We start from the raw sequence: 60371 nt of genomic DNA, 5'->3' as shown, positions 1-60371 counted from the left end.
CATTATTTTGTATCCTAATAAAGCTCTCTCGTGTAATAGAACACTTTCAAAAAAACTGTTTTAATTAAGGTTACCAAATATATAAATCATTACTTAATAAAAAAATATTTTTATTTCTCTTTTGGACGTAAATTTCATATAGCAAAATAAATTCTCTTTTAAATATATTAAATTACTCCCATTTATCTTTATTTTATTTATATATTTTACACTTGGAAGTTTTCACTGTTTATTTCTGTCTATATGATCATTTATCACTATTTCTCAATCAAATTGTAATATATTTTTTTAAAAAAATTGTCAATAAGTAAGAATAACCTTATATTATAAATTAAATTATTCATTATAAATCCAAATTATTATTTTTAAAGTGTAAATCTAAACTATAAATAATATTGAGTAATGCTTACAAATATTCTTACTAGTAAAAAATTATTAAATAAAATCATAAATATATTAAATATTTTAAAAGCATAAAACACATTCAATACTTATGAGACGTTTATTTCACAAATTCATCTTGCATTCTTGGTAATTACATCTCCAGGAATATTATCCTCTTGCACACAAAAAAATGTGTTTGATTAACTTTTAATATTCTTGTAAATATTTTTAAAGTTTTTTTTTTACCATGACATTAGTGTAAAATATTTATCAATTTTGTTGATAACTAATTTTTTTTGTGAGAATATTTGTAAGCATTACTCAATATTTTTAAAACTTTAAGCATTACTCGAAATTTTTCCATAAAAAAAGAACTACTTGTAAGCATTACTTGAGTTTGAATTCAATCCTCTTGAGAATATTTGTAAGCATTATTCAATACTTTTACAAATATTCAGGAAGAAAGATCTCACTGAAGGAAACCTTTAGTGAGATCTTTTTTTTCAATCACAATTTTTTTCCATAAAAAGACTCAAATTCAAAATTTTATTGAAGAGAATTGAATTCAGTATCACTCAGACTAACGACTTATTGATATATTTTTAAATTTTTAAAACAATAAATAAAAATTAAATTTATAGTGGATTTAAAAAATAACTTCTCACATTTTCATGTAGCATGTAACTTTCCCACCTCATTATATAAGAATACAACTTTCCTAGAAAATAAAAGATATCCAAAAATTTGATTCCTTTTAACAAATTTGAGAATCCAAGATGATTTCTTAAAATAAACTTAGTCTTAATCTCTTATTGTATAAGAAAAATGGGATGGGAGGATTAATAAAAATATTATTAGTTAGAACATCTATATATATATATTATAATTTTGATAATTATTATATCATTTTTATAATTTGATATAAGATATAATTTTATTGATCTAACTTTTGAATTATATTTACATATTATCAAGATGTTTATATTAAATTTTGTCAAAATTTAACAATAAAAAAATAATCAAATGATTTATATTTTAATATATTTTTAAATGTTTATATTACATCAATTTTAATTTATATGAACGAGATAATAAAAAAATGAATTAATATAATATTTTATATGTGATATGTGTGAAATGAATTTTCAGCAGTAAATTATAAGACAATATTATTTAAATGAAAGTTATAAAATAATATAATAATTATTAAAATTATATTTGTTTAATCTATTCCTTCTTTATATCTATAAATATAAAAGATTCGAATATAAAATTCTCCTTAAAAAAAATTAAACTTGTTAACCTCTGATGCAGTTTTATGTTATGATGATTGCAATCATAAGTTGAATGAAGTTAATGTCATGGATCTCGTGCAATGAATCTTGTGCGACGCAAAACAAAACAAGAACAACAGACTGGTAAGAAAAACAGGCTATCATTTTCTGAACGACCCCTCTTATTCAATATTCAATGTTCAGAAACTTCTACTATGGTCCAGTCACGATGAAATTGCTACTAGTTATGAAAATGTGCATATGTTATGTGGTGGAGATTAAATAAGAAGAATATGAATTCATTTTAAAGTGAAAGAGTTGTCTCAGAGAGAGAAACAAAAATTAGGCTTAATTATATTTGAGCAAATTACTTTAATGCCTCGTGAGGTTTTTTAAATTATGCATAATATTTTTCTTTTTTCTTTTATATTTTAAAATAACTAACAAGAATATTGATTTTATTTTGTCTATTTTTTTTTCTTATCCAAATTAAACAAAAATTGAATAGTACACACCTCCAATTATTATTAATCCGTTTAAATATAGTCGAAAATTGCCAAATACTGTGTGTTGTCATTGAATCATATTTCACAAAGGCAAATCAAACATTTTTTTCTTCTTCGATACACAAATCAAACAAATCCAAGTTTGGGTTTGTTTCGGTTTCAAATACTAATACTTTACTTACAGTTTAAATACTGTCAAGGTAAATACGTTTATACGGTTAACTAATTAAAAATTACTTCGAATATGTATAAATTTTTATATGTACTCCAAATTTAATTTTTATATTAATTATTATAAAATACAATTCATACATTATAATTCAAGATTGAGCGAGATCAATACTACATTATTAAATTGTAAAATAAATACTACATTAATAATACTTCAGAAGGTATTGTAAATTGTAAAATAAATATATTTCATACAAAAATAATTGCGCACAGTCCAAATATTACACACAGTAGGGAGGAGAAAGTAAATAAACATCGTTTAGCCATTTAGGTACAAAGTTTTCTAGCTGCCCCAAATTCTCTATTCCAGACATAAGTTGAGAAGAAAGATGTGCTCCATAGCAAAAACAAATTGCACTCAAAATTATTAAAATTCCAAACTTAGAATAATAAAATAAAACATTAACCAAAACCCGTTTCTTACACGCAGGCAAGGGATAGGAATTAAAACAAGTTCCCTGACCAAGCTGAAGACTTGAGTTTGAAAGCATGCAAAGAAAGCTTTCAATCTGTATTTAATCTTAATCAACGGGAAAGAAGAGAGAAAAAAAAAACATAAAAAATGAAAAAACATGAAGAATAACAAAATCAAAAGACATAGACTGCTGATACTAGTAACGCTTTCCAAGAATTATGCCAAAGACAATGGACACAAGAGCTACACCCAAGATGAACTTGAAATTTATGACAGGAGAATCATGGCCAGTTTGAACATGAGTCTCGGATGAAGATGATGTCTGACCACTTGTTACTTCTGACTTTTTCTTGCTCTTTCTTTTTGATGGAATCGAGAGGCTTGAACCAATGTCCCTGGATTTTACTTCCAACCCTTCTTTCTGATCAACACTCTCATCACCCTGAAACATCATTAGAAAATAGAAACAAGTCATCTAAATAGAAAATAGTAGAGAAGAAGTCATTTGTTATCTTGTACTCATATGTTTTAAACTTTTCCATTGCACTTTGACAAGGTATAATAGTTAGTTAGTTTGAGTGTTTGACTAGGGGAAGAGTTCAAATTTCAACATTCTCCAAATCATAATTAATTATATTTCCACAAAAATGCTCGATATTATCAGTAAGTCACACCCTCCCCAGGGTCCCAATAAAGTCAATGAAAATATTGCTGAGGAAGTGTTTTGATGGCATTCATTTTATGTTATTTGGGAGGAACTTTAACATTATGCCCAAAGGTTTTCCATTTGTTCCGGCACAAAAACACGAGAGATTGGGAACTTTTGGCTGGGGAATTACCTTAACTGAGGATTTATCACCAGCAACTCGCAATTTCTGCTCTAGATCTGTCACTTGTTTCTGTAAAAGAGAGATATCATTTTTCTTAGTTTCAAGTTCTTCAAGAGAATTTTTCAAGGCTGCCTCAAGTTCCAACTTCTGAGACTCTGCTCCTTCCTGTTTTTTTAAATGAAATAAAATAAAATAAATCAGTATTCTTCTTTCTGGGACCATAATGGTCTGGGAGGATTATGTTTGTTTAGCTTTTTTCTTTCAACATTTCTTGCTACCATGAAAAAATATGTAATTCGAGTAAAAAATTACATGGGATACCTGGTTCACATTACCATCCCGTGCAAGTTGCAACTCTTTCTCAAGTGCTGCAACCTTATCATTCAACACATTTCTATCATTGAATTTTTGTGCATAGTCTTCCAACTTTGAACTTAATTCTGCCTCTCTTTGAGAAGCAGCAGCTTGAACACTTCCAACCTTCAAAACATCAGATTAATCACCAAAGTTCATTCAATTTAACAGTATTTTAACAATTTAGTTTCCATAGGTACTAATGTACTATGTTTCTAAACATTGCACTTAATTAAAAAAAAAAGCAGGAACTCTCAGCACTACCTCTTCGTTTAGTCTAGATTCAGCTTTTGTCAGTTTCCCTTCAATTTCCTGCAGCTGACTTCGCAATGCAGATTTCTCAGCAATCTCAATTTTGAGAGTTTCGACCTCGGATCTCAGGGAGCCTTCAATTTTCTGTTGTTCCTTCAACTTCTCTTCAAGGTCAAATATCAGAGACTGAAGTTCCTTCTTTAAATCCTGATTAGTATCATTGAGCAAGTTCTTCTCATCCACCAGTGAAGATATCTGCAAGTTGATATCATTTCATTCAGAGATTCTCTATTAATCATGATTTGCACAAAATGATTATTTCAGAAAATTATATTTCCACCAATAGCAATAGAAGAAGGAAAAATAAGGAAATATCAATACAAATAGTCTGTATCTCATGTACCTGTGAATTTAATGTCTGTACTTCTGCACTATGCTTTGTCCCTAATTTTTCCATGGCATCCTTCAAGGTGAGTAGCTCTTTATCTGTTTCCTCCTTCTCAACAAGTGCTGCAGAGAGCTTCTCCTGTAAATCACTTAATTTGGATTCATAGCTAGCTATTTCCTGATTAAGCTTTGAATTTTCTTCATTTAGCCCTGCAGTTTCTTTTTCATGGTGGAGTGACTTGTTTTGAAGTTCCTCAATGACAATTTCAAGATGCTTTAATTTTATGAGACTCTGCTCCAGTTCAGCTTTATGAGTTCCAGAAGTTGCAACTGCTTCACGTGCATGTTCTTCGAAAAGCTTTATTTGGCCTTCTAGTGTATTCAGCTTCTCATTCAATTCTTTGGTTTCGGATTCCTTCTCAGTATGCCTCTGCAATGCTTCTTGTAATTGTGATTCTACTTTTAGAATGAGAGCTTCATTTGCACATTGAATTTCAGAGGATTTTGATTGTAAATCATTCAGTTCAGTTATACTGTTCTTATGAGACACAAGTTCTTGAGCAGCGGCTTCCTTCTCGGATAGAGCATGGTTCAATGATTCCTCAAGTTCATCAATCTTGGTTTTCAGTTGAATGTTTGTTCCAACCAGTAATTCATTTTCACTAAAAGACTGGGAACTTTTGCTCTCGGCTTCTAAAATTTTCCGTTTCAAATCTTCATTTTCACTTTCCAAAGAAGCCAGTTTGCTCAAACTCTCTTCAAATTCATTCTTCACAGATGTAGATTGTTCCCCAGCCTTTGCTATCTGTTCCTCCAAAATCTTAATTTTCTCAAGCAGGGACTGAACCTCAGAGTCCTTGTTGTTGAATTTTTCTATAGCTTCTTGGAATTTCTGTTCTGAATCTCTCGTCAGAGACTCGTGCAACAATTGAAGTTCTGAGTGTCTTGCAGCTGTCTCCTCTATATCTCTTCCTCTTACGACAAGGTTTTCTTCTGAAGCTTTAAGTTTCTCAATTATTTCACTCTCTCTCAATTCAGCTTCCCTGAGATCACTTTCAGTGCTTTGCAATTTATCTTGTGTAAGATTTAAATCATCCCTCAAAATTTCCAATAGGTTTTCTTTCTCAGCAAGCTTCTCATTCAAACTGATAGAAGCATCTTCTAAATTTTTCTTTTCTTCTGTCACTGCATTCAAAGAATCTTCTAATTCCTTTCCTCTTTCATTAGCCGCTTGCAGAGTAGTTTCGAGGGTTGAGGCTCGTGCTTGAATTGCCTCAAGTTCTGATGTCAGATTAGATACATCATCAAGGTATTTATTGGCTTGCCCTTCTGAAGCACCACGCTTCTCTTCTAGTGTGCTTATTTGTTGTTCTAGTTCCTGAATTCTGTATTTCTCTGCTTCAAGTAACAACTCCAACTCACTCACCTTTTTATCAGAATCTTCCAATTTGGAGTGAGAGCTCTGGATTAAATCTTCCAGTTCTCGGCTACGCTCATGGTTCATACTGGCTCGGTCTTCGTGCTCGGCACATTTTTCGTTGACATTCTTCAACTCCTCTTCTAATTGTGAACTCCGCAAAGATGACTGATTTAAGTCGGATTCAAGTAGAGCTACTTTTTCGGTGTACTCCTGTAGCTGGCTATTAAGAAGACTCTTCTCTTCCTTGGCCTCTTCTAATTTAGCGTTGAGATTAGATATTTGCTCAGATAATTCAGCCACTTCTCTCTCAGCATCACTGGTTTTCAATTGTACTAAGTTTAATTGTTGCTCAAGCTCCACGTTCCTCTGCTCTGCTGCTATGAAGCGTGTTTCCAGCTCCCTCAATTGTGATTTTGCCTCTTCTGCAGCTGCAGTTGATGTCTGAATATGTCCCTCAAGTTCAAGACTCCTTTGAGTAGCAGTAGCTGCAGCAGCTCCAGATTCATTATGGAGATCTTCCAAAGACTTCACCTTCTGCTCAAGCTCTGCATTGTTTGAAAGTGCCTGGGATAAAAGAGAATCTGTTCTAAGAAAATTTTCGCCTGAGAGCTTTAGCTTTTCCTCTAAATCAGCGCACAGCTCCTCAAACTTCTTCGAACTACGAGTTAGATCTTCCATGGTTGCTTCAAGAGTTTCTTTTTCTGTTTTAAATTTAGTCAGTTCCTCTTGTACAGTGAGAAACTGTGCTTCCTGACTCTTGAGTGCAGCTTCAATTGATTCCCTCAATTTTTCCTCCTCCTGCAACTTGGACCTTGCAGTTTCCAACTCCGAAATTTTTTCTTCCAGTTCTTCCTTTGTAGAGGCCAACAGATTTTGAAGTGCTAACATGTCTTCCTTTACCTGTGTTTCTGAAGTCTTTATCAGGTTTAATTCATTGGTCAACTCGTCCACTAAAGAGTCCCTTGAAGACAGTCTTTCCTCAACTTCCAATAGCTGGGATTTTGAGAGTGTCAACTCCTCTTGGATGGTAGAGAGTTCAGCTGTGGTTGTTTTAAGTGCTTCTTCAACCTTTTGATTTTCAGCAATCTTATCATAAACTCCTTTCAATTCTTCCTTAAGGGAAGCCATCTCATCTTCCACTCCTTTTGCAGTCAGTTTGGCTTCTTCGAGTAGTCTCTCAAATTCCAAGGCCTTTTTTCCCTCAGATTCAGCATGTGAACCACTTTGCTTATGCAGCTCCTCGAATTTCTGTGCCTCATCTGCTGAAAGTTGTAGCTCATCCTGCAATTCCTGCATCCTCTTTCTGGAGTTTTCAAGCTCAAGGTTCATACCATCAAATGCTTCCTTCACTTGAAAAAGCTCCTTCTGCTTCACTTCTTGACTTTGCAGCGCCTCTTCAAGAGTGCTGAGCTGCTGATTATATTTATTCTCAGCCTCAAGAATCTGCTCTTGCAATTTCTTGTGACTCAGATCCAGCTCTTCATATTTCTTTCCACTTTCCTCCAATTTCTCCTTTGTAACTGAGATCTCTCCCTTCAGCTGATCATTTTCATGCTCAGAGGTCTTCAAAGATTCTGTTAGTCTTTGGAGTTCAACCTCGAGTTCCTGTATCTTCTCTTGGGCTTCTAGAAATTCTCTGCTAGGAGAATCTGAGCTTCTTTCAGTTTTGTGGGACTTATCATCAATGGAATTCTCTTCTTTCTCAACCTTAATGAATTCTCCATCAAAGGCATTCTCTTCCTCTTCTTTCTTTACTTCACTTGGCAGGTCTCCATTTGTCTCCTGCAATAAATCAATAAAAAATATGCACATTAAACATTATATAGTTTGTACTAAAAGCTTGCTACTACAATACTATCAAGTATCAACAGAAGTGCGACCAATACAACACCTAACCATTTTGGCCTATGGTAAATGACTTAAATGTAAATCATCTATTAAGAGTTACAAGATATAGTCTCAAGCTCCTGGTTAATGGATTAAGCGTGCAGTAAGTGCTCACATTGTTGCAATAATAACATATGGAAACAAAAGCAGCTGATCAAAGCTGCAGGTGATCAACTAGAGAATAAATAAAATATAAAAATTATACTAAAGTATCAACTAAATGAAACATTATATGCTAAGTTCATTATATGATAGGACTGTAGAGAAATAGAAGTTCTAAGCAATTTATTAGGTCTTGAAATTTATACTCTCTCAATTGATCATCATTTGTTAAAACAGTATAATAACTCCTATGTCTCTTATATTTGTTTTTCTTATCGGAGTTTCTTAGAATCTATATGGATAGATACAACTATATCTTTAAAATTTATAAATTTTCGAACTAAGCATATAGAGAAAAAATAAAAATAAAAAAACCAGCACAATGGCTTCTCCCTTTTATGTATCCTCTAACTCAGTCCTCATCTTCCATCCTTGTAATTCAATACCATTTCCACAAAAACACAACTACTGAGTCTAAATGGAAGTAGGTGTGCACAATCTGTGGATTACATAAAAATATCCAAATTGGAACGAGGAAGCTCACTGATCAGTGCAATAGCGACAATTCTGAAGGATATGCTAAAAGAAGCTTTAGAAATAACTCTTAACTAAGATTACTTTATACAGTATGCAACTTCTAAAATAACAGTGCAATAAGACAATAATACCTTAATGCTTTCATTCTTATGATCCGCCTCCTCAACAACCTTTGTCACTGAAACTTCTGATATGACTTTTTTCTCTTCTTCCATGTTCGCTTCCTTATATTGACTGCTTTACAAGCAAAGAAGAAAGAAGAGGCTTTTAGATGTAGTTACTGGGATATAGACTTGGTTGTTGCTGTCGAGGTACTTAATTCACAATCCTCCCTTTAATGTACCAAATGAAATGAAATACGCAAAATGGAGAACATATATATAGCATAAGAAAAAGAGAGGTAGGGAGGGGGACAAGACACTCTTGTACTGCATACTAACACAATTCTTCCTAATGGGTTTGAGTTTCATACGAGAGAGTTATTGCAACAAGTACCAACATTCGAATCACACGAATACTAGTATTAATTTTAATTTTCAAGGCCAACGTCATTTATGAATTTATTGTGATAATAGTTTCCTCACATGAAACAATAAATGAACTCATTAAAAATATTAATTTTATATGAAAAAGTGTCACTTCGTCAACATCATCCCACTGGTAATATTTTTGTTGAATAAATATATAATATATTTTAATATTTTTATTTAAATTAAAGTTTTTACATTATTTTTTTAATTTACAAAACAAATAATAATCCTTAGTAAAAAAATATAAAAAAACATATTAAATAAAATAATATACAAAAAATGTAGAAAATATTAAATAAAATTAAAAAATATAAATTAATTCATTACATAATAAAAAAATATTTCTGATTTAAAAAAATGCTTAAAAAATTGAAGTCGTAAAATAATTTATTATTTTAATAACAAAAAATTTTCATTTATAACTTTAAAATCGTGAGAAAAAACCAAAAAAAAATCTTTAAAATTTTAAAGTCATATTTTAAAAAAATAAAAAATTAAAGTGATAAATTTTTTTATGAGTTCAATGTAAAAAAAAGTCCTAACAGATTATACCACTCTCAATTAAAAGGTGTAACATTGCTATAATTTAACACCTTTTAAATTATTAATTTAATTTTTACCACAAATGGTGAAATTGAAAAAAAAAAATTGCCCCTGATGATAATTGCCTCGGATTGGTCGTTTGGCCCCCCATTCATGACAGGTACAAAATCTTCTGCACTTATTACAGATTGAAATGTGTACCAGCATCAATGACGACTCATGGAAAAGAAAAGAGAGAAAAATAACGACAATGATCATATGCATCACTAAGAATATAAATGAATAATTCCATTTTGAAGATGGAAAAATCTAGAAAATCAAAATTGAATACATCGAATCAATAAATAGAATAATTAGATATATTTCTAGTTCACATGATCACATGATTATGCGGCATGTGAATATAAATTTTGCATTACAAAATCATGTAAAATTTTATAAATACTTATATTTATGTTTATAAATCGAATTATAGAAAGATAGTAGTATGATGTAAAAAGATTGACAGAACTTTATCTCGTCAAAATCTGATATAATTTCCATGTACATACGAAATAATCTCTCCCGAACATGCGTGGAAAAAGTAGTACTCACAATAATAACTAATAATTAATGACAACTATTAACAAGTGTCCAAAAATATATTAGTAAGATAATTAAAATATATATTGGTAAAAAAATATTATCAATGCCCCTATAAATAAATAAAAATCTTTAACATAATTTTAATAAAAAATAATATAAATTTCTTAATTAATACCTTGTGACACTGATTAATAAAATCCTTGATTAAGTTAATTAGACATGCAAAACCATTGGATGAATGTTGAAAAAATTGATTTTAAATGAAATTAGTTTGTAAAATTGATTTTGAGTTTTTGAAGTAAAGTGATTTATGTTTAGATGTTTTATTACAAAATTAAATTATGAGTAATATGCATTATGCAGTTTTAATTTAATACAAAAGTTACTCAATGATATTTCAAACTTAAAAAATTAATTTTAAAATTTTCACTAATATAAAACCAAATATATAAAAATGAATTATGAAATCTGATTAGGGGTTTTGTGAAGAATTGAATCATGTGGGAAGACGAAGGTGTCCGAGGGGAACGTTGGTTAGTCATGAAGAATTGTGGGACCCAAAGATCAAACATTCAAAGATAAAAAGGAATTGCTTACTACCTGTATATATGAGTAGGCCCACTTTTCATAGTTAGCTACTGAGCCCCCATCAAACCTTTTCCTTTTAAAATTTAAATAATTAAATAAATATATATTCAGCAAAGTTAGAGTGCCTTGATTTCACCTTTTTCATTCATGGTAAATCATAATCATCTGCGCTCTTCACGTTGAAACTTTCTGTAATTTTTAATTAAATAATTTCAAAATTCAGTTTAATAAATCATTTATTGTTATTGTATAATTAAAATAATTGAATTTAAAGTCTATACTATTCCGAAGCAAAAAATATGGACAACCGATGAAAACAAGTGTACAATGACAACAATTAAATTCGAATTAAGTGGGTTACTCCATAATTCATTGACTTTAATTTTATGCAATGCTATACGTTAGTCGATAATTAATTGAGTTTAAATTTGTATGCAATGTTAGTGTAAAAAAAATACTATATTATTTTTAAAGCAACTATTAAAAAAATAAATAAATAAAATATAATAATTTGTGATTGAATGAGTGCAAAATAATTTTAAAGTAACAATACATTTTAATTAAATTTATATTTATAAATATGATTATTAAATTATAATCATGATGTAAAAATAGATAAATAAAATTTAGTGCATAAGAATCAAATTATAATTCACTCTTAAAGAAAAAACTTTACCAAAAAGACAATGATTTATCTTAATTGTTCTTGTTTAAATTATAACAAATAAATATTTTAAGTAAATTGTCAAATTCCTTAAAAAGGATCCTCCTTAGTTGGCTAGTTGCAAAAAGTCAAACCTAGTAAAAGTAAAGGTCAGAGTAGTGTTTTACCAAAAAAAGTAGAGGTAATTGTGAACTTTAAGAATAAAAAATTGCGAACAAAAGTGAAGGTGGCAGAGGCTGAGATTCCTGAGAGAAAACTACCGTTTCTTTTCTTTTCTTTGTTGTGTGAATTAAATAATTTTTTCTATCATCTACCCTTGCTTTGTTAAGCAGTATTAAAGGACTAAAGGTACATCAAGCTACATCTGAATGTCTTTATATATGTAAATTAATTTCAATGCAATAAGATCTAAACAGACATAAAAATCAAATTATATATAATGTATAAAATAATCACCACCTAACGCCTGAAAGCTAAGACACAAGAATCAATTAAATGAAAAGCTTCTTGGTTTGATAACTATTAGTTTTCTAATTTTTACAGAAACGGATGATTGCTTTTACAGAGATCGATCTCCAGATCAAAAACCCTTTCTCAATGAAAACTGGGCAAAGAATACATACATACATATATATATATATGACTACAAAAATTCAAATTGAACTTTCAAAAAGAGACAATATGAATCAAGGTTAGAGATGAAAAATGAAGATTAAACTAACCCAACACGATCAAAACCAATAAGGGGATGATGATCGGGGGTGAAAAACATCAACTATTTGTGATCAGAATACTGAAACACTCTCAAAAGTTGTATCCTATGCACAGCAGAAAATATATAGAACAAACACAACCATTGATCATATTGAGAGAACAGATTCTGATCCCACAAAATGACAATCAAGTATCAAAAGATCAAAGAGACAAATAATATGATGATATGATAATTAAGAAGAAACAAAACAGCACACAGAGTTAGCTTTGGTTATTGAGTATTCAGAAAAGAAAAAAAAAAACAAAGGGAATCTGAAAACACAAGTCCAAAGCAGCTGGGTTGGTTGGTAGGTTAGTTCATTCGGCATGATGAACCGACATGGCTATATATGATATATATGAGTAAGGAAAGGGGAAAGAGAGAGAGAGAATTCTTGCCTGGGAAAAGTTGCTTTGCTTTGCTTTGGTTTGCTTGCAGAAAATGTTTACTATTGTTCGAATCTGAAAATAATAAAAAAAGCAATTGGGAAAATAGGAAATGGAGTGGTGAAGGTGGTGTGCGATGATGGAAATTGAGAAAAAATGGAAGATCAAAGGTATATAAGTTAAGGTTGGAGACGATGAGAGAAGACCATCTCTTCTTTAGGAGCATTGAGACAATGGTGGTGGGGCCTTCTAACAGCCAATCCGACACATTAGTGGGTCGGATCGCCCCTAATTTAAATATTGCCACCCTTTTTTCATTTATTTACCAAACCTTGTGTCATATTTCATAAATCATCATCATTTTTTTCTACAAATATTAAATATAAGATTAAATAAATTTTGAGTTTAATGATAATGGTGATGCATTGTGCTCATATTTAATCATAAATTATCATTTATATAATTTTTGGGTAATTATTATAAAATTAATAAATTTATTATATATGATGAATTATAATTAAATAATAGTATAAAATTATTTTCAACTATTTTTTTTAATTAATTTTAACCCATGAAAACATGATGTGTTTCTAATATTAATGTGTGGGCTAGTGAATGATGTGGCAATTTGACAAATATATACTAATATCACACTCTATTAATTAGTGTGTTAAAATAACCATATAAATCAAAATTTAGATTATCAGTAGCATGTTCATGTATGTGTCAAATTATCATGTGATCGCTTATACGTTACTTCATCATTTTGCATTAAAAAAAACTTATAATAGATTGATGAGAGATCAAAATTGTCATACTTAAAATACTTGAAAGGTTAAACGTGTAGTAAAAAAAATTAGAGACAAAAATTACACAATCATAAAATTATAAGAATAAAAACCAAAAGTAAATTTAAGCATAATAAAAAACATTAATATGATTATAACATTAAGAGGATTATAATGAATAAAAATTGTTTTAAACAGTATTTAAACTTGAAAGTAATTTTATAATGATTACTTTCAAGTCAAAATACTATTTTAAACAGATAAAGTATGTGAAAAAGCATTGAAAAAGAAGCAATTCAATTGTATATTTTCCCCCTAGAGATATCACATGTATTTTTATGTGGGAGAGATTCTACTTGACACAAACATAACTTTTATGGGCGGTAACTGTATAATTAATTGGAAAATATGAAGGAGTTTATACTAAGTTTATTTTTTGAAAAAAAATTATACGAAAAATAGGCTGTTTAGAGTGCCATTTTATTTCGTAGTTTTTTTTAAGTTGTTTTCTCCTAAATACGAGTTAATGAGTAATTTTATCGCATAAGAAATATGATTAACTTAAAACGAAGTCTTGAATATTCCTTTAATACTGGATAGCAACTCCAATAGTAACATATTGTGTTTGGTATTTGATTCTTTCAAAGAAAAGACAGCGGTCTTCATGTTTGCTCGCATATGGAGGGCGGTTTGGTCGGTTATCTTTGGCCGCCACTTTGAGACCAAAAAGGCAATACTTTTTCATTTTCTCATTTGAGTTTTGAATCACCAATAATCCACACTCTTAAATTTCAAAATAGTATTTCTAGAAGACGATAATAGTATTTTTAAACAATTCGTTTTAACATATATATATATATATATATATATATATATATATATATATATATATATATATATATATATATATATTAAAGAAAGAAAATCCTATTCCTATTTGAATCAAGTACTTTGCTTTTAATATAAAATACTTTCACCATAACCACACACTCTAATAAAAATTATAATTTTATTATTTTTTTTTAAAAAAATATGACTAATGTACTAATTTAATCTTTATTAATAAATTATTAGGAGTGATGAGATTATAAGGTAGACTTGTTGATTGAAGGGAAGGTTAGAAAGAAAGAGATGGACATGAGTTGATTCAAATTGTATTTAAGGTATATTTTAGTTCAAATTGGTAAATTTTAATTGATTTGGATTGATCAATTTTTTTTTTTATTTAGGTCTTCAACCCGAATCAACCTAACCATGTTTAAGTTGATTTGGACCAAGTGATCATATTTATCATTAAAATAATATAAAATAGAAAATTATTGCATATATACAAGAAACAAATACTTAATTTATCAATACCGGTAAAAATGATGAAAATCATTTGTTTTAATTAATATTAGTTCAAATACTTTTTTTAGTCTTTGAAAAAAAATTAATTTTGATCCTTACAAAAAAAAATTAGGTCAGTATATGACCAAGGGCATGGCTGAGAACCCCCTCGACCATAGTCGAACACCACCCTAGCCAGAAATAAGCACTCATTTAGGACAACTAATCACCCAAGTAAGGGTGATATCTCCCAACCAAATAAGTTACCCTTTTAAACATGGTCAAATACCCCTTCGACCATAGTCAAACACCTTAGCCTAGTTAAACATTCTAGTTTACAACATGATACTTGTCACTTTGGCTTAACACCCCATTAGCCTTGGTCAAGGTCAAGCACCCCTCAATTATGACAATACAAGTCCTCGTTAAGGATTAAGGGAAATAGATTACTTAAAGTTAATATAATTACTATCAAGACCTTATTAGCAGGTAATAACGGATTAAAAACGTCATTAACCTTGAAGGTGAGGCTTATAGATCCAAGACTCATTAATATGTGAATATAAAGGCTAAGGTTCTCAAGGTAACAAATGATTATTCATTCTTATTCATTACTCTCATTTACTATACTTGAAAAAATTTCTAACTTGAGCGTTAAAGTATTTTTTTTACAGATGATATCCATCTTCGTTGCATCACAAAAAGAGCTTGTTGAGTAGGAGAAGAAAACAATACCATATCAAAAGCAAAAATTACTCTAGTATCTTCGTGCCAGTGCACAAGTATTGTCATCAAATACTACGTGTATTTTAAAATGATGATCGATAATGTTAAATTGGGTGCAGGGGGTAAACCTACTTATACAGTTGGGGACCTTGGCCATTGATTTCTTATAATCTTTAAATTTATAATATATACAATATTAAGTTTAATTATTTTTCCTTATTGATATTTATACTACAAAATATATTAGGGTAATACTATTTACGTGAGGATTTAGTTGCAGATATATTAATATTTAAGTGTTGTTTATTTTTTATTGGCTTAAATAATTTTTTGTCCATGATATATACATATTTTTGGCATCTAGTTCCTAATAAATTTTTCCTTCAAATTTGATCTCTAATATTTGAAAACTTTTGTCCGAAATCCCTATCGATAGTCAAAATATGTTATTTGCTTAAGTGGCTGTTAACCGACCATGCAGGCTTGCCATGAGTCGTGCCATGTGTACTTGTTGCCTTAGCAGGATTACACGTAGGATTTTTTTATTTTTAAAAAATAATTATGATGTCATTCTTCTTCGAGGAAGAAAACCATGTTTCCCCTCTACTCGACAACATCGATAGTTTCTCCCTCCTCAACTCCACCGAAGAAATCATCACCAACCAGAAAGTCGTCGTCAACATGTGAATTAGTGTGAACTCTGTGGCTCTCACAGCCTCACCAGACCTTTCGTGGCTCTGCTCCTCAAAGGTCACAACATCAAACACCTCCCACCATCATGGTCATCAACAATCTTCAAAATTAATAAATTTCGTATGTCTCAAATGGATGTTCAATTCCAATGAACATTCACTAAATTGCAACAAGCATTGAAAAAATTGGTTAAATAATTTGTCAATGGGAATAAAATTCAGAAACCACCAGGAAAACCATTCAACGTTGAGTCGAGCCAAATAATGCAGGATCCGCGAACCAAGTTATGGAAACTACTGAATTGTTGCACCTCTGCCTGATTCTGAGCGTTTGAGAACCCATCAACGCACCGGAGCACGGCCACCTTGGAATGGGACATGTCGACCCTGCTACCGTAACAAATTTCAGCACTCTTTCAAACGCCACAGAGCTGTCAGGAAATCCGTGACCATGAATGTCACATGACACTACTTTTCCACATTTCGTTTACATTTTCTTCTTGTTGTTGCGTTATCGAGTGACTTTGGTGAGGATGGTTTGTTCACCGGAAGCAAAGAGCACGACGTCTAGAAGCTCACATGCCTTTAATTTTTTTTTCTTTTTATTTTAGTGAAGTGTCATTCTGTGAGTGGTTGTGTGCAAATGTGACATGTTAGCGTTGTGTGTATGCAAGTTAATGGACATGTGACACCAAGTACACGTGGCATCACATGTTGTGTGTCAACGTGGTCGATTTGAAGGAAATTTTTTTAAAATATTAGGGATTCGATTTGAAGGAAAAATTTATTATGGACCAGATTCAAAAAATAGGTATATATCAAGAATCAAAAACATATTTACATCTTTTTTTATTTTTATAAAATATTTTATTTCTATTTTATTATAAACTGATAAAGACTTTAAAAAAATACGATGTTGCTAGTATACTGATTACAAATAACTGATAAAGACTTTTTTGACATATGAAACTATAATTAATATTTGTAATCTTGTGCTTTATTAAATATTTGATAGATTACTAATATAATAAATGTTTGAAATATATAATCATATAATTATAAATAATTTTATATTAAATCTGATGTATATATTTGTTGCATAAATTTTAAATTTTACTATTAGTTTCTTCTACCATTTAAATATGGCTCCATCCCTTATTTGTAATCCTGTGTCGTAGAAAAAGATATTTAGTTTGTCTTCTATTTAATATACATTATATTATATGTTTTTATAACAACCATAATCAAGGCTTTTAATTTTCACAGAATTTCAAAATTTTCTCACAAGCTTAAATTTTTTGGACCAATTGTAAAATACATCCTTGACACCAAAGTCATCCCAGCCTGGATTCGCCCCTGATTGAGTGGAATGATCTTAAATTTTTAATAGATTCAATCGTGTTGCATAAACTTAGCCGGTCTTAATCGTGATTTTGGTTCATAAAACTCGTAAAATCAAACACGTTATTATTCTGCACCAAATATGATTTACGAGTACATCTTAATCCAACTCCTGCTAAGTTTGCAATATAAACAATTGTATTAAAAAAACAATTAATCATTATCACTACACACATGATGGCATAACACCACTATTCACCGGCTGAACATCTCATTGAATCGTAAACCAAACTTTGGGGTTTATTATGGTAGCAAAATAAATATGAATTAATTAACGAAAGACAGAAGAAAATGAAGGGTAACCAAACTAAATATACAAGTACATGTCATTTGGAACTCTACAACAACAGCCTTATTCCACTAGGTGGGGTCGGCTAAATGGATCAACTTCCGCCATAATGTTCTATCAAGTACCATACTTCTATCCAAATCATTAAGTTCGAGATCCTTTTTGATAACCTCTCTTATAGTCTTTTTGGATCTTCTCTGCCTCGAATTGTTTGTCTTCTCTCCATCTGGTCTACTCTCCTCACTACAGAGTCTACCGGTCTTCTCTCTACATGCACAAACCACCTAAGTCTATTTTCCACCATCTTCTCTACAATAGGCGCTACTCCAACCTTCTCTCTAATAGCTTCGTTTCTAATTTTATCTTGTCGAGTCTTACCACACATCCACCACACATCCACCGCAACATCCTCATCTCCGCTATACCTACTTTATTCTCATGTTGGCTCTTGACCGCCTAACATTCTGTTTTTTAAAATAAAAGATAGAGAAAGACGGTCCTGGAGAGCAATTCCACCACACCATGGCAAAAGCAGAGATGATTGAAGATTAAAGTTGGAGAATTAAAGAAGGAAGAATTTATTATCTTCGGAGTAGAAGTATTTTTAAATTCTCCTAAATCAAGTCCTCTTTTGTTATTTTGTTAGCTGGTCACGTCTCTCTAGGAAGCTAGTGTCCCTTCGTTTGCAGAGTAAAAAAAGAAGAAAAAAGGAGTAAAATAGATTTAAAAAAAAAACTAATATTTTTACACTATATTTTAATTAATTTTTTTTTCTCAATTCATTCTTATTCTATTTATTTTTTTCACTCTGCTAAAGGTACCCTACGAACTTGTTATCGGTTGGTAAGAAATGTTGAAGAAATACTGAAAAAAGAGATGAAAGGTAGGAAATGAAAAAGGCGGCGTGTTTGGTTTACTGAAAATGAGGGAAGGGGTGTGGGGTCCATAATTTTTTATTCTCCACAAAGATGAACAAAAAATGCAGTGGGAAAATTACATGTTTAACATTTCTCAATAATTTACTTTTTTGACAATTTTTAACCATAAGAAATTTTATAAACACGGACAGATTTTGTGAGTTTAGCAACAGTTTTGAACCGTTGCAAAAAATTAGAATCAAATTTTTAAAATAATAATCGATTATAGTATTTGAATTATTGATTATCAAATGACTATACAATTAATAACCAATTATTAAAGGAAGCATGGCTCGTACATCAAATTAAATTTTAAAGAACCTTTCCCGTAAAATTGCAATCAATCATTCACTACTTTAGTATTTTCCCTTCTTCCAATAGACAAAACACAAGAGGGAAGATATAATAAGAAGAAAAAAAAAACAGAGGGAAGAGATAATACCAAGAACAACAAGTTTCCTACACCTTCGCAAGACAAAAATGTAAAAAATTGCCATTGCCACAGATAGGTCTTAACTTATACACATCTGTAACAAAAAGTTATTTTTTTTGTGTGTGAAATATAATGTCTAATCCACAAGAAACACTAAAACTCCGAGGAAAAAGAATAGAAAAATTATATAAGAAAACTTGAAATTACATTTTAATTTAAAATCTTAAAGCTTAAGTTTATAATTTTTTTTTCATTTATGTGGTGTTTAACTTTTTTATTTTTAATTGATGTGTAAGTCACATTTATACTTCAACAATCAGAGTTATAACACACTTGAAATCGGATTCAACAATAAGGCTAGACCAAACCTGTCTAGTTATCCTGCAATCCCTTAGGTTATATAAAATAGTTTCAAGAAAGAGAGAGCAATGAGAACTTTGTCACTCAACACTCCTGTATTAAGGACCCATTGATCTAGCAAAAAATTGGTGATTGCACCATTTTGTCTCACTGCTCTTTGATGGAAATATCCATCCAACATCTCACCGTTCCAAAGTATCCTCATGTTCACAGAAGAAGTGCGTTGCCACACAAGTTGTTGCAAAAAGTTATTGAACATTAGTAAGGAACACACATGAAACAAAGTCATCATAGTTATCTTAGATGAGAGAATAATTGACTACCACCAAGTCAAACCATGCCAGAGTACATGTAATGTTGTGATCGAAGGAACTGGTCTAGAATTCGAGATCTAGGGCCTCCAGAGCAAGGTAAGGGATAAGGAAAAGTTTGTATTATTGCTTGTTCCATTAGAATTACATCAATTCTGTATTTATAGATATTCTACTATAATTCGATTTGCACTACTAGCAGGGGACAACCCATAACGGCAACGAATCTTGGATTGCTTCTAGAATGTTGCTGGCCTGGCTGTTAACTCAGCTTCACCTTGTTACGTAGTCTTCCAGGTATCGTGGCCTGTTAATTCTCCTTTTTGTCCCTTGTTCTTCTTCTTCATTTGGTTTTGTTCCTTGCTCATTTGATTCTGTGTCTTGCTTGGTAATTGTTGTTTTTGAATCTATGTTCATAACATGTAAACAAAGACTTATATTTTGTATTGTCAAATTAAGCACATGTAGAAAAATAAATTGAATCGAATATTAGCTTTTTTATGACATTCAATAAAAGGTAAATCATAGTCCTGGGAAGAAAAATAACTTACTTTCTTTACTTTTTCTATATCTTTAATTTAGTTCAGAATGAAGAAAGAGCTCAACAATTACAAACAGGAGTTTCATATATATTTCTTCTCAACTGCTCCGCAAACTGTTAAGACTTAAGAGCTAGCACTAAGGTATTGTTGATTGTATCTTTTATTCAGTCTAATCAAAATGATTTTTTTATGATTCTCCTCTTCTCTACTTTAAACTCTATAATGTATCATCTTAATTTGTTGGTGCAAATTTTTTTTATATGGTTTTAGTCTTTTATAAAATTAAAATATATCATTGGAACTAAATTTGGTTAATTCAAATCTAGCTCAAAGCCAAACAAATGATATATTTCAATTTTGCATGAATTAAAAACATACAATTTTTTTATAAAAATAAAAAATGAATATTTTTAATTGTATAGTAACGAAAAACATTTGAATCTCTTATAAGCATGTTAAGATTCCTTTATTATAACTTAAAGTAATCATAAATAGTGGAAGTGTAGAGTAGAAGCGTGTCTTATCTTATCATCGTATTCCCTTAGTTGACTATGACAGTAACGAGTGTTTGAGAAAGAGAAAGGAAGACACTAGACCAACTAAGCAGATATGGATGGGATGCAAATAGCTCTGCCTATTGTTGGAGTTATTGCGGCTGCAGCTGCCACCTTCTATGCTGTAAGCTTTGCTGAGCTTAGAGAGGTAACTAAATAATTACCTTTCCTTTCTCTTTATCAACCCCATATAAAATTCTTGGGTTTTAAATTTCATTTTGCATTATTAATTGGCACAGAAATCTTTTAGAGATTTTGAAGAATCTGAATATGAAGATGGGGTTTATAGACCATCCCCTAGCTCCCGAGAGAGGCGTGCCAGAAGACAAGCTAACAAAAATAACAAAACATGACTTCATTCAATCATCGATCTATGCTTTTGTCAAAGGTGTGGTTTGGTTTACGCGATTCAACAGTGAGATGTTCAGCCGATGAAAAGCGATGTTATGCCATTATGTGTGTAGTGAGAATGATCTAATTGTTTTTTAAATACAATTATTTTTCTTTTTTTTTTTTATATTGCAGACTTAGCAGCAATTGGATTAAGATGCACTAATAAATCATAACCGGTGTAGATTAAGCATATGTCACATAATTGAAACTATTATCAAATCATTGCACTGCATCTAACATAATTTTAAAATACAGGCCGTATTTGAGGAGAATTCGTAAACTGCGAAACTTGGATTTAACTATCATTTTAAGATCTTCTTCCATCTATTAACCTACAAAATTCTAATTTCGTTCTCATTTTTCTCAAGGAAATAGAATGATAATGATAAAAGAATATAAGATTGACAAATGTTTTTGAACAGTTCATGTCTGTGTGTATGTACATATAGAATATAATATAAAAATATATACTTAAAGATTTTTTAGTATATTTTAAAATTTATTATTAATTTTGAACATTTCTTCTTATTTTAATAAACCTAATTAGTAGAATTATAAAATTCAAAATATATTTAATAAATAAGAGAAAATTCATCATTGTAGACGTTATTACTAAGTTAAAGACGGTAAAAATTCATATTTTTCCAACTACCAAAACAGTAAAGCCTTTCAAAATTATTTATCATTTATCATATTGCTAAGTTTAATCAAATTGTAAATCATTTTAATTTTACGAACAAAGATTAAGTCCTTCCCCCTCCCCTAATAGTAATATAGACGATCCTAATATCCAAAAATTCATAATACAGAATTGCAAATGCACTCAAATTCAAGGAGTGTTCTGCAAGCTGTCATTTCATTATAATTTATTTCCATGAGATAAATTTGTTTATGTCATAACACATGGCGTAATGATAATTGCACAAACTCCTTATCTCACATCTAACTCATGCTTTTCTACAAGTCATTAGTAACTCTAGAGTCTAGATCACTATAATTTTTGGAAAATCTAAATCACTGTAATTTTTGAAAAATGCTTAGTATCTGAAGGACATTTATTAAGGAACTTAAAATAAAAAATATTTATTATATAAATCGTATATGAAGGACACTGATTAAGGAACTTAAAATAAAAATATTTATTATATAAATCATAGAATAGTGTAAAAAAAATCTAGGGAGCATAATTCTCACACTTGCACTCTTAATGCTGCCACCTCATTAACGAGAGGCTATGCTATGTGCAATGTGGAGATGTGTAACGAGCATTATTCCAAGCATATTATGTATAACGACAACATAAATTAGGAGGCAAATAGGCAATCAATTTACAGACATTTACAATAACGAAAAGGTTGGAACCAAGTTTTATCAAGTTATTACAATGAATATTTCCTTTTCACCCGGAGGTAGTTGCAGCATAGTTTATTATTCCATCATAGGCCTAAGCTACTTGCGCTGAGACTTGAGTTCCTGTACCTTCTTTTCCGTTTCTTTCAAAGCTTTCCCATAAATGCTGATTAACTGGGGGCAAAAATTGATTTTCATATATAAAACTTCTAACAAAATTTTAATTTAAAGTAATAACTGCATTATAGTATTGTTTATATGTCAGATATACACAACTTGTGTTTAATCAGAGAGGAAACACATAACAAGCATACATTAGAGTATTGGATTTGTCTTAAAATCACACAGGAACATTCCAAAGAACCTTAAGCTATTATACTAATTGTCTAATTAATCAGTACTTGTATGTTTAGGGGTGTGGCCAATTTTTTTTCCCATGTATGCATATATAATTTCAAAGCAAGCCCCATCAATAATTTTCTACTTCCGTCCCTAGCAATGAGGTCTCTAAGAGAAGCCCGGGGTTATTGATTAGTCTGATTCTCCACAATCATATTCATTACTTCAATAAGGTCAGGTTTTTTTATGTGCTTTTTTTTTGTCCAAAGGTCAAACTTAATGAAAATGGATGAAGTTCTCTTTAATTTGATAAGCAGAAAAAAACAGATGGAAAGGTTATTTATGAAGTTACCTCATCAACTTCTCCTTGAGATATAATATATGGAGGAGACATCATGATGTTATCCCCTGCTACACGAACCAACATCCCATGCTTCTCACATTGTGCTCCAAAATAGGCACCTACTCCTGTAGTATACATCAAACTGTCACAACCACAGAATATGCCCACATCCACATAAAATACAACATGCTAGTTTAATTGACATGTAACTATACCACTGTTAATATATGAAGCATTTTAAACATGAAAAGAATGCCACCCATGTAATGTCAGAATCAAGGTTATCAAATTTGAGAGTTTATGTAAACTCGTGGGAGTTCCATAAACTCAACATTGTGAACTTGTAAGAGTCTATTTCATGTAAAAATAATAACAAAATACCTATAAATAATATACCAATTAAACATTTCAACAACATAATAAACCAAATAGTAAACCATAAATTCCACAATACTTAAATAATCCCGTCTAGTAATACATCACTATTTGATAATAACTTGCAAAGGAGATATTAGTGGTAGAGCATTTTCATTGAGGGTTTGATGTTGTTAAAGGTGAGGGTTCTTTTATTTAGGAACAACACACCAAATAGAGGTATGTTGAACCCTAGACGCACAGAAAAAAATCCAAAACGACTTGTGTTTTGGTCTAACTTTTTTAACTTTTGTTGACTCGGTAGTAAACTCAAGAGTTTATTGAATTTGCATAGAGTCTACCGAGTCTACTAAAAAGAGAGTTTGCACACGATTCAACTCATAAAGAATAGGTTAACTCGTAAACTCGTAAGAGTTAACGAGTTAACTCGAGAGTTTGATAACCATGGTTAGAGTGTCTTGTGCAGACTGCTCAAGTGTATTAAAGGATAGCCATTTATTAGAGAATATGCATGCTGCTTAAATTATTGTTAAGATCACTAGAAAGGATAAAATAGCCATGTTGAGTGAAGTATGTTTGGCAAAGGGATAGATGAAAAATGACTATTGAACTTGCCCCATTCAGGAGGAAACGGATCATTAGGTGACTTGTTGTCTGTGAACTCAGTGCCCAGAATCAAGCCAGTTCCCCGTATCTGCAAATCCCGTAATGTTATGTATCTCATGCATTTATATCAACCACAAACTTTAAATTTCCCAGCAAACAATATACACCTCTCCAATGATGGGACTGTCAGAAAAAGCTTTTATGCCATCTTGGAACCTTGGGGCAATCTTGTTAACTTGGTCAACAATATTTCTTTCCCTGCGAAGAAGAGGCATAATCATACTCCATAAACAAGATTAATACATACTAGCATATAGAATAAGCTTCATAGTAGTGTTAAAAGCAAGAAACAAAAGAACACACTTATAGATCTTGAGTGCTTCAATTGCCACAGCACAGGCTGCAGGGTGTCCAGAATAAGTAAAACCATGAGAAAATGAACCTAAAACAAGCAAAAATGTGTCAGAATACTAAGCCTGAAGATATAGTGATGATTCTGATGAATGAATACATAAACGAACCACCATACCAAGTTTGTTGCTTTGTGCGTGTATAACGTCTGAAATTTCTGGGCTTACAAGGACAGCTCCAATTGGCAAATATGCCGAAGATAGTGCCTATAAGTCAAACAGAAAAATGAGGAACATTGTACAAACTTCAGATGGACAACCAGTACTTAGAGCTGTCTCATGTTTACCTTAGCAAGGGATACAAGGTCTGGCTTAATGTTGTATTTGTCACATCCAAACATTGTCCCAAGCCTTCCAAAGGCACAGATTACCTTTAGAAGAGAGATAACATAGCAATTAGAATGGAAAACTCGACCACAGAATACCTTATATAACAGTATGTTAAGAATTAGGGAAGTACCTCATCTGCAATAAAAAGAATGTCATACTTCTTGACAACGGCTTGGACCTGCATATGAATTTAAATGCTATGAGAAAAAAGTTGTCCTTTTCCTTTCTTTCATATTCTCTTGGGGTATTTGGACAAAAGGGAAGAGCGAAAATGCCATTGTTTAATGTCACAGGCTAAAAGAAAAATCCCCATGAAGCAAATTATGCCTGGTTTACAGTCAGCAAAACGGATTTTTAATGCACATTTGATTTGCACGTTTTTATTGTGATATATATAGATTTTATAAATGCCAGCAAAAATGTAAACAAAAAAAAGGTTGAAAAAATTTATTCAAGAAAATACACAAAGTTTGATGAATAGCCACGTCAATTTTACTAGCCCAATAAATGGATGGTTTGTTCACATATTATAAATTTAACCAAGAACTATCTTTTTGCATCCTTTTTTTTTTTTACTTTTGGCAACCATATTATAAATGTACTTGATGAAATCCAATGAGAGGTTAATTGTTCTTGTTGAAACTTTTGGGTTTAGACAAAGAAGGAAAAAGACAACAATGCATTATTAAAATTAGTGAGATGTTACGCAAAAATTACAACAACCTAACGTACACATTTATACTATTAACTGAGTGAAGTGTTATTACTAATACTAGTACAAATCCAAAATCAGTACTATTATTTGACTCAAACCGTGTAGGATTGGTAAAATTCAAAAAAATACTAATTTGTTACTCATTTATAGATTCTATTTATTAACATTTTTTTTTAGTTGGATGATAATTTTATTTCTTTAGGAAAAACGGTTTGTAGGCTTTTTAGGCTCTGGCCTACATAGGCCAGGGATGATGGGCTGGGCTAAATTGACAGCTCTAATATATTTTACAGTTTAGATAAGGAAAATGATTAAAAGAAAAGGTGTTATTAAATTGACAGAGTGTTACACAAAAATATAAAAAGTTAATAACCAAAAGAAACTATTTATACGATATTATTTAGCCTAATACTAATAGTTCATGCCTGAGCCCAAAACTAATTAGAATAATAACTGGATTTTTTTTACCAAGAATTCCTTTTAGTAATTTTCTTATTTTTATTGCACCAATCATTAGATTATAAAAAGTGTTTCATGATAAAGTTGCACCTATCAGCTGATATTGGGCCCTTTTTTAAACTTAAATAAAGCAATTTTAAAAAAAGCACTATTTAAAAAAGTTTTTTTAAAAGCAAAAAACTGCTTATTTTAAGAAAAAAGTTTAAACAAACACATCAAAAAAGCAGAAAACTGATTAGTTTATTAAAAAAAGCATTTTTTTAAAATAAGCTTAAACAAACAGACCCATTGTTCTCCCATAAGATTATAAGGATGGTGGGAGCATACTTAATAGTTAATTCTACAGACTACAATATGAGCTCCTATTGGAACCAGGAATACAAATGAAATGCATTATTAATGCAAGACACATAAAAAGACTCGTAGGGCATCCATCTTGAAAATGTAGAACACAAGTGAAGCGATATCGACAAAATACCTTCTCAAAATAAGTTGATGGTGGAACTATTACACCTCCTGCCCCCATTACAGGTTCAGCAATAAATGCAGCAATCTATAATAAAAAAAATTAAGTCAGTGACAAAATCAATGTTCCAATAGTAGAAAATAGAAATCACTTTGCAAGCATAGGAATGTATAACTGTCTCTGGTCCCTCTTTCAGAATCAGCTGCTCCAAATTTTTGGCTAATCTGGTTGAAAATTCTTCCTCTGTCTCACCTGATATGTTCATAAGCATGCATAATATTTATGCCTTAAAATAAATGTCTAAAATATTACTAGAAACATGTCCATTTAAATAATAACCTGGAAGATGATACCGCCAGTAATGTGGACAGTCAGTGTGCAATACAAAAGGAGCTGGCAAATCAAATTTTTGATGCAGAGCCGGAAGGCTGAAATACACATTGTTTGGTTTATTGAATAAATAATTTTTTATTAATAACATAAAACTATGCTACATAAGCACAAATTTATTGAAAAAATTGAGTTCATCATACCCAGAAAGACTGGCTGCTATCAGTGTTGAACCATGATACCTGACAAAAGCAAAAACATTAGATTGACACATATTTTTAAGGTATACTAGAGAAAATATCATTGGTTGAGGTGTCATGAATACGATTTAGCACGAGCTATGAATTTCTTCTTATCTGGTCTTCCAAGTGCATTGTTATAATACCATACAAGTTTCACCTGAAATAAAATATGCAAAGGTGAAATACATCTAAGAATAGATTCTGAACAAACTATGTACTTCAACAATATGTTGACACATCATATATTCATCTTCATTTGCTCTTAACCCTGATAATGACCGATCTATATTTATTTAAAGAACCACATTTGGCATTGAGAATAAATTTGATTGTGTCTTCTAATATTTTGGGTGCTTGGTTACTTCTAGAATTTCTTTTTTGGTTGTTCCTGTTGCATTTGTTATATGTAGTCTATGGTAATGATTTTAAAATTTTGTTTAGCATGAGAAAGTAAACACATTATAAACATCTACCTTAAATTAAATGAAAAATTCCAAAGAAAATAGATGACTGTAACAAGGGAATATTAGTTTATCAAACCTGAGTGTCATTGGCTTCTGATCCACTGTTAACAAAAAAAGCTTTCCCCATTTTTCTGGCTGTGAACATTTCTAGGAGTTCCTTGGCTAGATCCTGTATGTGGAAATATATATATTAAGTACATATCAAATATAAAATTCACGAACCAATGTCAACTGTGTACATGCTTACAAAAAAAATGTATATTATCAACTGTGTACATCACAAGCAAGGTACTTCATCATTTTTTTATTCACATGAAAAGTAATCTAAAAAGGAAATGTTTGTAATTTGTATGAGTTGGATAAGGATAGGTTAAAACAACACAGTTTCATCCCCCCATCATCCCAGCCCCCCACTCGTCCAAATAAATGGAAATACTTTATTTCGAGAGATGCTCAAATTAACTCCCCTCACCGTAAGAAATGAAAATGGGTGCTACACTCTACTAGTGTTATCAATAGCAGATGGCAGAATATGATGGAAGGTCAAAATTCTGCCTTATAAACACGCCATTGCATCCTATGGTGCATCCATAGCTGGCCTACCTTCAGAAATTGTTGGCAAAAAAATCTGCCATGCCATTCCGTCATAGTGGCCATGGTACCGCCATTTAACAACTAAGTCCATTTGAATGTAAAATATTCTATCAGAAGTGATAAACAACAAAACCAATCATCCCAATCGCCTTTTCCAACTTTGAGACTCTCAGTGGCAATTAATTTGAACCCTGACTACCAACTTTGAGACTTTAAATGCAACAAAGATTTGAGATTTTACCCAGAATCTTTATTTTATCCTCTAAAATCCAGCTATAACAGAAATAAATAAATACCAAAGAAGGTAATGTGGTTCGATTCCAAAAGGAATGGTAAAATGGCAACTTCTTTAATTGTGCAATGGCAGCATCAACAAGGCGTGGCTCACTTCCCCCTGCAAAATAAAATACTCTCAGTAAAATGGTGGGTCCAGTTAGTCAGACACTCAAGCAGAGACCAAGAAGTGTAGGATCCAGATATGGTAGCAGCTGCAGAGAGGAAAAATACACCAGAAAAGTTAACAAAACCTATTGGCCGGAAAAAGTTCTATGGAAGCTACAGTGGCCAGAATCTGGGTACAGTGTGTAGCAAGTGGGATGGCATGGGGAGATAGTCATGAGATAGACCTGAGGAGTGGGAGAAGGAAAATGAAAAAGAGTTCCACATTTTTTGGGAACTTGTCAGCAAAACACTAACACGTCACTATGGATGGTACTGCTAGGGTATCATGTAAAAAACAGAAATTTGGGTAAATTTGTGTCTAGGCTGCGCATTGGTCTCTTGTTCATAGTATGGATACAAACAACTAAGGAGATAATCACATAATTTACAGCAATGAAACAATACAGAAAACAATATGAAAATAAATGCAAACACTCTATAATTATCTAACAGAAACATGACTAAATAAATACTTTATTATTCAAAAAATACACTTTTAGAAAACCACAATCTTCAGAAACACAGTTATTTTCCAATATAGCTTTATTATAATTTATAAGGCTTTTGTTGTTGTTGTATTGTTAAGCATGAGCAACCAGCATAAAAAGTATAAATACTAAAACATTGCATAGTTCAACCACACCCACCCAAAATATTAAACACCTTACATGACCTTACAGATCATTTCTTCCAATTAATAAACGCAAAGTATATCTCTTCCAATGCCATAAAGTTTAATATCCAGGACAGTCAGCAAAAATAGTCACAACAGCTTGTCCCTGAAACTTGTTACCAAGAAAAAAATGTTCTAGACTAAATATAGGGAAGGAGATGGATCCCCAGGCAACTTAGGCATGATTTGGTGGATAGCTGAAGAGAGAGAATGCTAAAATATCAATATATATTTGATAAATTTATATCCGTCCTTGCTTCTAAGATGGATTGAGAACATCAACCATAAGAAATATATCATTCAGAAAGCATAAGCAAAATAAATAAGTGCGAAGTACTGAACGTAGATATTTTACATACCTAAAGAAGTGGCCCATAGACCAGCCAGTGCATCAAGATATTTCTTCCCATTAATGTCATATACATAGCTTCCCTGGATCAATTAACCAGGTAAATAACATAATTGAAAAAGTAGTTATCATTAAATCTTTAAAATAAAAACAAAGGGAACTGTGATTTCCTAAATATATCACATTAAAGTAATATCTAAAAAATCACAAAAACGGCAACAAAGTTCACCTCTGACTTTTCTATGACCAGAGGATGCAAATCAGTAGTCTGCCACCCAGCCGTGAAAGGAGCAAGCATACTATGGCCTTTGAACCTGACAAAATTGAAGCAATTCAGCAATTTTACTGACACTAAACATATAGGGTTTGCAAATTTTTAACTTGAAACTGATTTTTCATTGTTTTGTTAAACAAAAAAAAGAATAGAGTTCATACATGGACTCTCCAAATGAATATCTTTTCAATTTATAGTTATCATAACTGCCAGTGAACTCAAAACAGGAATCTAAAGAGAAAAGAGAGGTGTTAGATAATGCATTCAACATACTCTTGATTGCATCAAAACCATAAATACTGACGAGAGAGATGTCCTAGTCACTCACTTCTCCCTCTGGATAATAAAAGGCTATTCATACCTCTAGTTTAATACAATTAGCTTGAAATCTCAAAAGAAAAAGCAAAGGGACAATATTCAGCACCATATTTTATTATAGAAAGCAATGATTGTGATATGGAGTTTAAAGGCACTATACCAATTAAGATACATGCAAGACAGAGCTAGTATCAATACACAAAAGCACACATGAGAAGGTGGTAGGAAGTTATCATAGAAGAACCATATACCCTTGACCATTTTTCACATCATTAGAGGAAGTATCCTTTGCCAAGGAAGCCTCCGTGCTATTTGATCTAGACAATAAGGGAGCCTGAAGGAGATTTTCTTGAGCACTTCTGGAAACCGCAGCATATGCTAAAGATGAAGCAGTCTGTAAATAGAAAACAAAATAAGTATCATAAAACAAATAAGAGTTCTGTGTAACAAATAGGACTGTTTTTGGACCATCCATTTACATCAAAAGAAATCAATAAACTAGCATACAAGGTAGATCACCATTAATAACACAAACAGGCAGCCAAGATTTCAAAACTCTGAACTACAACCTTCAGAGAATTACTAAATCCCTTCTTAATCAAAATTTACAGATACTACTAGGCTACTTGAATTTACCGAGAATGATACAACCATAATTTTATTAAAACAAGATATTTTTAACCATAATTTACACAAATTTTTTAACATATTTCTCGAGATATTTTTCTCAGAAACGCAAAAGCAGGAACATTAGACGACGTTATCAATCATATAGTTTAATCCTTAGACTTCCAGAATGGGTTAAAAAAAAGTATAAAAATGAAAATGTCGCTATAAATCTAACCAGATACTCTAAGCAACCCGAAGGAAATAGCTTAAACGGAGCAGACATTCTAAAATAGAAACAGAAAAAGGTGATTCAATATTAAAAACCAGTTAACTTGAGAAAAGTTGACAAAAAGTGTTGAACAGACACCTAAAATATTCTAAAAAGGTCCTTCGAGTTTGTCAAATACAAGCTCCAACGATATAATAATAATTAATAAATTTTCATTTTCATAAGCTTGGATCTCGTTCAATTTCACAAAACTCCGTCGTCATTGATATTCACGAATTGTAAAAGTCGTTTGACTTTCTTTTTTTTTATCTCAATCAAGTGTCCTGCGTCCAAAATCCTATTACATTCAATACAACAAAGTAAACAAGAACAGTGAAACGATTCAGAGTGCGAATAACAGGATACGTTTCATGAATCATCAATCTAATCCATACGCGCAAGTCGGAAACTAGATAGGGAAAAAAAGTGTAGAAAGTGAGAAACGGAAACATGAGCAGATTCAACTAACAACGGAGAAAAGAAGAAGAAGAAGCATGCCTTGGTCCTGAGAGTGGATCGGAGGAGAGTGTGCATGGTGGCTGTAGGTAGTGTTCTATCAGTCAGCACGGTAACTTTGGAGACGGTGAGAGTGAGAACTGAGAGGAAGTTCTGTGGCACGCTCTGTCTTAAACTCACGCACGAGCGAAACGTTTCACTCGGTGGCTCCCACTCAACCAAAACAGAACGAAGTTTTTTTAGGCAGCTGAATTAATTAATTTAATTAACGATGAATTGGGAATCTCTTAGTTAATTAGTAGATAATTATCACTAATGAAGACGCGATTATGTAGCTTCCTTCTAACTTGCTGATTCAGGTGGACGAGGGATGTGCACATGTGGAACCAAGGCATGCTTCTTCTTCTTCGATCCTTTTTGTGGTATATCTTGATCATATATATATTGGTTTAAACAGAATTATATCTCATAAAAAATATTAAAAACATGTTTGTTTTACAAATTTAATTATATTCTTAAGAATAATAATTATTTATATAAATAATTCTCTCAAATCTTAATTTATAAGCAATTCATCAAATAACAATCTTTGCGGATGCTCTATATGACATACTAAAATATAATTTTATTTATTAGCCCGACGAGGAAAATGTAATTATTCACTTGGCACTAATTCTGACAAATGTGTCGTAGACATTGTTGACTAGTATGCAATGGCGGTGATTGTATTTGCATGGGTATGGGTTGTCGTATAAAAATCGAAAACTTATCATTTGAGACTATATATTTATATTTATTAACGGCACCCGATGCAGTTGTTATTGAATAATGTCATTTTAATATGAAAGATTGTCATTTTCATTTATATGCTTTTTGGATTACTTTATAATCACATCATTTATTTAGTACGATTTGTTAATGCACAAAAAAAAACACGAATTGTGTTAAGCTGGAAAAAAAAATCCGAAAATCAAAGGTGGGAACAAATGTAAAACGTGATTATAATGACATCCAATTAAATTTAAACTCGTGGTTGTTGGAATTTGTCTTCCTACTAACCAATAATTTTATTATTCTATTGTTAGAAAAATAAATTTCAGAATCCTTGTACGGTAGTAGGGAATCTTTTTAAATGTGTAAAGAAAATGAAAAAAGAGAAAGTGATATAAGTGATGTAATGAAAATGAAGCAATAAACAGAAAAAATGGGGTGGAAATTAAAAAAAAAAGTAATTATATGTTTGCTTTCTAAAATCAACTCATGGTAAAAACAACATCTTCATTATTCTTGAAATATTATAAATTTATTTTTTCGTGACTATAATATTGATATGAAATAATTATTAAAAAATAATTTCATCTACAGTATTCAAATTTAATATCTTACTTAAATATAATAAATCTAGTATAAATGGAACCAACAACTTATTGGTGGATGTTATGAATCTATGATTATAATATATGACATCAACAAATGCATGAAATACAATATCTTATAAGGTGTACTGTGGAGTATTTAAATATTAACATATATAAGTACACCATGGTTAATTGTTTAACTCGTGTCAAGAAATAATTATACATTTGTTAAATAATATAAACATTTATATTTAAAATTGTTATTTCATCGACCTAAGTCGCGAACAATGTAAAATCCATTTCCAAACTTGTACATTGCTCTGGGCGGGTCATTAAGTTGGCATAAAAAAATGGAGTTTTTGTTTGGGGGTTAAAGGGCTCTGGAGATTCACGTGATGGCATTAATGTAGATTTTGACGTTTAAGTTAGAAAAAGTTTTAAGGTAGTAATGGTACACTTAAAGGCTTAGAGTACATAGCATAGAATGATACACGTTGCTGCTATTTATAAGCATGGATTAACGGAGTACCTGATCAAATATCGATGTTTACCACAAGGTCAAATATTTTTATAGGCATAGACTGTTTTTATGTAAACGTTGGATAACTATTGTATGACCATGATTGTGACCTCTAAGTAAGATTGGTAATGAGGGTGATCTCAAGTCCTTTGCCGTAAGTGGATAGAAATTATAGAATTTAAAGGTTTTTATTACGTTCATAGGATAATGACACAACTTTAAAGGCAAAGTGGGATATTTTAGGACTAGGAAGTTTGGACCAAATGTAGTGAAATGGTCTCAACTACCACATAGCGTGGGGATTCTTTTTGCACCTGTTTTTTATAAGCACTACTAAACACTTTTAATCTTATGAGAAAATAAGATATATAATAATGTGGGTTTATACTTTCATTCAATTATAATTAATTAATTGAACACAAGCAATTAATATGATTAAAATTAAAATTAAATCATTCAGGTACTATTCGAATTTAATCACTTATATAAATTATTTTTAATCAAGTTTTATTTATCTTTCCATCAAACTTCAAATTAGTTAAAGTCATTTTTCCCTCATGAATCAAGGATTTAGGAAAAAAAATAACTTTTGGTCAATTACAAAATCACTCAAAATGATAAAGATGTTAGAATTTGATAATAACTACTATAGAAGTTATATATAATTTGATTTCTATTTGGTTGATGTAGTAAAAAAATTTACATTCCCATTCGACTATTATAAGTTCTCACTTCTTTCTTTCTTTTTTTCAGGAAATTCTAAGTTCATACTTAGTTGTAACGCATTTGTTTAGTCGTATTTGGCCGTTCTTGTATTTTTAAAAAATATTAAATTAGCTTTCTATCGTGCTCAAGAGTTTAATCAACAATAAAGGCAATTGTTTTTTTTACAGCACAATAAAGGCATTAGAGAACAATAATTTGTGAAATTCTTATATGAAATTGTGAATCGAATTTAGAACGAATGGTCATATCGAAAGGAAAAAAATAGAACGCATGCTTTGTAAATTATTTAAAATGAACTATATGGATTTTGGACGCATTAAAGACGTTACAGACTTTTGTTTTTAAATCGAATAATAATACATGTATTAATAATTAAAAAGTGTTATATATGATTTTTTTATACACGACATATATATATGATTAATTTATTTACCTTTACAATAATTATTTTAAAAATTATATTAAAAATATTTTTTATTGATTGGCAGTTAAAAATATTTACAATGACAATACATATTTATTAAATTCCTAAAATAAATTCTCCTTTGGCATTTGCCAATTTGCATTTGTTTGGATTCAAATTTATTGTGATATAGCCCTTTTTGTTAATTAAAAAAACACTAGACTATTTTTTTAAGAATATTTAAATGTAAAATATGATTGTATACGACAGAATGTGACTAATAGACTATTATAATTAATTGTAGGAAGCCAAGAGACAAAATTTTAAATTATTTGGGTTTTCTTGAACTTTTTTACTTCAATGTTGCTAATGGGTAAACCCAAACAAGACCTAGCTCCATGTTTTGACATTTTTCCTAGTGTTGTGGCTGTATGTGCGTGTGAAAAGTAAACTGATATTATGCTTCACGTAAGATTGTGGTCGCTCTTATTTTAATCTAATTTAAAAAAAGGCTCAATTGACTGAAAATATTTAAAATGGATTAACATAGATGCAATGTTTTTAATATTTTTTATGTGAGGTTAGAGAAACTTTTTATTATTATTATTATTATATTTTTTTTTCAATTTTTATTGATTTTAATATTAATTTAGATTATGATAACTAATATTAATTAAGATTATGTCTGTATATTCCATTCCGTTTAAAATAAAGAGAAATGAAAAATATTAATAAAAACATATTTTTTTAAAGAATAAAATATTTTTTTTAAAAGTATACCTAAAATCACTATAACAAAAACGTTAAATTATGCATCCATTAATTAAATTAAATAAATTATTAACACAATTAAATTCAACAATATAATTTTTTAATATTTATCTTCAATTCTTACGAATAAAAATAATGAATTCAAGATTTAAGCTGATATTTTTAAGAATTAAAGGAAATTTATAATGTTTTTAAAAATATATTAATAAGATACTTCTTTCGTCCCATTGGAAGTTTAAGATTTTCATATAAAAATAAATAAATTAATTAACATTTTAAAATTTATTTAAAATAATTATTTTTTATATATCCTTGGACTTAGTTTCTCTTTCTCTCTCTCTCACATATATATATATATATATATATATATATATATATATATATATATTAACTTGAAAATAAATAGCTAAAAGTTTAATGGAAAATAATATTTAATGATTAGATGATAATATAAAATGATAATAAAAAATATTTTCTTTTACATAAAGACTTAAACAAAATAAGACACAGGGAGTAATTTAATGCTTTGTTTGTTTGGATGATGAGAGGTTTCAAGAAGTAAGAAAAAGAGAGTACAAATAAAGAAATAAAAGAAGAGAAAGAATGAGTAAAAAGATAAGTAAATTTTTAAGTTGTTTAAATTGAGAGAACAAATAAGTTATAAAGAACTAATAATTTTATCCTATTTCTTTTCTTTTTTAAGTAATATAAAATTTCACTGTTTCTCACACTCTTCTCTCTTCTCCAAATCCATCTAAACAAAACATAGAATAAGTATTTATATTCAAGTTTATTTCACACATAAAAAGATTGTTTTGTGAGAGTGAGATTTTTTTTGAAGGCACATTAAAAATGGAAAAATTTATGAGTCGAACACATATTTGGTAATACACTTTTTATTATTAATTAAAATTCCATTTAAAATTATGAGTGAAATTCATTAGTGTGTAATTCATAAATTTTATAATTGTAAAAGACTGCATTAAAAAATGTTGATAACATTTCTTATATTCTGAAAGATTGATTAAAAAGGAAGCAAACTAAGAAGTGTACGTAAGAATTCAGACAAGAAGAAAAAAAGTGTGTATTATGTAAGAACTAAGAAGCGTTTTTATATTGGGATTAGGTATATTAATAATTTATTTCATTTTTTTTTCCGTTCCTATTCCTACTCTGCAGCTGGAAGTAGCAAGCAAGTTAGTGCGCGCGCTTGCTAGTTAAAGTTTTAGGGTATTGGGAGAGAGAGAGAGAGTCGAATCTGAATTGAGCTGAGCAGATATGGTGAGAAAACATGGCTGGCAATTACCTGCTCACACTTTTCAGGTTCTTCCTTCTTCTTCTTCGTCTAATTATCTCCTCTTTTTTGTTAGGGTTTTCTGTAATCACTGATTCATGATCATCTCCATGCGGATTCTCGTATCATTTCTCTTTATTGCTCAATTCTTGTGAACGCTTGTTTTAAATTGTGTCTAGGTCCCGTGGTTAACGCACTTAACTTAGCCACTGGCTCAGAAAAAGTCTACTATGTGGTTGTTGAGTGATGCCTCAAGTTTTCACTATCCCGAGACTTAGGGGTGTGTTTTGGATATCCCTCTTTCGTACTAAGGGATGAAAAACTGTTTTTGAAAACAAAAAATAAAGGAGCTAGTGAAATTTCTTTATTTGGATAAATTTACTTCCTGAGAGTTTTGGAAACTGAAAAGGAGAAGGTTATTTGGAATAAAACAATCCAGATTTTTTTTTTTTTTTGGAGTGAAGATGAGATATTCTTCTGACCCCAAACTCCCCCCTCCCCCGGCCAATTTCTCATGTCTTGCTTAATTCTAAATTGGGTTATCAACCGATTAACAGAATGAAATATAGACTATGGAGCTCAACCTCTGTACTGTACCATATCTATAAATCCCAATATCCCGTTCCGGTGGTAGATTGGAATGTGGGAATTTTAGTTGAAGGCAGGACGGTCTGGAATATATGGGGGAAGAGGGCTGTAAAACAACAACAAAAGGCTTACCTCACCAGGTGAGGTCAGTTACATGGATCACGATGCTATTCAGCCCAATTAAAGACGAATTTTCAAAGATATTATTTACCATGGGATATGTCTTAACAACTTTCCCAATATCCTTCTTGATCTCCCTCTCCCCTTTTCACACAAGTAAAAATCATGCAATCTATTATTTTCATTAGGTCTTCTAGTGGTCTTCTTTGTGTGTAGAGCCATCTTAACTGGTTTTCTATCATCTTTTCTTCAATCGATGCTACACCAGTATTGTATACAATCCTTTCTTATCTTATCCTTTTTTTGCGACATCCATAGTAACATTCTCATGAATCTTATCTTATGCTATTCCCAACTCTTTTTTTCTTGTCCTTTTAAAACCCAATATTCATTACCATAGAGTATAGTTGGGCGTAGCAATATGATAAAACTTGCCTTTGAGCTTGGTAGATATTTCACAATCAAAATAACCATTGATGTCTTTTCTCCTTTATAGCCATCTTACCTGTATCCTTTGACATCCTAAATAATTTCTCCATCATTTTTTGTTATTGATATCATATATTTAAACATGGAAATTTGTGGTATGACATCTTTTCCCATTCTTATTTTCAATTCATATTCCTTGTCTCTAGCTAAAATTGCAATGCTTATATTTTGTCTTACTCTTAGTTTAGCGAAAATCCTTTGTTTCCAATGTTTGTCCCCAAAGCTCAATCAAAACTATATCATCCGCAAAAATCATGCTATTAAGGATAATCTTTTGTATGTCCCTGGCAAGCACATTTAAGACTAGATTAAACAAGGACACACAGTTGAACATTTATTTAATTCTCTCCTTACAGGAAAGTCCTTGGTCTTGCCTTCTGGAGTTCTAACACCTGTATTTGCCCCATCGTACATGTCTTGAATAGCTCTGATGTAAGCCGCACAGGCACTTCTTTTTTTTTTTTCCAAAGTCTTTCACAACACTTCTCTTCATACTCGATCATATGGTTTTTTCAAAGTCAATAAAAACCATGTGTAAGTCTCTTTTTAATTAGGTACCTCTCCATCAAACCTCATAAAAGATAAATGATTTATGTTGTAGACTTTCCTAATATAAAACTAAATTTATTCTCTTCAATCCTCATCTCTTCCCTTAATCTATGCTCAATCAAATTTTCCTATAATTTTATAGTGTGTACATTAGTTTATGTTGTAAATATTCCACTTAACAGCAATGAGCAGTTATGACTGGGCATCTTAGGAGCAGTTTTCCACTTTCTGCAAGTCTTAATGTCACCAACTGCTAATTTAGAACAATTATACGATTGACTGTGTGACTTTAGGAGATAAAATGAAGATTTGAACAACAGTATTACTGGCTTTGGAACTTCACCCCAAGATCTTCATTTCATCATATAAAGTTTCAAAGTCAATGATAAAGGGTTTAAAACTAGCCTCCATGGATGATGAGAGAGAAAAACTGTCCCAAAGAAGCTTATTTATATTGATGTGGACTACAAGTGCGGCACAATTTATTCTATTATAGGGTAGTGTAATTTTAAAAGATATAAGAGAAAGCAATATAATTTGAGCATCTCTCAAAGGGAGGGGAGTGTAATTTATTCTAATACATAAAATAAATGGTTTAGTGCTTCTAGGCTACACCACTACATGACCCATGTACTATTTGAATGAGTAAAGTAATTGATCCTTACAACAACAACAACTACAAAAGCCTTATTCCACCATGCGTGTATTGAACCAGATCCCTAAATTTGATCCTTACATCAGTTAAATATATCCAAATGCTATTTTTCCATTTTAGTTGATTTATATGTTTAGCACTTTGGTTACACTGACTTGTATTTTATCAGTTGCAAGCATGTCAACTTATCTTTTATAATTATTGGTTATTTCATGAATAGGTTGTTGCGATCACTGTATTCTGCTTATTGGTGATTGCTTTCTATGCTTTCCTTGCTCCCTTCATCGGAGGAGGTCATATATGGGAATACACCTTCATTGCTGTTTACTCTCCTGTGGTATGTAAATCGCCTTTTTATCATTCCACCTCATTTATATATATTTTTTCCTTACCCAAAAGAAGCAGGGCTTATGTTGTCTCATTCTTGTGGCATTGCAGGCTCTCATTGTGTTCATTCTTTACGTCAGATGCACTGCAATTAACCCTGCAGATCCGGGCATTATGTCTAAATTTGACCCTAGAGTGGGAAATAAGTTCAATTCTGCTCACAATTTATCAGGGAAGCATCTTGGTTCTGAACATGAACACGTTGCTGCTAGAGAGCAATATTCTCCATCATCTGCTGCTTCCAAAAGGTCTATGACAAATATCAGCAAGAAGAGCTCAGTGGAAGATCTTGACAGACTAGATAGTTCAAGGAAAGAGAATAACCAAAACTCATGTAATGCAATTGGAGGAATTTTCTGCATATTATTTTCACATGAAGATTGCCGGAAACAGGAAGCAACGGCTGATGAGCAGGGTGGTGGTGAAGATGCTCTGTTCTGCACTTTGTGCAATGCTGAGGTATTGCATTGTGATTTGTAGCTCTTGACACATTGCATCATATATTTAAATTTTAGTTCTTTCTATTCCTAGTCATGTTGGATGTAAGTGATATCTGTTATATTTTATTTTATCCCTGAATTGATATTAATTGCATATACTAATGTCACCAGTACAATAATAAATCATGTGTACATTGAGAATAATTTTCAAAATTAGAATTTCTTTTCTTTGAGAAATGCCATGATTTGTTGATATAAATTGAGTCTGAGCAAAACATTAAGATAGCTTGGTTTTTTGGAACTGTTTTGCTTCTTTTGGCAGAGTTGTAACTTTGATGAATTTATTTATTTTGTTTATTCTTTCATTTTTCTCCTATTTAAGGACATTTAATTCTTATGCTTTTTTCCTTTTCTTCTCTTCAATAATCTCTCTCTATTATATAAAATAATTTGGCCAAAACTTTTTTTTATCTATTTGTGATCCTAATTTAACTCAGGACTTCCACTTTCCTGGAAACTTAAGTGATAGAGTAGAGATACCGAAGAATTATGAGCCCTTTTGCTTTCCTTCCTCCTTTAGCTATTTTTGGGAATTCCTTCCACTTTCCTGGAAACTTGAGTGATAGAGATGCCGTTGCATTATGGGCCCTTCTGATTTCTTTCTTTATCTATAGTTTGGAAATTTCTGCTTCTAGAAATTTGGGACACAAAGTTGGTTACTCAAATTGTTATTTACATTTCTGGTTGCATGAGTCAGTAGAGGCATTTTAGAGAAGTAGCTTCCACCTCTCACTTAGTATGTATATTCTGTGCCTTGTATTTCCTGTATTTCAGGTGCGCAAGTTCAGCAAACATTGTAGAAGTTGTGATAAATGTGTTGATGGCTTCGATCACCATTGTCGGGTATGATTTGGTGTGCTGAGTGAAGCATACATCTTGGAATATTATTCAATTTTGGTATAACATTTTTATCATTTTTTTAAACTTTATGAGTTTTGCTTGATACATCACATTGTTGCAGTGGCTTAACAATTGTGTGGGTCACAAAAATTACAGTTCTTTTATTGCTCTCATGGCTTTTAGTCTTGCGTGGGTATGTATATTGGTCCTCACAAATGATTTACTATTTAAAAGCAATAATTTGTTTTTGTTGCTAATAATGCCTTTTGTACATTATTCTTTTGCACTTCAGCTAGTTATTGAAGCTGGAGTGGGTGTTGCTGTTTTTGTGCGTTTCTTTGTTAACAAGAGAGGAATGGAATCTGAAATCATTGATAGACTCGGAAATGGATTTTCTCGGCCCCCATTTGCAGCCGTTGTGGTATCTCTTTTATTTGTTTTATATTAAATCTGACATGACAAATGGTTATTATTATATATATTTAGAAATTTATTATATTTCTTGTTTCAATGTGTAGGTTGTATGTACTGTAGTTTCTATCTTGGCTTGTGTGCCTTTGGGTGAGCTTTTCTTTTTCCACATGATACTAATCAGGAAGGTCAGTGATTCAGTAGCTGAGAATCTGAGGTTGTTTTTCTGTTCTTTTTTCTTCCCCACCCCCATCCTTTTGTACATGGTTCTATGCTGCTCGGCTAATCTAATTTGATCGAGGGAAGTCTATCCAATGAAACTTAAGATACACTCGATGGTGGAGTTTCATAAAATTCATCTAGAATAAGAAGAGCATTTTTATGAACTATAAAAGAATTTATCAATGTTAGTTACTTAAGAATTTTTGTGTATTATGCCTTGGATGTTTTGCTTCCACCCTGATATTTACAGAACTTTAAAAATCGCATTTTAGTTTTTGACCATTATTTTAGCTATTTCACACATAAGAGTGGTTCTCTCATCTTCCCTCCTTTCTTGTTGGATCAGGGCATCACTACCTATGAATATGTTGTAGCAATGAGAGCCATGAGTGAAGCACCTGCAGGAGCATCCGTAGATGAGGATTTGCCAAATATACTTTTCTCTCCAACAGGCTCAGCCACAACTGGATTGAGTGGAGGAAGTTCTCTTGGTTTGCAGTATAAAGGGGCTTGGTGTACCCCTCCTAGGGTATTCGTGGATTATCAGGTACTTGGGTTGAATTTTGTTTTCATCTGTATAGTTATTGATTAAAATAAAAATAAGTTATGCTACTATATTAAGTACCCAAAGATGCTTGTTGGCTTGTGGTTTGATATCATAGATTTGTAGTTAGAAAACTATAGTGAGGGGCTGTTGGGCAATAAATCTGTGTCAGAAGCTGTTCTTATTTAATTTAAATCCTCTAAAAGGAGCTTTTAATTTTGCCATTGGGAACTTCTGTCCTACCTTGTAGAATACAACCTTTGTTTGTCCAATTATAAACCACCTCTAGAAAATTAGTGTCTTATGATTCAAATGCTATTTTAAAATTTTGAAGAACTTGAATTAACCTGAATCAGTGGCTTTCTAATCCACAGAAAGAGGTCAAGTGATGAGAGAAACTAAGGTGTTTGAATTTTTTTTTAATTTCCTGTTTTCACAAATAGTTACAAAAATGACACCTTATTTTTATTTTATTTCCTGTTATCAAATATTTGTATAAGAAATAGTGAAAACAGGATTTTTGTAATTATTTGTGAAAATAGGAATTGAAAATAGAAAATAGTTTTTTAAAGCTAATAGACCCAAAACCAACCTGTTGAGCATTACAATCATGCCTCTGTATTTTAAATTAAAACTTACATCATGATTTCCTTCACTCGTGGTGTATTGCTTGTCAATGTCAACCCTCATTTTTATGAGACAAGATTTCCTTCACTCGTGTTATTTTATAATAATTCAGCTTGACAATCATATATTAAATACCCACAGTTACCATATTACGACTTGCTTAACTTTTTTAAAAAAGGTTTTTGAATTTATTACTGAAAGCCTCTGTCACTTGAGTAGCTAGTATGCTGAAGCAAATTGTTGTTAAGATCTTATGTAGTTTAGGACCTTTAGGTAAAAGAAATAGATCAAAGAGTGAATAGGCAGAACAAAAACAAAATACTATGGGGGTAGGGAGGATGAATTATATAAGTACTTATGTAGTGACCCCAGCTGCAACCTTGACTGAATTTATATAGCGCTGTTATGTCCATCCCTGTACTAAACCAAAGTACCAAAATAAATTATAGTACAGGGATGATTTTGCGACCTTCAGTTTTGCGTTATGAATTATATTGTAGAATTTACAAAATAAATTCCCATTGGTTTGCCTAATTAATGATTTTTCCCACCTTTATTTAATTTATACCTTTTTTACTTAATGACGTTTTCATGTGGTTTTAAATGTTGTTAAGTGTTAACACTTTTCTCGTTGTTTTTCTTGACCATGAAAATGATTTTTGTTCTTAAAACGTATTTATGACTTGATTTATGCGGCCTGCCGAACATGGGCTTTAGGATGAAGTTGTGCCTCACTTGGAGCCTGGAATGCTACCATCAACTGTTGATCCAGATGCAGCTGGGATTGCCGAAAGAGGGCAAAAGATGCCAAAAAGACCTGTTCGTATTAGTGCTTGGAAGCTTGCTAAGTTGGATTCACAAGAGGCAGTGAGAGCAGCTGCAAAGGCCAGGGCATCTTCTTCAGTTTTGCGACCTGTAGATAACCACCGTCTACCAGATGTAGAATTGAGTTCTAGTGGGAACATGAGCATCAGAAGTAGTTTGAGCACAGAGACTGGAACTAACAAGGAAATAAAAGCCGAGTTGAGATTGTCTCCAGTGAGAAATTCTATTGCTCCTAGTCAAGGAAGTCGTGATGAGTATGAGACTGGAACTCAAAGTATGAGTAGTTTTAGTAGTCCTAGCCATGTTCAAGAGGCAGTTACACTCAGCCCTCTTCCACAGAGTCACAATTTGGGTGGCTTCAGGGCAGGTACCTCAATTCCTAGTTTGGTGCCTGAGCGTCCTTTAACTTGTAAAGCAACATTGTCAAACTTCAGGAACCCGATATCTAATTCTTCTCTTGGATTTGATGGGAGGACAGCAATGCCAAAAGGAATTGGCAATGATCCACTGTTGCTTTCAACTTCTAACACTTCTATTCTAAGAGATGTGAAACGGACATCAGTTGTTTGGGATCAAGAAGCTGGCAGATATGTTTCGGTTCCTTTATTGCCCTCAGAAGCTCGAAATAGGTCATCCATGCGCATAGAATTGCCAAATGTAAATGCCGAAACAAGCAGTATTGGGCGAAAACCAGTGATTCCTCAGCAGGAGTTGTCATCGTCTGCACCCAAGTCTCCAGGCCAGCACAAACAGAATCTGATGTATACAGGAGATTCTATCTTTTATGGAGGTCCATTTTTGAGTGCCGCTGTTAAAGATGGTTTGAGAAATGAAAGACATTTGACATCAACGGATGCCCAAGATGGCAGCATATCAGTGAACTTGCCCCAAGAGCCAAGATATAAAAGGGATTCACTTTCAAATCAGCTTCCTGTGTTTGTCCCTGGTGGATTTGAGAATAACCTTCAACCTCGTTCTGGCATGAATTAACTTATGTTGTTTTGAGATTCCAATGAGTGGACAAAGTTTTTGTTGGAATCGAAAGGATAGTGAAGAGCAATTAAAAGAGTCTATGTGGTAGACACGATTTTAGCCTTTAAGACCATACAAATGAAAAGTATGGTGAACAACATCCGACTCCAACAGGTTGTTGTTTATTCGGCCTAATCATCTAGGGTTAACGTGTGTTGTCATCAAAATCCATCTGGGCGTTTGAGAGAATGAAATCAACTTCATTGTTCCATTTGCTGAACATGCCTTGAGAAATGTGAATCTTCCCTTATCACTTCAGTAAGCATGACATGAGCCTCCTTAATGGATTTTAATTTGTTATTGTAGCTTTTGTTCCACTTGATACTAAAATTGTCATTACCTTGCCAATAGAATATTATTGTTTGGCTTGTGGCTTATAGATTACTCTGTTCTCTCTTCTCTTGCTATCGATTTTCTGCCACGTGTCATTTGATTTAGGGTATCCTAGACTCGTAGCTATCTACAAAAGAGATGGCCTAGTCTGGCTTCTGACAAATTACTCCTAATTCCTAACCGAGTGAGTGGTTGGTTAGTTACGAACGTTTTGTCAAAGCCAAGTTTGGCAATTCTCGAAGCAGCATCACGACACTGATGGGTATAAAGATTGATTCGTAGACAGCGGAAAATTCCCTATTTATTTTGAAACAAATGTTTAAAGTTGCAAATGAAAATTTTTAAAATATAAGTTTATTAGTTAATCGTTAATTATATTATTCTTTCACACACTTATTTTTGTGTTTGTTTTTAAAAATATTAAAAGATGAAAATTAAAATTAGAACAATTCATGGGTTGATCTGACCTGGTTCACTTACTCTTTGGGTTGAATTGAGTAACTTGAATGAGTTAGGTCAATTCATGTTAAATCATTTTAGTTCTCCTTTTTTATTATAGATTTTCTTGGGTTTTTTTTTTTAAATTTTATTTTCTTATTTTTTTTAGTGTTATTATGAATTAGTACATTGTTGGATTTTTTTTGTATCTTCAAATTAGGTTAGTCAACTTATGATCTAACCTACTAATACGTAGTGAATTGAGTTGTGTTGTGTATTTTTTGGTTCACCAAAAAATGCTTGTTTGAATTAATACGTAGAATTACTGAACTTATGTTGAAGTTCCGTTTGGATTTGGGAGAAATAATCTTTTTGTAACTTTTGAAACATACTTCTAAAGGTGGACCAACAAATTTCTCACCGTGAATCAATCTAAATAAGTTAACTCACTTTTAACACTACTGATAAAATATTAAGAAATTGTAAGAATTTATTGTAAAAACATTTTTTTTTCATTTAAGATTTTTCTATTAAATATTAAGAAATAGTTAGGATGAGACTTAAAGAACAATACAATCATGTATCAATCGCCTCAAATCCTTCAACATTTCTATCTGTGTCTCCTTTTTCACGGTAGACAGTTGTTTTGCCTTTTTAATCTTTTTATTTTATCTTGGTGGTGATAGTGGGGTGGGGATAGTTGGGACCCTTTTCATAAATGCCCCCTTCTAACCTCTTATTATTCTTTTTCTACTAGTATTATTATTTTGTGAAGCAACATCTTATTATTCTACTCTATTAAAATCATAACAGGTGAAATTATATGGTTACATATATCAATAAATCAATAATGAAACTAATAAATTAAACCTGAGAAACTACCAAGTATTCTTTGAACATGTAAGTATTTTTACTATTCGCCTAGCTGATTGGTAATATGTGTCTCTGCTTACTTTCGTATCATTTTCACTCCTCTTTCCTTCTTTAATGTTTGGGCACAGCTGATCCGTAAATTAACTTTTTTTTTTCAAAAATATGTGTTACCAATTAAGCAAGAATTAAACCTATGACTTACTTTCAGCTTATTAGCACAACGCTCTAATCAACTGAGCTAATAAGTCAATTATAATATAAATTTAAATAATAAATTTTATATCAAAATTAATTGTCATGAAATTTATTATTTAAATTTACATACGCATTAAATATACATTAAAAATTTTAGTGTTATGTATAGCAACATTATTTATTTTATATCATAATTGATTTTTATTAACTTAGTTGATTAGAGTGTTGTGCTAATAACTTGAAAGTAAATTATAGGTTTAATTTTTGCTTAAATAATTAATTTTAAATTAATCCGTAACACATATTTTTTTAAAAAATTAAAAAAAAAACTTTCAGAAAAAACTTATACGAATTAATTATTCCGTAAGCCTCATATAACCTGGGGACGAACTAGCAAAATTACATATTCTTTTACAAATAGCCAAAATGAGAAAATTACAAATTCGCTGGGAGCGCATATCACTTCCCTTAATGTTTCTGTGATTTGGCACATGTCCTACTAAATCAGGTCATTAATTGCGGATTTCAAACCTCTCTTTTGTCCCTTTATATAATTTCACAAAGAAATGCAATAGATTGACTATTCTCCTTTTGCTTTTTGCTACATAGCTAGACGATTCTTATAGATTGATGTTATGATGTATGACATCTCTGAAGAATTGCATTATGATAAGTTCATCAATTTGAGAATTAGTGTAATTTGAGCAGACGATTCTTTAAGTAAATTAGTAAGTGATTGGTGTCACAATTTTTTAAGGAAACCGTTATTGTTAGTATTTGTTTTCTAAATTTTCTCTAAATGGTATAAGTTTTTTTTTTTCTTACAAATAATTAATTCAAGAATAATCTTAAATCCTAAAATTTATTTTTACATGCAATATATTTCTTTTTTTTATATATGTCCAAGTTAGTTTTTAAATTTTAAAAAAATCATATAAAAATCAATCAATATCATATACTAAAAATAGATTTTCAGAAAAAGAGTAAAGTAATGTGAACTGTGATGACATGATAATAAAAACCAAAATTGATAATTTAGTAAAAGAGGAAACAGCGCATGCAGTGCACATCATACTAATTTGTGACTGAAATTGATGACATAGCATTAGCACCTAACCAGCAAGCTAGCATGTTACTATGTGGATTTAGGGAAATTCCTGCGAGAAGAGGGGGAATCCCTGAATAGAATGAGACGGTGGTGGGAATTTTCTCAAGTGCCACCTAAGAATCCACAAGTAGAGATAAATGTTCAATCTCGTTTTGGACGTTTCCTCAGCCTCCTTGTCTGTTTGTCCTAATAGAAGAAGATAATCCAATCGTATGGTCATTGCTTTTGAAAATAAAACAAAACCTTTTGTTTGGAAGCAAAACCGAGGGGTAACGTTGTTTGTCTTTGTCAAGGCATGTTTGTTTTCACGTAGTCTTTGGGAATATTAAAAAGTTCTTTTGGCCGGCCCTGATTCCCTACCCACCTACGGTTAAAGACAAAACAAAAACAAAATATTAAGATATTATTTGATAGAGTGAAAATAAAATATAAATTAAGACCAATATTTTGAATTAAAATAAATTTTAAAATTGTGAATTTTATTATTTTTCTCTGCAAACAAAGTAACCTTCGGCCAAGGTTTTTGCAAGAAAAGAAAAGAAAAACAGGTTCCAGAGAGAGAAAGCGACGGTATTATTTTTAGCCTTCTCACAAATTCCTCACTCTACTGAGGTGTGAAGGACAACAAAACAATAAAGACAAAAGGGACCCTTCACGCATTGTCGACAACGTAGTCATGAACAAGTCGCTGAAACCAGAAGAACAAGGGTCCAAACATTGAAACTCATTCCCATTGAAGCTGAACAACCAACCCCATTTTGGTTCTGATTTTTTCAGTGCTCCAAGTGGCAAGTTTTGGAATTTTCTGGGGGCTTCGTCTGGATTATTCTTCAATTTGAAAACCCACCAAGGGATGAGCGTTTCCTCGTTGCAATGACTACTTCTGTTGCTGACCTGGTTTTGGTACGTTTCCCTCTTCTTCTTGTAAAGTTGTTACTGTTTCCCGAGTTTTTCTCCCTGCTTTTTGCTGAATTGGTGGAAAAATCTTGGACCGTTTGGTTTCTGAGATTTTAAAAAAAGGTTGAGGGTTGAGAGCTTCTGATCAGAGTTGGTAACCTGGGTTGTGCAGGTTCTTATGTTCAAATCCTTTTCTTTGCTTTTCCTGCTTTGTTTTGAATTTGTGCTTTCTTCCTCATTATGTCTTCATTCATTGGCTTCTTCAAACTTGTCCCATGTGTTGTAAACTCTGAGGTTTGATATCTGAATGAGACTAATTTTTAAGGTTTTTTTTTTATATTTAATCTAGTAATTTTTCTCTGACTACATTCTGCCTCTGTAATCTGTAATCATCATCACCTTTCGTTGTTTCCAAATTCCTAAGATTGTTGTTGTTATTGTTACATGGGATTTATGTTGCAAGAAGAAGGGTCGTCTTCTGTAAATTCTTCACCCCTGCAGTTCTTCTCCATGATGTCACTTTCACCTAGCTTAGGTTCTCCCAACAATCTCTTGTTTAGAGAAATGAAATCCGAGGAAAGGGGTTTGTACTTGATTCATTTGTTGCTCAGTTGTGCAAATCATGTAGCTGCTGGTAACCTTGAAAATGCAAACACCACACTTGAGCAAATTTCCATGCTTGCTTCCCCTGATGGGGACACTATGCAGCGAATCGCAACATATTTTATGGAGTCGCTTGCTGATCGGATTCTTAAAACATGGCCTGGGATCCACAGAGCCCTCAACTCAACCAAAATGACTTTGATATCCGACGAAATTCTGGTTCAGAAGCTTTTCTTTGAGCTTTTCCCTTTCTTGAAGGTAGCATTTGTTCTCACAAATCAGGCCATCATTGAAGCAATGGAAGGGGAGAAAGTGATTCACATAATTGATCTCAATGCTGCTGAAGCTGCTCAGTGGATTGCTCTCCTTCGAGTATTAAGTGCGCATCCCGAAGGCCCTCCTCATTTGAGAATCACCGGGGTTCATCAGAAAAAGGAGATTCTGGATGAGGTGGCTCATAGACTAACTGAAGAAGCAGAAAAGTTGGATATACCGTTCCAATTCAACCCTGTGGCAAGCAAATTAGAAAATCTTGATTTTGACAAACTTAGGGTGAAAACTGGGGAGGCACTAGCAATAAGTTCCATTCTCCAATTGCATACCCTTTTGGCCTGGGATGATGAAGCCATGCAGAGAAAGTCTCCTCTTCTGTTAAAAAGCTCAAATGGAATTCACCTGCAAAGAGTTCTGCCAATGGGCCAAAGCACATTGGGTGATTTGCTTGAGAAAGATATGGTTAATGGGTACACTCCAAGTCCTGACTCAACCTCATCATCTCCATCATCTTTAACTACTTCCAATTCAATGAATATGGAGAGCTTTCTTAATGCCTTGTGGGGATTATCACCAAAGGTCATGGTTGTGACAGAACAAGACTGTAATCACAATGGTCCAACTCTGATGGATAGGCTTCTTGAAGCTCTATACTCTTATGCAGCATTGTTTGATTGTTTGGAATCCACTGTCTCAAGAACATCATTGGAGAGATTAAGGGTGGAGAAGATGCTTTTTGGGGAGGAAATAAAGAACATCATTGCATGTGAGGGATCTGAACGAAAGGAAAGACATGAAAAGCTGGAAAAGTGGTTCCAGAGATTTGATCTAGCTGGGTTTGGCAACGTGCCTTTGAGCTACTTTGGTATGGTGCAAGCAAGGAGGTTCCTGCAGAGCTATGGTTGTGAAGGATACAGAATGAGGGATGAAAATGGTTGTGTGTTAATTTGCTGGGAGGATCGGCCAATGTATTCAATATCAGCTTGGAGATCTAGGAAGTAAGAGAATTAGAGGGATATATTGATGTTTTTTCTTTTCTTTTCTTTCTTTCTTTTTATTTGTATGAGTGTTTTATTCTTATGGTAATGACTGTTCTTCAAGATAGTTTTTTAGAGATACTCTTTATTCATTGCCTGGTAAAACTCCATCAAGTAAGAAATTTGGGAAGACAAAAAAAGGGTAGAAGGACGGAAGAAGTAGAAGTCTTAATCGGGGTTCTGTTTATGGTTTCATTTTTTGCAGCTGATCATTTTATTTTTTATGAATTATGAGCTCCTGTACCCTAACTTGTACCTAGTATATTACATAATATAATGTGTTTTTGTTTATTTACTACTACTTGTTTAGAATAAGTTAATTTTCAAAATTCTAGGACATGTGTCGGTTCTTTTTCATCGAATGTTGCAAGTTAGTGGATTTGGATGAGTCCTGAAAAAGCATTTTCCATATCGGGGTGCTAAAAAAATTAAGTGGTTCATTCCTAATGTACTCTACCATACAATTTGCCAATACTTTTGCTGCTTTGGTCATAGTGACGAGTGGATAATGTCATGTTTGAAAGATTAGTGATTATTGTCGTCCGATATTTCGTGCAGTGGTGACAGATGATCCTATTGGCTTAAATGCTTTTGACTTTACTATGATACGATGCATCCCAACGCAGCCACGCACACACACCCCAAAATAAAAAACATCACTTCCTCCATGTCATTTTTTCTTCTTATGTTTCAGTGTTTTGGTTTTTTGGTTGGTGTGGTGGCTGTTGGAAAATTGGTGCGTGTAATCAATTCACAAACAATAGTTAAATAATTGGGGTGTGGTGAAGTTTTTGTTGTTGACTAAATAAGACACTTTTCGAAAGTGCTGAGCGAACATTTGTGTTGTCAGAGAGGTAGTCAATTAATAATAAGGTAAAATCTCTCATCACATAGACTTTTGTGAGAAGCACCAAGAGCAAGAATCCTCCTCTTGAGCTCACCTTTCATCTTTATCAAAATACATATTGTTTACAACTGTTTTTTACTATACATTCCAACATTTTCCATGGTTGAGATTCTCTAAGGCTTTGATAAAGCTGTAGGATATCTCAATCCTTGAAGAGGAACTTTGCTTTTTCAATTGGTGATAATTCTTGCGTGAACTGGGCATTAGAATTGATTCATCAGGATTAGGCTTGTCGGGATTATTTTTTTAGGGGGAATCAACCTATTACAAAAAATATCCAAAACTTGATATACGAACATACTTTAGATGCATTTGTTTATATCATCGATATAACAGTTGTGTTGAACAACTGTTCTATGTATATGGTATGTTTGTGACTTGATCTGACCCCTTAGGGAAAACATTTTTGAGGAAACCAAATGAGATCATGAATTTCATAAATTAGATCTTTATTGGTATGGTTAGAAATAGAAACATACCATTTTAAGCTTTTCCAATTATGTATTATTTTTCCAACTTTGCAATAAAAAAACAGAGAATTGTGGGCCCTCGCGACGGTGGAACAAGTGAAGTTGTGAACATGGGCCCACAGTTAAGCCTACCCACTAGGGTGACACACAAGTTGGACCAATTATTCAATGGCCCAATCTATCGATACACTGCTTTTTATTAAGTCAATGTCATGTTTTCCTTTCTCCCTCCCAAAATAAGTATAATCTAAAAGTGTTTTTATACATATCAAAGAAAAATTAATAAATAAAACAATTTTATTAAATTAATTTTATTAAATAAATAAAAGATAATAATATTAATATTAGATTCAAAAAATAAAATAATAAGAGTATTAATAAAAAACAACCATTAATGTTACATTAAAAAATTAAATATAACATTTATTTTAAAATAATCTTTTTTTAAATATGTCACTTATTTTGGGACGGGACCAAGAGAGTATTAGGTTTCACATAAATTTTATCTAGTAATATGTATCATTAATGTATTTGTATTATTTTTGTACATCAAAGAGAGAAATAGAAGAAAAAAAAGTTGTAATAAAAAATATTGTTTAAAAATACAATTCCTAACATAATTATTGTGGAAGAAGAGCTGGAGTGAATTTTTATTTTTACATTAAAATTAGTCCCGCGCGTCTAACCTCCTCGTGTGGTTTCATCCCTGTCAAGAATAAGTGGAGAGTTCGTTTTCAAGGAATAGATGATGATGATGATAACACCTAAAAAAACATACGCTGTAATCTATGGGTATGTATTTAAATTTAATATTCCCCCTAACTTCTTTTTGTTTTTCCAGTCCAAATTTTCTCAACCCTCTGGGTACAGTAGTTTGTAAATGAGGAAAAAGGTGATTTGGCCGAAACATTTGTGCTTCAGTTAGTGTTGTTTCATTTTCCTTACGAGCATCACTATTATGCATGTCTCTTTCTAAATACGAGTATTGATAGAGAATTAGATATCTGCTTATAATAATAATAGTCTAGATTAAAGTGGATATCATAAATGACAGGGTATGGTGGGAAGAAAGAAGAAAAATCTTGGTGAGTTAATCTTAGGTCGTATCTCATCTTGAAAACAAAAAAAAGAATCTATTAGCCGGTCATTTTGTGAGATACTCAAAGTAGAGCATGAGAAAAATTACATAGAGAATGTATATCATATAGAATGAAGGATGGTGTAGGTGAGTCATGGGTGAAATTTTAATTAACTATCTCTTACCATGTAGTTCATAAAATCAAATCTTGGAATGACAATTACTTTTGCGGCATAAGTGGAAAATGGTGTTGGTGTAAAAGCAAGAGGTTTTGCGATTCTTTTTTTGGTAAATTCAGAATATTTTCGTCCAAAAGTGAGGAATTAATTCTTTGATAAGTTGACATATTGATATTTATTTAAGGGTTTAACTTTTCGCAACATACTTTTTCATGAGTCTCAAAATCAAATTTTTGACTGCATATTTAAACAACGTATATCTATCACACCATATTGATAGGGGTTTGTGATTCTCACGCATCAAATGTTCCAATTTTGTTAAGACGGTAGTGGAGGGAAATGAGGTGGGTATAATTTAAGACAGATGAATTAGAAAATCGCCATTTTTTCTAAACGTAACTTCAAGCTTGAAATGACAGAAATGAAAGTTATCATTAACTTTGATGTTGTACAATAATATACACTCAAGTTTCTGCTTATTATTAATTTATTTATTACATGGATATATTCCATTTTCAATGCGGTTCTTCCTTCCATCTCTGACAATGAGCATACTACTATTTGATTTGGAGAGCTATTACTTATTTAATTGTTCATTTTTTTTTCAGATGGAGGCCTTGGTAGCCATGCCAGTACATCAGAAGATACTTATTCAAGTGGGAGAAAATGTTCACTTCATGGCCTTCGGCGGAATTTTAACAGCTGAAAAACAATAACATCAAGTTTCATATCATCAATTCTTTTTCTTCTTTTTTAAATTTTCTTATTGACCACTAAAAAATAAAGTACACGCATATACATTTATATGTGTGAGAAAAAAACAAGAGCGGTAACTAAAAATAACAAAATAAAAAAGAAGAGAAAACTGAAAACGGAAATGAAGTTGAGAAAATGTGAGCTATTTTGAATAGTCAATGAAAAGAAATTGTTTTATTCAAAAATATTTATTGCATAAAAAATACAAAATTCATTTAATACTAATCTTTTTTCAATACCGCGCTAACTATTACTCTAAAGACAATATTTAAATATCAAAAATGATTTTTATTAAATAAAAACGTAATATGTAATGTTGTCAATCCATTTCAGCTATAATTTTTAATAAAAACGTTTTGTACTCATTGATTTCTTAAAGCAATTGGTAGTAAACCATTTTAAATCGTTTTAAACATTTAATAGTGGACATACAATATATAACCCTTAACTGTATACAACTGAAAATCATAAATGAAAATGTTTATGTTAAAATTAAAGAGTGATATGTGAAAAAAAAATTAGAATATGTGTGATTTTTTCTTTTTTTGCTTGAATAAACTAATAGTATTAGTAGGCTTAAATTTCAAGTATTGTTTTATTTTTGGACTAATATTGATAACTGTGACATAAGTAATTTATAATTTTATATAAATGCAATTAAAATGCATGAGTCGAGCAATGCACGGTAAGAATTCCAATAAGAGTGGTGTTCTTTAATATACTTATTTTTACACATTTATTTTTATTGATTAAAATGTACTGAAAATTACAAAAGAGAATCATTAAATAAGATAATAGACTAAAAAAAAATTATTTCTAATAAATTTCAACCAATAAAAAATAGTGTGTTATCCTATATCTCTACCAGAAAGTAAACACAAGCTAAAAAGTCAGGAAAAAAAAAGTTCTTCATTCAATTGCTTATATTATAAAAGAGATTAAAATTGAGAATAAAGTGATGAAAGCAAAATGAGTTAGGGAGAAGATGTTATTACCTCCACATTGCATTCCGGGGGGAAGGTTCAATCCACAAGAGCGTCCAACAAAGACGACCTTTGGAATGCTCACAAGGCTTGCAGCTTCTTTAGTAACGAGTTTGCATGCGCATGGCACATTAAACTTTCTCAACGCTGCACAGCACGTCGCTGAAGGTGGAATCTTTGGTCCTGACTTTTGCACATACTGTGAGCATTGTGCTATAAGATCTGAAAGACTTCCTCCACATTGACCTGAAACCTCTTTTGTGTTATATATTAAAGATCCTGCAACCACCAACATTGCCAAGGACAAATAAGTGCCACCACTTGCCATGTTTAATTGCTTCGATTTGTCAAAAGAAATCCCACAACTGTGTCAGTACAACAATGCTTAGCTAGATATTAAATGGCCCGAATGCAATGCAAAGCAATGAGTTGGGAGCATTTATATAGAAGTGGAATAGCAAGAAGTGCAACTTTGAATTCTTCGTACTGTATATATTTTTTAAAGAATGTCTTGTTCTCACTTCTGCAATGAACAAATGCCACTTTGAAATTGAAAATTTTCTTGTAGCTAGAATATCCTGAGGAACTACGCCCATACCATATTACAATGGAAAGAAATTTATCAAATTAAGCCGACAAATGTCATTTTCCTTAACACATTGCATTCTTGTGTATTTTTTTAATCAACAAAAACATACTCACATATACCATTCTTGTTACAACATGGGACAACTCAAATAGATCCTATCTCTTGTATGAAAGAAAATTATATCATTTCCTTAATACTAAGACAGACAAACACATTACCCCTTTAATTTGCTGTAAATGAAATAGCGACAGAAACGATATATTGTTTCAAGTGAATGACAAATAATGTGGCCGTTTATGCTTCGGGCGGCTGAAAGGAAACAAAAGGACTAGGACATGAATTTTGGGAGCTGCTATTCTCACCCTGAATTTTTTTATCTCACCCCCATGCGTTTTATTATTTTTTCTTCCAAAATGCCTTTTTAACAGAAATGCGTTGAAATGCATTTTCGTTGTACAAAATAAACAAAAGAATGTATAGAAGGTGCATAAAAATATAAAACAGAATACATTTGCGTGTAAAAAAATAAAATGAAAAAATGTTTCCATGTACAAAATATACAACAAAAATATATTTTCGTTATAATACATGAGGTACCTACAAAAAAAGTAAACACAAAAGTACATTTCCATTGTATATTTTTATGTGAAAATGTATTTCTATTATATATTTTGTATGTAACCCTTATATTACACTATTCCATTTTTTGTTTGTACCAAATATAAAATGAAATTGTGATTTCGTGTGTCCCTAACACAACAAAAATATATAATTCTGTTGCAACTAAAAACAAGAGGAAAGGGAAGAGTGTAGGGAAGAAAGGAAGGGTAAATTTTTCCCTTTACATTTTTCTGAAAAAAGTGGAGGGTGAGAGTAGTAGCTCCCATGAATTTCTTTTGGGGAAGACAAAATATAGCTATATGCCATTTTGCTTCATTAAAATATTTAATTAGTCATACAAAATAAGAGAAAACAACTTAAGAAAGCAAAAATAATCATTTTAGTTTCCTTTAAAAATATAAAAATAAAACTATTTCTTATCATGTTCAAATAATTTTCAATGAATTTTTTGACAACAAAAATGTAAAATGCATCCAAAAAAAAATACAATAAAATAAGATGCCCTTGTTTGTTCTATCTTTTAGGCCCACTTCAATCTCTTGCTGTCAGATTCAGGAGCCCCAAACCAATTAATTTTACTTTGACATGAGAGCTTTGTTAATGCACTCATGTTTCTCTAAGTATACTCCCTTATTTTTTTTTATAGCAAAACTATCTTCCAAAGAAAATTAGGGTTTTGTTCTCCCATAGGGCATTAAGTGTGATGTCTTAATTTATCCTAAATGATTTTGGGGCTTCACATTGAAATGTGATTCCTTTAGAAGTTTTTATAATCTCACCTTTGTACGTAATACACAAAAATAGGTGTCAAATTGTTAATGCAAACGAAATAATAGATGTGGAGTGAAAATGATTTTGGTAAAAACATTAATAGATAAAGTGAAGGATAGGCGCTTCCAAATTGTTATTATTTTTTTCATTTCTTAAAATATACTCTATATTTTATTCAATGGCCCAATTTATCAATACACTGCTTTTTTATTAAGTGAATTTTATGTTTTATTAAGTAGGCAATGAAATCTGGATGAATTTTTATTGTGGAACAAAAGTTGGAACGAATTTTGATGATTTTTACACTTCCTCCACATTGACCTGAAACCTCTTTTGTGTTGTATATTAAAGATCCAACAACCACCAACACTGCCAGAGTCAAATAAGTGCTAGGACTTGCCATGTTTGTGCTTCGATTTGTTGAAAGAACTCCCACAATTGTAATGCGATGCAATGAGTTGGTGATCAGCGTTTATATGGATGTGGGAATAGGATGAAATGCAACTTCGATTTTTTCGTATTTTAATTTTTTAGTAAGGTCTTTTTGTCACTACTGCAATGAACAAATGCCACTTCCAAATTGAAATTACCGTGAAAAACTATTCGTCGCACATACCATAAAATTGAACGCAAACGTGAAATTACCCGAATGTCATACACATGCTCATTTACAAAGGAAAGATATTCATCAAATTAAGGATATAATTGTCATTTTCCTACAGCTGGACAGTGCATAGCATTCCTTCCAGTTACAACATGGGACAACTCAAATAGATCTATGAAAAAGAAAATTATATCAATATTTCGTTAACACAGAGAGAAACAAACCCATTGCCTTTTTAATTTTTGCTGTAAATTAAATAGGAAGAGAAACAAACATTTGTTTGAAGTGAATGACAAATCATGCTGCCGTTTATGCTTTAGGGGGCTGAAAGAAAACAAAAGGACTGAGACGTGATTTTTTGGGGGCTAAAAAAGAGCTATCCCATTCTAGTTGTTACTTCATTGAAATGTTTAATTAGTCACTCGTAAAAAAAGAAAAGGAGAAAAAAGCTTAAGAAAGAATAAAATAATCATTTTAATTTCCTTAAAAAATATATTTTTGTCTCATCTGGTTCAAATGATTTTCAAAGGAATTATTTTTAAAAATATAAAAAGATGAAATTTTATATGAGAATGATCCTCTTATATGAAAATAAAAAAGGATCATTCTTATATGTTCTATTAAGATAAAAGTTAAAATTAAAATATTTTAAATTTAAATTTCACTAATTCACCTACTTAAATTATGGTACCTGTATTTATAATTTTTACTTCCATATTATATTGTTCAATTGGTTCACAGATAATTTTACTAATTTCATCTTCACGAATGGTTATCATGAAAATTTCTCATTCAACCATAAAATCTTTATAAGATTTATTAAACAAAAAATTAAATATTTTAAAGATTTAATTTACATTAAATTCGTTACCACAATCATCATCATGACAAAGTTCATGGTCTTTTGATGTAAATTAAATCTTTAAAATATTTAATTTTTTGTTTAGTAAATTTTATAGAGATTTTATGATTAAATGAAAGTTTAATTTGAATTTAAAATATTTTAATCTTTATTTTTTTATTTTAATCTAACAGAAATGATCATTAGCTAATCTTATATAAAAGGATTATTCGATTATTCTCATATGAAACCTGATATGAAAAAGACAATAAAAGAAAATGTCATTGTTTGATCTATCTTGTGGGTCCAATGCTTCAATATCTTGCATGGGCCCAAAAACTTATTTTACACTGTTATAAACACATATCCTACACCGGAGTCCATCACCAAATCTGATAACGCTTTTACCCAAACACTTGGACTGTCGCTTTCTACACCTTCATAAATTGCTACCAGCACTTCCTTACTATACCTGAAACGCGTTAAGTAAAAAAACCATAGTTAATTGCTACTTGAAATCTTCCTATTTACTAGTACACTCCCCTTTCATACTTAAAGGGCAAAATAAATTGACCAACGAGCAAGATCATAAATTCACAATAAACTTGTTCGTTACTTTGTCAGATTAAGGACTTTTCCAAATCCCATATCCTTGCGGTTTATTGGCATACAACAAATGACATGCATTTTAGATAACAGCCTCATCTCTGAGATAGTGTCACTCCAAGGAGCATAATTTTGAAGAAAAAAACTTAAAATATGTTTTTCATCCTCGTAAATATAAAAATATTTTAAATTTATCCTTACAAAATTTTAAGTGGTTTTTTCATCCTCATAAAATCAAAATATGATACTTTTTTATGCAGGTTCAAGTATATATAAACTTATGATTTTTAATTTAAAATTAAAAATACAATTTATGGGAATGCAAAAAAGCTTGCCACAAAATTTTTATTCCTCTTCCCTAAACTTCTACATCTTCAAATCTCATTCACTCGGTCCCAAAATCACAAATCAAAACCACAATCATCAAATGGACGACAAAACATAAGAGTCAGATGCTAAGAATTACAACAAGCAAGCATATCACAAAAATAATAACTTAGTTCTGGCTGATCTAGAATCGGGGTTGCATGCCATCAACATAGCCTCGTTCACCATGTGACCAACCACCCTTATTAGGATTTTTTTTTACCAATTTTAGTCCCTCATAAATTTTTCTATTTGATTTTTGGTCTCTACTGTTAACTTCAACCATTAAGTAGTGACATGGTGAAAGAATCAATCTGATTTAAAGGTTTGTGGCGATTAGAAAAATGACACAAACTTATATTTATTCTACTTATATAACTTATTGAAGTATTGAACTCTAAATTTCCTGCATCTAGTGTTCACCACTTTGGCACTCAACGAAACATTTGGTTTGTTGGTTGGGTTGCTTTACACCCTATGGCACCACCAACAACCATGTGTTGCCGAAGATTGAATAGAGCAGAGGAGGAAGAACCAAGAAGAAAGTTGGAGCGCAACACTACCATCATGGCGGCTACATTGGAAGAAAAAAAGCGAGAGAAAGAGAGGAAGCAAAGAAAAGAAAAATCAGTGTCCATAAATCGACTAAAGGAGGCACACGGTGGTTTATAGTGGTTCATTGAGACTTTTTCACAATGGTTCTTTCTTCAATGTTTTGTTCTTCCAACAACAACATTGACAATGTCCTTGACGAGGAATGAAGTTTGGGGCTTTGATTTGGGATTGTAATTTGATTCGAAAATTGAAATTTCTTATTGTAATTTGAATATGAGATTGAGATTTTGGTTTTTGATTTGAACGTGAGATTGTAATCTATGATTTTGATTTAGATTGGGAATGAGATTTAAGGTTTTTCTTAACTAGTTGATTATTTGTGAATTGTGATTAATTGAAATTGTGATGAATTTATGTGATCCGATAGTTATTTGGTTGACTCACTTTGTTATTTGTTTTGGTTGCATGTTTGTACATATAACCAAACACATTGCTAGTCTCTTTTGCATCTTTCCCATTAGTCTTCCAAAATTTTGAACTAACATTTTATAGCGGCTTTTGACGCTCATAAAATTTATAATTTTATGAAACATTGATTGAAATTGAAAACTTAACAAAACAGACTAAATTACTAACAATTTTTTATTTGTAG

At 31.5% G+C, this 60371-nt stretch overlaps 6 protein-coding genes across 15 annotated transcripts; 3 read left to right on the top strand and 3 right to left on the bottom strand.

Annotated features, from left to right (window-relative positions):
- Nucleotides 1-2776: 2776 nt before the first annotated feature.
- On the bottom strand, nucleotides 2777-12897 carry LOC100792883 (myosin-4). 3 transcript variants are annotated; one of them, XM_006591971.4, is made up of 8 exons: nucleotides 12642-12865; nucleotides 10962-11014; nucleotides 8711-8813; nucleotides 4650-7835; nucleotides 4259-4501; nucleotides 3962-4120; nucleotides 3650-3805; nucleotides 2777-3252 (listed from the first exon to the last, which is right to left on the bottom strand). In XM_006591971.4, exons 3-8 carry the CDS (start codon nucleotides 8792-8794, stop codon nucleotides 3007-3009), a joined length of 4074 nt encoding a protein of 1357 aa, XP_006592034.1. In that variant the 5' UTR covers nucleotides 8795-8813; nucleotides 10962-11014; nucleotides 12642-12865; the 3' UTR covers nucleotides 2777-3006. The 3 variants fall into 3 exon arrangements, with proteins under 3 accessions (XP_006592034.1, XP_006592033.1, XP_040863263.1); XM_006591970.4 differs by lacking the exon at nucleotides 10962-11014 and having other exon boundaries at nucleotides 12642-12897; XM_041007329.1 differs by having other exon boundaries at nucleotides 8711-11014.
- An 8003-nt stretch (nucleotides 12898-20900) lies between these two features.
- LOC102662533 (uncharacterized) lies at nucleotides 20901-21486 on the top strand. The gene is made up of 2 exons (XM_006591968.4): nucleotides 20901-21119; nucleotides 21211-21486. Exons 1-2 carry the CDS (start codon nucleotides 21027-21029, stop codon nucleotides 21322-21324), a joined length of 207 nt encoding a protein of 68 aa, XP_006592031.1. The 5' UTR covers nucleotides 20901-21026; the 3' UTR covers nucleotides 21325-21486.
- Nucleotides 21487-22680: 1194 nt separating this feature from the next.
- LOC100792355 (gamma aminobutyrate transaminase 3, chloroplastic) lies at nucleotides 22681-32188 on the bottom strand. Of its 3 annotated transcripts, none has more exons than XM_006591966.4 (19): nucleotides 31818-32188; nucleotides 30694-30836; nucleotides 30080-30164; nucleotides 29861-29933; nucleotides 28684-28781; nucleotides 27870-27962; nucleotides 27413-27486; nucleotides 27291-27329; nucleotides 27097-27185; nucleotides 26933-27009; nucleotides 26770-26844; nucleotides 25248-25295; nucleotides 25075-25158; nucleotides 24907-24994; nucleotides 24741-24819; nucleotides 24545-24635; nucleotides 24387-24465; nucleotides 23406-23521; nucleotides 22681-22888 (listed from the first exon to the last, which is right to left on the bottom strand). In XM_006591966.4, exons 1-19 carry the CDS (start codon nucleotides 31851-31853, stop codon nucleotides 22814-22816), a joined length of 1542 nt encoding a protein of 513 aa, XP_006592029.1. In that variant the 5' UTR covers nucleotides 31854-32188; the 3' UTR covers nucleotides 22681-22813. The 3 variants fall into 3 exon arrangements, with proteins under 3 accessions (XP_006592029.1, XP_040863261.1, XP_006592030.1); XM_041007327.1 differs by lacking the exon at nucleotides 31818-32188 and adding an exon at nucleotides 31287-31349; XM_006591967.4 differs by lacking the exon at nucleotides 31818-32188 and adding an exon at nucleotides 30286-30355 and having other exon boundaries at nucleotides 30694-30833.
- A 4231-nt stretch (nucleotides 32189-36419) lies between these two features.
- LOC100805779 (probable protein S-acyltransferase 19) lies at nucleotides 36420-45015 on the top strand. 3 transcript variants are annotated; one of them, XM_041007326.1, is made up of 10 exons: nucleotides 36420-36437; nucleotides 36733-36876; nucleotides 39469-39585; nucleotides 39687-40094; nucleotides 40910-40978; nucleotides 41097-41168; nucleotides 41268-41396; nucleotides 41494-41574; nucleotides 41955-42155; nucleotides 43497-45015. In XM_041007326.1, the coding sequence occupies exons 2-10, from the start codon at nucleotides 36832-36834 to the stop codon at nucleotides 44592-44594; spliced, it is 2220 nt and encodes a 739-aa protein (XP_040863260.1). In that variant the 5' UTR covers nucleotides 36420-36437; nucleotides 36733-36831; the 3' UTR covers nucleotides 44595-45015. The 3 variants fall into 3 exon arrangements, with proteins under 3 accessions (XP_040863260.1, XP_006592027.1, XP_006592028.1); XM_006591964.3 differs by lacking the exon at nucleotides 36420-36437 and adding an exon at nucleotides 36503-36633; XM_006591965.3 differs by lacking the exons at nucleotides 36420-36437; nucleotides 41097-41168 and having other exon boundaries at nucleotides 36581-36876.
- A 3067-nt stretch (nucleotides 45016-48082) lies between these two features.
- LOC100800450 (scarecrow-like protein 3) lies at nucleotides 48083-50688 on the top strand. 4 transcript variants are annotated; one of them, XM_003540349.5, is made up of 2 exons: nucleotides 48105-48486; nucleotides 48947-50688. In XM_003540349.5, exon 2 carries the CDS (start codon nucleotides 48991-48993, stop codon nucleotides 50356-50358), a length of 1368 nt encoding a protein of 455 aa, XP_003540397.1. In that variant the 5' UTR covers nucleotides 48105-48486; nucleotides 48947-48990; the 3' UTR covers nucleotides 50359-50688. The 4 variants fall into 4 exon arrangements, with proteins under 4 accessions (XP_003540398.1, XP_003540397.1, XP_006592026.1 ...); XM_006591963.4 differs by having other exon boundaries at nucleotides 48114-48486; nucleotides 48944-50688; XM_026124546.2 differs by having other exon boundaries at nucleotides 48114-48652.
- Nucleotides 50689-53697: 3009 nt separating this feature from the next.
- LOC112998582 (uncharacterized) lies at nucleotides 53698-55094 on the bottom strand. Its single transcript, XM_026124748.1, has 2 exons — nucleotides 54779-55094; nucleotides 53698-53729 (listed from the first exon to the last, which is right to left on the bottom strand). Exons 1-2 carry the CDS (start codon nucleotides 55092-55094, stop codon nucleotides 53698-53700), a joined length of 348 nt encoding a protein of 115 aa, XP_025980533.1.
- Between the last annotated feature and the right edge of the window lie 5277 nt (nucleotides 55095-60371).

This window comes from Glycine max, chromosome 12, assembly GCF_000004515.6.
Source record: "Glycine max cultivar Williams 82 chromosome 12, Glycine_max_v4.0, whole genome shotgun sequence".
NCBI lineage: Eukaryota > Viridiplantae > Streptophyta > Magnoliopsida > Fabales > Fabaceae > Glycine > Glycine max.
The sequence above is the reverse complement of the archived record's forward strand: the minus strand, read 5'-3'. Positions and strand labels throughout refer to the sequence as shown.

Bases quoted from the DNA above. Each gene is read 5' to 3' on its own strand.
- LOC112998582 (XM_026124748.1), bottom strand. From the start codon at position 55,094: ATGGCAAGTGGTGGCACTTATTTGTCCTTGGCAATGTTGGTGGTTGCA. The intron at 53,730-54,778 runs GTAATAACATCT...ATTGTTTTTCAG, and splicing joins CCCCGGAATGCAATGTGGAG to CTGTTAAAATTCCGCCGAAG.
- LOC100805779 (XM_041007326.1), top strand. From the start codon at position 36,832: ATGGTGAGAAAACATGGCTGGCAATTACCTGCTCACACTTTTCAG. The intron at 40,979-41,096 runs GTATGATTTGGT...ACATTGTTGCAG, and splicing joins GCTTCGATCACCATTGTCGG to TGGCTTAACAATTGTGTGGG. The intron at 41,397-41,493 runs GTATCTCTTTTA...TTCAATGTGTAG, and splicing joins CCCCATTTGCAGCCGTTGTG to GTTGTATGTACTGTAGTTTC.
- LOC100800450 (XM_003540350.5), top strand. From the start codon at position 48,925: ATGGGATTTATGTTGCAAGAAGAAGGGTCGTCTTCTGTAAATTCTTCA.
- LOC100792883 (XM_006591970.4), bottom strand. From the start codon at position 8,794: ATGGAAGAAGAGAAAAAAGTCATATCAGAAGTTTCAGTGACAAAGGTT. The intron at 7,836-8,710 runs GTATTATTGTCT...GATTTATTGCAG, and splicing joins ATAAGAATGAAAGCATTAAG to GAGACAAATGGAGACCTGCC. The intron at 4,121-4,258 runs GTAGTGCTGAGA...GATGTTTTGAAG, and splicing joins AATCTAGACTAAACGAAGAG to GTTGGAAGTGTTCAAGCTGC.
- LOC102662533 (XM_006591968.4), top strand. From the start codon at position 21,027: ATGGATGGGATGCAAATAGCTCTGCCTATTGTTGGAGTTATTGCGGCT. The intron at 21,120-21,210 runs GTAACTAAATAA...TAATTGGCACAG, and splicing joins GCTTTGCTGAGCTTAGAGAG to AAATCTTTTAGAGATTTTGA.
- LOC100792355 (XM_041007327.1), bottom strand. From the start codon at position 31,334: ATGTCTGCTCCGTTTAAGCTATTTCCTTCGGGTTGCTTAGAGTATCTG. The intron at 24,636-24,740 runs GTGTGTTCTTTT...TCTTCTTCGCAG, and splicing joins GAAGCACTCAAGATCTATAA to GGAAAGAAATATTGTTGACC. The intron at 23,522-24,386 runs GCAAGTTCAATA...TGTATACTACAG, and splicing joins TCCGTTTCCTCCTGAATGGG to GAGTAGGTGCCTATTTTGGA.